This window comes from Sorghum bicolor, chromosome 4, assembly GCF_000003195.3.
Source record: "Sorghum bicolor cultivar BTx623 chromosome 4, Sorghum_bicolor_NCBIv3, whole genome shotgun sequence".
Taxonomy (NCBI): domain Eukaryota; kingdom Viridiplantae; phylum Streptophyta; class Magnoliopsida; order Poales; family Poaceae; genus Sorghum; species Sorghum bicolor.
Window position 1 is genome coordinate 67,088,077 of NC_012873.2, and position 60,948 is coordinate 67,149,024.

Consider the following 60,948-nt stretch of genomic DNA (forward strand, 5'->3'; position numbering starts at 1 on the left):
TGCATCATCAGGCATTCCATCAATCGATCTGCGATGATTCGTCGATAGCTCTGAAAAGATCAACCGGCCGGGGCAACACCTGTGCTATGCTCTATGCCCCGATCGACGTCGTCTCCGATCCGATCCAGCCGCTGTTAACGACATCTCTGTCCAAGAAGGCAGGAGTGGAAAAGGCAGAGAAATAGCAAACAAGGGTATCGTGGTACAGTAGTAGCGAGATGAACTTTCCATCTGAGTCGTTGTTGTGCCGATTGCTGAAAATTTCATGATTCCGATGATGCTAACGGGAATGAATGAAATGTGTGCAGCATGCACGCATGGCATAAACAAACAAGTCCTAGCTAAGCTAGTTAGCACTTAGCATCAGCGGTCACCAGAAACAAAATCCTCTCAATAAATTAAACAGGTGTGTGTGGTTGAGAAAGGAGAAGAATCTGGTCGATGCATAGTAGTACGTCTCCATACATATATACACAGTGACAAATCCAGGAAAATATTTAGAGGAGGCTTCTGCTACCTTAAGATAACTTCAGCCCCTTCTTAAAGAGCATCAATGATAAAAATTTGTAGGAGGGGCTAAGGGGGGGCTACGTGGGTTCTACGGCCGTAGGGGGGGCTGGAGCCCCACCAGCCCCACCGTTGGCTCCGTCGCTGTATATACATGGTCATGCTGCAGCTGCATGTGTGTGTTCCATCACCAAAGAATAATGCATGGTCATGGGCACCATCAGTAGTACAGGAGAGAAATATATATCTGGTCTGATGAGGCGGCAACATTTCATTCAAATGGAGAAAGGCGCAGGGCCGGCCTCTATGAACAGTATGAATTTGCAGGTAGTACGTGCCTGCTATCAGATTCATGCATGCATGTACTATATATGCTGCATTGCTGCTCGTTGCCCATGATCCAATTAAGGTGTCAGGCCGCCAGAAGAATATGCTGGTTGCTTGTTCCTGCAAGGTCACAGCATGGATCAGGCTAGCAGGCGTCCAGGCAGGCAGGCTTGAATTGCCTCATCGATGTGTCCAAAAGTTGGCAGAATTCTTGCCGTGTATGGGCGCCGGAAACCAAACCTGCTAGATATATAGTGGCATGCATCCAGGCAATGATCAACCCATGCCCTGATGCCCCATGGTTGTGAATGTGATTTATTTCAAGAGTGACAGGATAATTGCTCTTGAATGATATGCATTAGATGATGAGCTGAGTGTAATAAATATACACTGTAATTAATCAGGCTTCTTAAATGGAACTGCCTCTTATCACTTTCATGCAAAAGAAGAATGCGCAGCTGGGGACACGACAATCATGGGGTAGATGGCATGTGGCATTTTCCGTTCCTAATTCCAGAGAGATTTTTCTCCTGTTGTTTATAGGAAGAGTGACGGCTCCACACTCCATTTCCCTCCACCTATGCTTTCCTACTACTCAGACCCTACACAGTGCCTTTTTCAATCCTAAGAAAGCGACTGAAACCAAAAGAGCACCCCCGAAAAATCCTCGTTTGTATCCTACTCATTTCACTAGTATAATATGTGAGCTAATCTGAATTAACTAGCATTCAATCAGAGCATTGACTGATCATAAAAAGCGATGTCACCAGTTATACAACAGGTAGCATGCATGACAGTGCATGCAGGAGCAAACTACTAGCTGCATGGCCGGATCGGATGTGTATGGTATCGATCAGTCTCTGCCTTAATAATTTGTGCTCTTGCTTCTCGCTATGACATTACTAGCTTATAACTGCTTGTAGCATTTATCATCTCTCATCTGTACATTCATATATTATTTTCCATTTCGATCTTAATTAGATGGTGTGTATTTGCAAAGGAAGCTACTGACCCACCTTTTTTTTTTGAACCCCATTCGCATGCATAGATCCATTACTCTATCATATCATACAGTGATATATACAGAGACAGCGACAGTGTGTAGTTGGTGATGAATTGAAGGTAGCAAGCTAAAGCATCCGTCTACTAACAGTATTATTATTCCCTACAAAAGGCTACTTGATCTCTGTTAATCATGCCATTCCCTGTGCGAAAGAAGTCCTTCTCGACTGTGTCCACTGTTCTGTTGCTGGCGATATTATATGATCCTGCTGAAAAGCTAAGTAGTAAGTACACATAGCTTTTGGGTGCGACTCGCAGGTGCATGTAGCCAGCAGCTAGCGGAGCGTGAAGTAAAAAGAAGCAGGGGCGAGTCCCTTGTGCCTTTTGAACCGAGCAATTAGCTTGTGCCGTTTTAACTTAGCAATTAGTATTTACTGTGAGCACTGCAAGTCTATAAATAGACAAACTAGTGGCTGATGTGAACTGCTTGGTGTTTAAAAAAATCAGATCAAAAGTCATCAAGGTGAACAACAACAGTACATGAGGCATGCATGCATTTCCGCGAGTGGTGGGCTCGATCTGTTCCCCATACCATACGAGATACACAGAAATCAGGAACGGCTCGTGCATAGAGGCAGCACTAGCTGCCTGTAGGCGTGTGGTCATTTTCAGCAGGTCAGCCTAGCTAGGCGATAAGAGATACCCACTGTTCAATTTGTTATGCTTGTTGAGGGCCGTCACAAGACAAGTTTGGCTTTTGGATCATTCAGATCTGGAAAAACAAGCAAGCAAACTCGATCTGCATTCCACGGTATACTGAACAAGGGGTCGGAGCAGATTAATAGCTTTGCTTTGTTGCTATACTATACTATACTCCGTGGCAGCTACGACCTAGCTAGCCGGGGTCTCTCCACGCATGCATGCGCGGAGGGGGCGCTGGCGAAGTGGCGATCCAGAGGGCTCCCTCCGCGATCCGGCCGGCGGCAGCATGCATGCGTGGGATCGGAGGCGGCCGCCGTGGCAGCCGCAGCGGCAGCGCCAATGATTGATGGACCAGTACGTCGACCGGGCCCGGCCCCCCGGCCCCGGCGGGGCGTCGTCAGCATATATTCTCTCGGCGACAGCGACCCCCGCTCGGCGCGGGCGCGGGCGATCTGCAGGCAGCAGCTCGATCATCCATCTGCGGCGGCTGGTGGGCACTCGATCGGCAGGCAGGGCGTGCGCGTGGCCGCGCCTGCGCTACGTGCGCGCGCGGGGGGGCGGGGCTGGGAAGTGGGAGGGAGGGAGGTGGCTTGGGCGGGTGGGAAAACGGTTGCCTGCAAGTAAGCTCCGGTGGCTTGGCGGGCTGGGACACTGACGCGACGCGACGCGACGCGACCTCCTCAGTACGTCTACGTGTACGTCCTCGCGTCGATCAGCACACCCACTGGAATGTATACAGTATGTATACGTATCGCACGCGTACGCCATACGACGCGCGCCCTGTACTGTACGGGCGCTTGACTTCTTGCTTGCATTATGTTGCTTCCCGTCCCGCCCCGACCCGCCCCGGACGGCCTACGCATGCCACGTACACTGGCCACCATGGACGACGCATCCACCGCCACGGCGCCACCAGTGGGCGGTGGCTACTGGCTCGATCGGAGACAACGAACGAACCCCGGCCCGCGCCGCGACGCGACAAGCTAGAGGACTCGATCGGTCGCCTGCCTGCCTAGCTCCGACTCCGAGTCTCTCTCTCTGATCCGTCGTCGTCGGCAACACTGGCCGGCTGGCACCGTATTCTACTACTGTTGGCTACTTTCCCGGCCCGAGAACCAGGCCTTGTGTCGGCGGGCGCCGCGTACGCGCGCGTGGCCGTGGCCGTGTCCGTCCGTCGCACGCATGGAGCTAGCCTAGCCTAGCACGCGTCGACTTGGGAGCTGCACGCGCTGCAGTGCCTGGCTCAGCAAGGAAGGGACGGAGGACCCGGGCACCCGGTCGTGCGGCATCGCGCGCGCGCGCCATAGATTCGAGTAGATATCTCTACAGGCCAGCAGGCAGGTACGTAGAGGTAGCGGCTCGCGGCAGCAATGCGTGCATTGCATGCCGTTACTGTTGGTGGTAGCGACGACCAACGCTGCTAGCTGTTGCACTCTTGGAGACTTGCAGTATGTTGCTTCTGGGAGCAAGATACATACCGAAGCACTGGCACTGGCACTGGCACTGCTACTGCTACTGGGACGGACGCAACGTCACACGGAGACGGAGGAGGACATGATCTGATCGCTTCAGGCCGGCCGGATACACGGACGGGACGTACTGCCAAAGCAGCGGCGGAGATCTAGGGGCTCGATCCGGCCTGCCTCATTGGACTGGACCGTTCCCAGTCCCAGATAGAGAGAGAGAGAGAGCATGTCCCTGTCCCTGCTTTTACCCTTGCCCCCCCCCCCCCCCCCCCCCCCCTGTGTATTCAATGCGGTTTTGCTTTTAAGGAACTCCTAGACTGATGCCATGACAGAGTATCTCCAGTATCGAGTGAGGAGGACAACGACGGCAGCTGCCACTGTCAGCCGGGACGAAGTAAATGGCCGACGCCGACGCCGACGCGCGCGGGCTCTCCCCCGTCCTGTCCCGTCCCGTCCCGCCGGACGAACGCACGCTTCCGGCCGAGCCGAGCCGGACACAACCGAGGCGCTGTCGTGTCCGGTTCCGGTCCCGGCTCAGTTGTTCCCCCCGCCGCGCCCCGCCTCGTCCCACCAAGCGGCCGGCGACAGGGATACGCGCGCGCGGTGATCAGTAGTCGCCATGGTCACCACCGTGCACTTGGGCACGCATTTGGCCATGCCCCTGCATTATTATAACCCTCACCACCGTAGTACCCATCACAGCTCACAGGCGGGGGCGGCAAGAGCTGCTACCTGCAGCAGCATCTGGATTCTGCTGGCCTGCAATGCAATGAACATCACGCTAGATTGATTGCCGGAGCCCGGACAGCCGGACAGCCGGGGCAGGTACGCCCCTGCGTACGATACGAACAAGGCGCGGGTTCACGGGCCGGAGTTGTGTTGCGGGCAACGTCGCCGTCCAGATGCTGCCAACGCTAGCTGCCTGTCTATCCCAGTCCCAGCGGCGGCCCTCGCTCACAGTCACGTAATCATCAGCCCATCACCAGAAGCATGCAGCTACCGCGCTTCCGCTCCGGCCGGCCGGCGTGGCCCAGCGCGGGGCGCGTCATGCCAGCGTGCAACGGCTGTGCCGCGCAGTCCCTGTTCGTTGCGCTCGCGCGGGAATGTGGCCTGCCGGCGCCGTACATGCCGTGCCGTGGCCAGCGGCTGGGGCTGCCGGCCGGAAGCTGAGGGCTCGGTCTCAGACGAGGGGGGATCACGGCCGGCCCGGCCGGGTATGGTATGTATTGGCAGGGACACCGGACAGGGAAGGCGGTTGCGATCGATCGGGGTCACAGGAACAACAACGGTGGTTCAGCTACTTTCTTGCAATAATTTTGACAGCAACTCAGCTCGCAATCGCATCGATCAACAGCAGTGCCGGCCGGGGAGGATGGTGTCGGACGGAGGCGAGAAGAGACGACGCCGTCCGTGGTCCAGGGACATCTACTTGCACCAGTCGGAATCACTGTTCTGACAACAACTCGCAGTTTATAACTTGACAGATCGGGATTCTACAGATTCTTGTAAAATTTTTCAGATTCCCCGTCACATCAAATCTTTAGATGCATGCATAGAGTATTAAATATAGACGAAAATAAAAAACAATTGCACAATTTGGTAGTAATTGACGAGACGAATCTTTTGAGGCTAGTTAGTCTATAATTGGACAATATTTGTCAAATACAAATAAAAGTGCTACAGTGTCGATTTTCCAAAATTTTTTGAAACTAAACAAGGCCTAAGGTGCAACCTCTGCTAAATCATTGCATATGCTAGCGACGACCTACAGAGCGGACAGGTAAAAATCACTCCAGCATCGTACATACTCCGCTAACCTATCCAGTAACCATAAACCAAAAAACATGCAATGTTGTATGTTCCCAGCCCACTGGTAGCTAGTAGAATCAACCTAGTATTAGAGAGTAGTAACTAATGGAGCCTGCAGGCCCCGCACACACTTCCATCTCCATCTGTGGAAGCATGCAGTTTGGTGCTCACTACTTCACTTCCAGATCTGGAAGCACCAGCACGATTGTCCACTTCCTGACCTGATCAATGACCATGGGTGCAGTGGGGCGCTACGCTACAGTGGCACTCAGGAACAAATAGAGTTGTCCGTTTCTCCGGTATCCTGATATATAGCTAAGCTTGCGCAATATACTGTCGCGGGCAGAAGACAACTAAAAGGAGGCAGGGCAGTGCAGTGCAGTGCAGGTGAGATGAGGTAGCCCTGTGCTGTGTGGATGTGGAGAAAGAGGCCACGCCACCAAGGGAGGAATGTGTCTGAAACGACGCTGCCCCCACTGTTTTCTGAAAGTTGCTGAACCTTTTCAGGCTCAATTCAGTGGACGGCACTTGTTGGGCACCCCACTTTCAGAGGTGCAAATGCGATTGCAAGCAAATTAATTATAAGCAATTGGCTAAGAAGATTCTATTCCATATAGAGGAATGAGGAATGCATGGGGCCGGCGGATATCTAATGCTTGCTTGCTTCGTTCGGTCGTGACCGGATCAATGCAAGAAACCCCAAGATGACGACGATCCAACTGATGGCAAGTTTCTGTCGACCAGAAGAACAAGGCCCATTCCCGGGAGTACCCTCCTGAAACACATAAGCGTACAAACGACTGGACTTAGCGCGCTCTCTCTTTCCATATAAGCGCAAGCACATGACTAGTAGCAGCAAAAAAGATTCCTGCTGGCTTTGGGTCTCAGTCAGAGCTTCACTGCTTGAGCGCAGTGGTCAGAATTCAGATATCCACCATTGCAGGTTTGCAGCTGCAGGAAAGTAACTAAAGATAGGTTAACACGTAATCAAAGACATGTTTGTTTTGTGGAATCAGGAGTACAAGCTAGACTGTCATGAGCGGGCGGGTGAATTAATTGTCATGGCGACGAGAATGGAGCGACCGGATGTCCGGCTTGCCGGAGAGATTGTGGATACCTTGCCAAGGCCGACAACGAACTCAACTGCCCATGCCAAATGCGTCGATCTGTCAACGGGATCAAGCGCCCACCGGCTGCCTGAATTGGACGTCCAATCGGGTGGCCGGCGGCGGCCAAGGGGAGCTCCGTGCCTCCGTCCGGCGCTGGCCGCTTAGGAGCCCCGGCCACGAGCGGAACCGACAGCCACTGGGCCCAAGAGTGGAAGGGTGCGATGGGCACCGCTGGCCCATTCTCTGGCCTCCAAAGGGAGTTAGCCCATCATCCCAAGATGTTGAAGGCTTGTTTGGAAGTAAGCTTGGTCCGCAATTGTCATACGGTGAACGCGGAAGGCCGAAGGCGGAAGGGGAAAAAAAGGGGTAAAATTTGCCTCCTTAAATTATTGCTGGAGTATAAGTTTCCTTCTTGAACAATAAAATTAGACCTGATCAGTTTTTTCAACCACCAAAAAAATTTCTGAGTTTCTAAACCTTTGAAGAAAAAACCAAGAGATAAATCGGAAAGCAATAAAAAAAATTGAGAGCCTAAGCAGTGCCCACAAGTTTTTTTTTTAAAAACAAATCAACAATAAAAACACAATATACAGCCTACATGAATGCATAGTTTACATTAGAAGTTTTTTTTAACATGTTTAAAACATATTTTTTTGGATTTTGGGGATATTTTCCCCTTTCTCTATAGCTAAATCTAATTTAATAAAGCTTCTAGATATATTTTAATGAGCTCTAAATTTTTATTTGGTATTGTCACAAATCACAATATCTCTCTTGGATTTTTCTTACGTTTTATTTAAGGCTAGTGATATTTTCGTGGTTTAAAAATCTTATTAAAAAAATCTTAACTAGATTCTTTTAATTAAAAAAATTTGGAAGGGACATCTAACTTGGGGCAGAGTGGTAATCAATTAGTTTTGTTAGTCGAGGAAGACAATTTTGCCTTGTTATTGAGTTTAATGAGAAAGTCTAAACTTTGATGAAAGTTGAAGGACACAAAAATGACTTCTTCCTATAAGAACAACATATATACTTGCCCAAATATGCTTCACTTTGAAAGGAACTAATGCCCTCAATAAACTATTTTATTGAATTCTTCTGACACCACCTCAAGGCAATGATCTTATGAAGGTAATGTGAGAAAGAGAGATAAACTTCATGTAACATATCTTATGGTTGTTTCTAGAACACTCTTATATACACGCTAGCACAACTACCTACTACTCCCTTCATCCAGTTATATTAGGCGTATTTGATTAAAGGTAAAGTCGTTCAAAAAAGTTTTTGACAAGTAATTTCTCTTGTACCATGAGAAAAGTGTTAAAATTTCAACATCATCTTAGGGCCACCTTGAATACAAATTTATAGACGTAAGTTTTATATCCTAAATTCGCATGTAATTTGACTAATTATTGACCAAAATTGTAAAGTTGACTTTTCCTCAACCAAATACGTCTATCATTTTTGGACAAAGGGGTACTTATCTTTTCAAACTCAGATTCTCTTCAATTTCTGTGTAGAACTTTGAGAGAGTAGCCCGTGGATCCTAAGAATCTAAGATTGACAAGGTTATTGTAGATATTTCACTGCCTATTGGCATTTTAATTAAGTTCACCCTATAGCTGAAAAATAATGACGCCTCTATTCTTGGAATAAATGCTTTAAGAATGCAACAATCTAGAACATAACTCAGATGACTAGATTCTATCATGAATGTAACTACCCTCAGTTCACATCTCTTAAGCCCTTTGGAATGTGAGATTTTTCTTAAAAAATGATGTGATTTTACATGAAAATTCTACAGGATTCATATAAAAATCCTGCTTACCATAGAGGGACTGCATAAATGGACAATAATGTCGCGTTACGCCCTAGCTACGAACCATCACCTGCAAATGCATCCCTGTGCGTGAAGGATTATGTGTACAATTGTTTATACATAATAACATACTACACTTGCCGTGCCTCTCTACGCTGCACGACTATCCTAAACAGCAACAATCCGTGCATGGAAATGACGAGTCGAAAACCAACGTAAATAAAAAGAAGAGAAAACACAAAAAAAGGCCCAAATCTCTTCCGATCTCCAAACAGCCAAGCAAAACCAAATTCAAATTTGAAGATGGCCCCCTCCCTCTCCCTCCGTCTCCGTGTATACCATTACCAGTCGAACGAACCCACGGGCAACGGCGCGCGGCCACGCTAGCAATGCCGCCGCGCCCCGCCACACGTTCCCATCATGTGGGCCACCGTCTCCTCCGCCTCAGGCGGTCAGGCCTCAGCAGCCGTCGCGATCGTCCTCGGCCTCCGTCGGCGCCCCCGCCGGCCGCGCAGCCTCCGAGTCCGAGGCGGCGGCGCCTCCCGACGACGACTTGGACCTGCCCCCCGACGCTGCCCGAGGCTTCCTCCGCCGCTGCTTCGGCGCCGCCGCAGCGTCCCCCTCGGCGCCCTCTGCCGCGTCCGCCGCCTTTTCTTTCCGCCGGTCGCGTCGAGACCCCTCGGCCGCGCAGTCCCGGTCTCGCCGCTTCGCCGGCTCGTTGCCACCCGACCCCTTGTTCCCCCTCGTCCGCCGCGGCCGCTCCGCCTTGCCGCCAGCGTCTTCTCCTCCTCCTCCTCCGGTATGCTCGTCTTCTCCTCCTCCTCCACCGGGCTGCGAGGGCTCAGGATCGCCGCCCCTCGCCGTCCCCGGCGATGCCTTGAATTCGTTCATCTGCAGCACAAGCCCAACCGGAGCCGTTAGTTGGAGATCGGACGGCCGGGCGTGGAGCACGGGAATAGCGTGATCGGTGATTCCGGAAGCGGTTACCCAGCTGGGCGCGGTGACGGAGGCGTTGTCCCAGCCGATGTGCGCGACGTGCTTCACGTCCGTCGGCTGCCCGATCTGCATCTCCGGCTCCTTCGCATCTGCGACACCCCACGCAGCAGACAAGGTAAACATCTGAATTACAGCACCCACATTCTGGTTCTATATATTCCTACGTTTCGATTGCATTGATTTGAACTGTGCTATGAAACACATCAATTTTGGGCGGCATTGGAAATTACATTTTGGAAGAAATTGTAATCTAATAGGTTGATGACTGTGCTTACCGAAAATCTGCGAGATGTATCGGAGACCCTTGAGAAGGCCCTTCATCTTAGCAGGTTCCACAGGCGGATGCCCGCCCGCGGTGCCCCGAGAGGAATCCACCACTTACGTGTTTGCGTCTCTCGCCTCTTGAACTTGCCTTTCACAGGTAGGTCACAATGTTGAGAGAAAAAAAGGCATATGAAATCAAATCATAATAATGCACGAACAGTTTTCTGTCTTTAGTTTGTTTGAACTAGAATGACCAAGGTCCTTTGCCATTCATGGAAATTTGTTTGTTTAAACATGATGCAATTTGACAAACAACAAGGGGAAAGAAATTCTAGAAATGGACAGTTGTTAGCCTGGATATTATCTTTATAAATTACAATAGAACCATGCCGAGCAATGATGCCATGCATGAAGTCATTGCCAACAATGCTGAGAAATTTTATCCATCCATCACGCAGCAATGAATGCTCATTATGAAAACACGCTAAATGATTCATCAGAAGAATTGTCAGACCCATCGAATGAAGCTCACGTACCTAAGGAAGCAACATTCAAAGAACTACATAATCCGGTTGATGGGATTTCATCGTCCTGGTGCTATCTTCATTGTGGTTGTAGAAATTCTCCTCCTATTCCTGCATGATCTGTCACAAATTAGCAGAATTGCAGTCCCCTCCAGAGCTCCACGAGAGGCAGGCCTAGATTTCCCACCTCCTTAGTTGGAGAAATGGAAGGGATGAAAGTTGTTGCGTCCAATCTATTTATAGTGCACTATTTTTGGTTAATGTTCCCTTGTTTGCAGTTCATCACGAGGCAGTCCAGTTTGAGAGGCCATGCGTGGCTCTGTTCAACTTGTCCGCAACGCAAATGACGGGAATGGATGTTGGGTACTGCTTAAGAATCAGGAGTCATCACCTAGTGGTAAGTCATCAGGCTCTCAATCACAACCTCCCGTGTTACCATTTCCCATATATAGCATGTTAATTACGAGTTACGACTGATAAAGCCAACAAATTGCTAAGTTACTTATGAATTTTGATTCTGGACAGTCCCATAATACATGGTGTGATTTGAGATTCAATGCACCAAGATGATCTTAACTTGCTGCTCACAGAGGCCATGCCCCCCCTGTTGAAGGAAAATGCGTAGATCATCTATTATATTGCTGAGTTTCATAATTACATAGGAAATACAATATTTGCAGGACTCGGTTCTTCATATTTTCCATTTTATCTTTTGATTTTAGACGACAAAGGCCTCGCTTAGATTCCGTTTACTTGTAATCTCACTTTAGTTTCTATTATACTTGTCCAAACCATGGGAAGCTACAGAAGGAAAAAATTTGGCTAAAGACAAATGAAATAGTAGGTCCTTTTAAGACCCACAATTCACCCGTATACAGTGTCATTTATCTTCAAAGTACCACATACTCTTCAGACAAGGTGAACCTAGTTGTTGCAGTATGAGAGCTGACGACAAGCAGAAAAGAATCATGATGGCTTTATTATGGTATAAACATAGTGCCTCGCATCTTTACAAGATCAACATTCTTTTCTTCCTTCTTTTTTATTTTTGAATGAAATCCTTATCCTTTTTTTTTGTGTAAATGCAATTTACAAGTGTTAAAGAATTACACAATACACAAAGAATGAAAAAAGTTCTTTTGTACAACGCCTTCCCTAATCCAAAAAATAATAATAAATAGCCCATCCAAGTGAAGCTGTACATGTCCTTATGATGCTTTTACCTGCAACCAGGAAAGAACAGCTTGTGGTTATTTTGAACTCCTCATTGTGTTATGTTGTTTAAGATTTTTTATGAATTAAAAAAGGACTCACCGTGTTAAGGTACTTCTCATGAATCTGCAATGCTCCTCTGCATGCCTTTTTTGCATCCAGACTACCAGTGATTTCATTTAAAATCTGTTTGTAGGGCAACATATACACAACATAAATTTCTTTCATCATCATTATATATATATATATATAGAGAGAGAGAGAGACAGACAGAGAGAGGACCTTGACAACATCGTCTAGACCTTTTGCCTCACCCAGTAACTGCTTGTTTCTAGCCTCTATAACACTAGCAACAACAAAGACAGATAGAGGGATCTGGTCATCTTTCTTAGCTGCTTGCAATATCTTCCGCTCAAACTTTCCACACTGTCCTAGAACACTTTCATCCTTTGTGTTTGCGCTTGATGTGCCAGTACCACTCTCCAACATTGAAAAGAGATTTGGATTGTACTCCATAGACCACATGAGCTGCAACATTTTGAAGTTGTACAGTAGTGTTTTATGCATAAACCAATACATATTTCTAGCATTACTGGGTCTATACTTAAAAGTATAACAAAAGTAATGATTTGATATTAGTGGAACCCAGACTGAATTGTTAAGAATATGCATTACTTAAGAAATTTATTATAATTTTTTTGTCCAGACAACTTACCTCCCAAAGGTACATCGTATCAACAAATGAGAATTCCCTACGGAAAAGAACCATCAGCATTCGGAAGGCAAATAAGTATTCCCCTCCATCAAGATTTTCTGCATCGACAATGTTTCATCAGAGCATACATACATGCTCCCTTACTGCAAAAGTGCAAAATGTAGATACTGTTTTCTTTGAGCCGTTGAGTAAACATGTAGCTCCAGTGATTGTACCTAAATGTTCATGCAGCTTTGGATCAACAGATTTCATTATGGTTGACAAGGTAGTCAGCTGAGCTCGAACTCCAATGGAAGTAGAAGTACTTTTGAAATTTCCTCGCTGCATAGTTAGAAGGTAGAAACTCAGGCTTTTACATACTCCAGAATTGTATGTGTTGCGTGGCCTAGAAGACCATTTTTTTTCTGTTAATATGTGGAGTACATCAAATAGTGATGGATTCAACCCTGATGTTCTGTTGCTATTTTTATTAAATACATGTCTCTTGACAGTTTTTTGGCGAAGAGATCCTGATGACCAATTCACACAGCTTGACTTACTGTGTTATAAGCGCAGTTCTGTAGTATCTAACTTCTCGATCTTATAATGTCATTACATCACATATACCAAAAAAAAAACAACTGAACGTTTACTGAGGAAGAAATTGGATTGAAAAGCCTAGCTTAACCTCTGAACTATTAGTATGTTAGCAGAATGCAATCAAGGATATGTACATTCATGTTCAATGAATAAGAGGTTAAGTACACAAGGGTACTTACCACCCTGCGCATTAGACGCTCAAAGCACCAAAAAGCATCTGCTTCATGTTCCAGAATGATTGATATTGGTGAACAAAGATCACTCATTCCTGCATAGGAGGATTAAGCAAGTTCAAACAACTACACATTAACCAAAGTATAACATGACAAAGCATTGTATAACTAAACTAGGTTAATAGAAAAATATCTATCTCAACAACGTAACTCACCCTGACAATAACCTATGTCTTTATCAATCCATGAATACACTGCAAGAATATCCCACAACCTTGCCAAATTCTCTTGTCTCTCATAATAAACAAGCACACGATCAGTACGGTTAACATCAAGACCTACAATTGAATAGTGGAAAAATTAGATAAATAAAAATTATAGACACCAGTCATCGGCCTAATCATCCTAGGCCTATTGGAGGGGACGTTTGGGTAGCCCAAGTGCAGACTAGCTACCTCCTTGTCCCACGCGCAGGCCGAATTACATATTATTACTGAATAGGCAGGTTTATGGGGGTAGTGCTCTCTGTCTCTTGCCTCCCCCTTGACACAAGGCTCTGGGAAGCCCATGATAGACATAGGAGCAACAGTGCTTACCAATCTGGTGTAGAGTAAGCTTCCAATCAATAACTTCTTTTGGGAGTGGTGCGCCATTGTTTTGCTGTTCAGAACCTGCTGCCCCTCCATCGGAGTTAGGATTTTCGATAGGTTGACCATCTTCTGTTATTACAGGCATAGTGATTACCCTTCCACTACCGACTGTTGTGTCCATTTCTCGGCACTTCGCTTTCAGTTGCTCGTACTCTAACCTATCAAAATAAGAAAATCAGTATATTCCTCATCTGTGGATATGATGTCTAATAGACTTCGACAGTAAGTGAGCAACGTAAAACAGTGCTGAACTTCCTGAAGAACAAAACAGCATGCAATGATGCAGTGCCCAGAGTTTTTTCTTAGAAAAAAAAAATTCCTTTCCTTGGTTATAAAAGTGATGTGCTGCAATTAAAACTGACTCATTTTAGACGTGAAGAAGAACAAGCATGTTTAAACCAGAAAAGAAAATGCAACAGTGAAAAAAACCTTCGCTTCTGTCGCAATTGGCTGCGCTGTTCAGTAGTGCTTTTAGGGTCATAGCAGCCCAGCAAAAATTCCCAAACCTCTCCTTTGATTGTTGGGTGGACTCCCTGTTTGCACATACAAAAATAAAGACAATACCATGGCAAAATGAATCTAAGGAATTACATGACATAGCAACGATTCTCGGCATAAAAAAAGAAAACATATTAGCAGTGAAGGCCATAATAGGGACACACCATATTGAAAAATCATCAATGAGAAGAACAAGAAGAAATGTACAGAGGACTGTATTAGAACACATGGAGTAACCTCTTGGAAAGGTCATAGGATATGGGTAAGCCTGTTTTATGGGTCAATTCTGTTTCTTAATTGAAAGGCAGAGCTCCTGCCATTGCATTCAGAAAAAAAAAAATTAAGCCTGTTTTATAAGGAGAGTGCAGCCATGTAGGTGAACTTGCTACATTAAGCAAAACCAGAAGGAGAAATTAATGAACAAGAAATTGAGCACAAGGAGAACATGTTAGCAATGAGACTGAGGAAAGGTACCAGAGGTTGAAATGCATATAGTTGCCTGTTGGAGAGGTCATAAGGTATAGGTAAGTTAGTTTCACAAAGTGTGTAGCCATGTAGGTGTGTTTGGTTAAAGCAGTAATAGCTATAACTAGGTTTTGCCCATCAAACCTTGTGTTGACTTATGGAACAGGTTGAGCAAGTCAAAACATAAAAGAACATCCAATAGGGATTCCTAATCTTCATTTTGCGTGAAAAAAATCTCGATGGTTTTAACAGCCTCCTGAATAACAGCTCTATACTTCAGTATGGTACTAACACAAAATGCATGTAAACTTTCTGAGTACGAGACATATATATCACTGGAAGAAGCTCAAGGTCATGAATGAATCTGGATAAAGCATGGCTTACCCCATGTTGCACTCTTTTGATCATTCCAGCTATGTCCAAAACACCTTCCTCATTGTGGAGAAGCTTCCATCTCCTTGGACTGAGGGTCAGGCCAGGCTGCCAATTGGAACAAAACAAAAGGGCTTCATCATGAATAATAGTCAATGAGGGCAGCTAGCCAGCGATCAGTGTATATGGCATCCGCTAACATCAGTCATCAGCATTCCTGGCAATTTGATTTGATTGACAGGTAAAGCAGAAATTTTCTTAAAAGGTATCATTTTTCAACATTCCATATCCATATGTAACCACTAGATTGACCTTAGGTTTCTGAATTACCCTACTAGTTAAACTTATTTGCTCCCATAATCGCCTTCAATCTGACTGAAACAGTCGCCCATTATATCTCACTAGATTGATTCTCATTTGAGTCTGGCTTAGCAGTTCCACTTTATTCAGTAAGACTTACCACCAGTCCAAAATAAGATATTATTACGTACTCCAGTAACAGCTGATAATGCTAATTAACAATAATAACAGGAGTACCAATTAGATCTCGCCCGTAGAGCAGCTGATAATTAATAATAATAACAGTAAATAAAAAAATGATTGTTGGAAAGAAATACCCGGGGCTTGAAGCGCGTCTTGGGGGCGTCGTCGCGGCAGTCGGGGCGGATAGGGTAGACGGTGTCCGGATCGATCTGCATCTCCGGATCATTGTAGCAGCAGGCCAGGAGCCTCATCTTGACTGCCCCCCAAACGCAAGCGCAACAGTGGAAGAAGATGCGATGCGAGGATCAAAGTGAAGCTCCTCGCGCTCGGGTGGGAGAAAGATCGCTTCGCACCCAAGAACGGGGTCGATTCGGGAAAGGTTAACCGTCTCCTCCCCCTCTGCCTCTTCACGTTTCGTGTTCCTAGAGTCTGTAGAGAGAGAGAGAGGGCGGAAGCTACAACGGCTAAATTTGGGCAGGGAGGGGGTGACAGAGAGAGAGAGAGAGAGAGGAGGGGAAGGAAGGGAAGGGAGGAGAGAGACGGGAGATAACAGAGAAGAGAATCACAGTAACCCAGTTTTACTACCAGGTTGACAGAATGTGCGTGACTGCCTGCCAATCCATTAGGTCCTGTAATGATTATGAAGTTGTACGGTACTGAAGCTGTAAACTTATCAGACTACAGTACATTTTAAGGTACTTAGGTAATTTCACACCACTCCTTGATTTCTCCCCCAGTCCTAGAATTACAAAATTCACGGGACGAGAGTAATTTATAATAATATAAAATATTTCTAGATATTGGTTTCTCTGCTATGTTGCTTTCAATTTATGGGATCTAATCAGGCCTCCCAGGCCCTTAAAGATTTTGCTTATCTGCATTTTTTATCAGATCGTCAGAAGGAAACTTTGGGAGATTTTGCTTATCTGCATTCTTTTATCAGACTGTCAACCACTTGTGCACCCTGTAATATTGGTTCCCCCATTTCTATTGTTTCCCATCGGATCGCTACGAGCCGTGCGCGCATGACTAAGTACAGCTACGCCTACGCGGCTTCAACTCGACCAACTGCTGAAACATGTTCCATCATTGAGCAAGAATGTCAACACAGAGGAAGAACACATACACACGTTACTGACCGTCCGGACCTTGTATACTGAGCCAATGTCATTGCAAGCATCAGGTCAAGCCAATGTATAGGACGTGGTAACAAAAGCAGAAACAGAATACAGCAAGTATGGTGTATCTATGATCACCCTACGAATTTTTTTATCGATCATCAGCACAAAAAGCTACCGCTGCCAACCCTAGAAGAAGCTGCTTAACTGTCGTCGTCCAGCTGGCAGAAATTCCAACATGTACCCACATCCAATTTCTTCCCAAGGAAAGCTTCATCCCAGCAGACATCACAGCGAACAATTCAATCAGCGTGTGTACACTGGGTTTGGACTATGCACTCGAAATGTTGGAAGCCAATAACTCGCATGTCATTATATCGTTCGTACATGCAGAGCGGCCAGATCCGGCTACGGGCACAATGTTGTAGAAAGGAATTTTGTCAGTTCTCATGGAACTGTTGTCTTCCGCAAGCTCAGCAAATGCCTCGGAAAAAGCTCCACGTAATGCATCTGCCGCCATGGAGAGATCTACCGAGTAGTAGAACCTCAACATCTGCATGTTTTATAACCCATAAATGCTGGTTAGGATACATGAATGCAGAGCTACCAAGTAACTATACGACAAACTTACCGTTATACTGTCCCAGGAAAATTTGTTATCTTCCAGGATCTTCGCGATCTGGAAAGCACAGAATCTAGCCATAGTTTTCAAATTCTCTCTGTGGTATAGCTGTCCAGCTGTAGAACAGATCTTCGATGCGATATCATCTGTTATCGACACCACAGCAGAACAAATTCTCCCACCAATTGTGTGGACCTGGCAACATGAATCACGCAACTCAGAGTATAGTGCACTGCAATCAGTCCAAGCTTTGCTCACTGCTGGCAGTGGAACTCCAGTCTCCATCTCTATGGTAACAACCCCATCATCATTGGAGGGGACATACAATATAGGCTTTATCTCCACACGTGCTCTGAAAAGGTAAAAAATATTCTGACGAAGTTCAGAAAAACATTTTATTGTACATTTAAAATATATCATTCCAAAGAATATTGCTTTCTTGATCAGATATAGAAGGGAAGATGTGCATACCCTTTTGGAAGATCTGGTGCAAATACATATAGAACAGTTGGAGATGATACAGCTTTTAAGCAATCCAAACGAGCAATATAAGAACTTTTCAATGTCTGTTCAACTTCTTCCTTCTCACTGGATGTCAACTGTGCAGAGCAGTACACCAGAAAGTGTATGGCCGAGGAATATATAGAGCAGCTAAAGGCATTAGCCACAGCTTCAGTATTTTGTAGTGCTAATTCTAGTTCAGCTCTTGGACCTCCAGGACAGAGCTTCATCGTAGGAGGGTCAAGCCCCAGCTGACCAGCCATATAGAGAATCTCTTCGTAAAGAGTTGCCTAAAATGAAAGAGATCAAAACATTATTGACCTAAAATTAACATATTACCCAAAAACCTAAAAAAAAAGACAAGCAACACGTTATATTGTGAAACCACCATTCCCAAGAAAAAAGGGCTGATATTTCACATCAGAGGGCGCATATGCAAAATTGTAGAATGACTAACAACTTACAACATGAATTCATGACGTTATCAACATATGCATCTTGTACCTGGCTATAAGGTCCAATGCAACTAGGAGCCCAGCAGGAGATGCTTTGCACATGTAGAACTCTCTTTACCACCTCATTTGAAACTAGAACTTCCACATATGCTTTGCCCAACCCAGCCTGAACTAGTGGCAACTCAATTGTACTGCGCGAAGGAACACCCAGGTAGCATTTCTTTTCCGTAATAAAGCTGACATAAACTTCATTGGCCAATCCAAATTCCTTCATGCTTGAAATGTAGAGGTGAACATATAAAACATTCACCCAACCTAACCCTTCTTCCTTGAGCTGATTTTCAATTCTGCTCAAAACTGCTACAAGGTCTGCCTTCAGGCCTATCAATGCAATAGATTATTAAATGTATGATCCACAAAGAAAGAAAAAAGTAGATGTAATGAGGTGTTCCTATCACGTGGTGCAAAGAAGCAATGGAATAAGATATGATGACAGTATGCACCTTCCGAAGCTCTGGACGGATCCTGAATCCAACAGCCAATTGAACGTAAATTCTTCCCTGTCTTTGAGATACATAGGTCTATATTGGCACAAGCATCAACAGCTGGACTTGGGGACTGCTTTTCTTCCACATCAGTGTGAGTGATAACTTCATCAACCTCATATAGACAACTAGAACTCTCTTGAGTGACAGGACCATCCTCAATTCTATCATATGAATCTAGCTTGTGCTCAAGATGAAATGCTCGTGGATGAAGAATTCCAACAGAAGCAATGGAGTCAGCAGAGTGTAGTATCACTTCAGAGTCATCGAGAATAATTCTTGCATTCTGTAAGTACACACATGTTAAGGAACAAGAAATTTGACGTGGATGGTTGACAAAAAAATGATAAACATGTTCAGAGCATAGATAGTAAGAACTAATAACAAGTCGCCATGTGATGCAATGGTTAAGAGTCTATTACACAGCATTCTAGAACAAGTGACATCAGGTTTTCAGTTAGCTCCTCAAAGGCTCAGACTTACACGAAATAGAGGGCAGTCAAGAGTTAGTGTTTCATATTCTCCACCTTCACCACACACATTGATTCCATAACTCCTAATAGCGCATAAGAAAACAAACAGAGAAATTAAAAGACGTGTATAGAGTATAGACAAAAGAAACAATCCAGTATTTTATTTAGAGAATCATTTGTAAGAAACAAACATGAAGATAAGGGTAAAATTACAATCTATGTTATCTCATATCTTGAGACTACTTGGTTATTGATTAGTGATCACTAGAAGATGCTAGTACCTTAGCTCAACTAATACATAAGTTGGATGACTTCTGATAATGGGACAAGAAACAACTATTTTAATATGAATCCTCATAAGTGGGGGATAGACTGATACACATACAGTAGGTGCAGGGCGGTGAGAAACATACTCATTCATTTGGAGCAGATGACACTTAAGTTCAGCCAGTTCTTTACCTAAGTGAGAAGAAGGTTTCAGCCCCAGTGCAGCAACCTACAAAGCTCATGAAATCAGCATCTCATTGTACTGCAACAAATGCTAAATTTTGTAGACATATGTATACAATATGTACCTTCACAATTATTGCCACGATGCCCCTTCTTATCTGTGTAAGCAGCAAACAGCATAGCAAGACTTACAATGTGAGTGCACATTCTTTCTGTGCTAATTTAGGTGATCAGGTAAAAAAATAGATACGCCAGTTTAGGTGAACAAAGTACCATTTCCTCTAGGAGCAAAGTCTGATCCTGCCTCCATAGATACGCCAGTGAGACCAGGCCCAGCCTCGAGCAAACGCTCTCAACCCGGAGCCTCTGGTAATCAGATGCGATTGCACCTGACGACACTGCGCTGATGGATGGAATTTGCCGTTTAACCTCGCTCAACAGAGCAAACATATCTTCTACCTCGTCACCTGCTGTGACACTATACTTGAGGCCCTGATCCCTACCCAAAAAAAAACAGAATTGGAATAAATGGAACTGGATCATTTGTTGAGCATCCCAAATCATAGGCCACAGTGTCTGGACAGATAATAGCTTGCCTTGTGGATCCGCGAATGCGCCTCCGGAAAAGAGGCAGGCCCATGCATTTCGCGTAGCTCACCACAATCTGGTGCCCAACCTGAAGCCTCCCCGACCCCGGCCACAACAAGCAGGAGCATCAGCAAGCGTAATACTAGCAACTACAAATGGCCGAATTACAGAGCGATCGCCAGGTGCCAGCGAGAGCAGGTAAGAGACGGGGCATACAGTTTGGTACATGTAGCTGTCGAGCTCATCGACGGAGTCGTCGAGGGGGATAAGATTAGCCAAGGCGACAACCTGCAAGCAACAGCAAAGTTCAACACGGTGCCAGCCGTCGGTGAGGGGCGGATGGTGTGTGGGGTGAACGGGTGGAGCCTTGCCTTGTGGCCGTAGTCCATGCATCGCATCATGGCGAAGCAGCTGTCCTTGCCGCCGCTCACCAGCGCCACCACCTCCATCGCCTCCGGCTGCGGCTGACCTCTCTCTCGCCCTAGGGTTAAGCTTCAGGTAGAGTCCGTTCCCGTTCCGCGGTCGCCGGCTGCGGAGATGGGCTCGGGCCTCCCTGTTCCTCAACTCTGTGCGGCTGCTCAGGCACGGAGAACGGGGAAGGGGCGGCGCTGGCGCAGGAGACCCGGAGTCACGCACGCTCGCGCGGATCGGCAGGCGGCGGAGGGGCGTGGGGCCCAGCCAGCTCAGGCCTCAGGCAATACCCAGCTGCTGGGCTAGGGTTGGCCTATTGGGCCATGAATGAGAAGTGGTCAAAAATGTTCTGGGCCAAAATCCCCAGGACTATCCTTCGAGCTAGCCAGAGTCTCAGTCAGTATATTCCCCTCAAATAAAAGAAAAAAGTCTCAGTCAGTATATAACATTTTCGCGCTCGCATGCTCAACCTGAACCATGGTTGACTTTGTAGCAAGGTTACACTCAAAATTAAAAAACTTTTCAAAATTTCTCCATCACATCAAATCTTACAGCATATACATAAAGTATTAAATATAGATAAAAAATAACTAATTACACGATTTATCTATAATTTACAAGACAAATATTTTAAACCTAGTTAGTTCATAATTAGAAAAAAACGTTAAAATCTAAAAAAAAATAGATCTAAAGAAGGCCTAAGTATAGACGCTATAGTAGCCCGCAACGGTGCTTTGTTTTTCAATAGCAGGATTTTGATAGATCATGCAATCCTGTACAACATTACATACCATTTTTTTATCCCAAAACTGCTGACATGCTATTACACTGTAGCAGTACGAAAATATAATGAGACATCGATTTACACAGGAAGTCTCTTTTTTATCAACTTCTGTTGAATAAGCAAATTCAGAGTTCAACATGAAATGCACGAGCACTAGTCTCGGGAGGAAAAGTCGCCAAGTCCAGGAGAGGGGTGAAGAAACATAAATATGTGAATCTTGACCACCCCTAAATTTAATCATCACAAAGGCTAGGACTTGGCCCTAACGCAACAACAACAGCTGCAACACGCACACATTTAACAACGAATTATTGCTATCTATGAAGCAATGGTACAACAGACCGGAGCACTATGAAATTATGGGATGCCCCAGGGGAACTGTTGACGAATAGGTGATATTCTGTCATTTACAGAGTCGCAAACAAGCATTCTTCCCTTCTCTCGGATGCCCGCTTTCTTCCTTCCCACTATTTCCTTTTACCACCACCGAGGGACAGAAGCTCCAGGCTGCGGTGGAGTGGCTCGTCGCGGGAGCCTCTCGCAACTGCAGCCCGTGAAAGGGAGGTAGCCCTTGACTCGCCTGGCGATGGATTAACTCTCTGGGTGCTAGATGGACGACTGCCACTGTTGCTAGAGAACAATCTGCTTGTCCGGTTATACTGCTCACTTGGTTCCACAGATGAGGCTGGCCTGCTGCTTGATGCAACAGCTCTACGGGATGCACTGCCTGTACGTGAGGATGTACGTGGTCTCTCCACAGTCCTTTCCCCAGACCGGTCAGTGCTATGCATCTGGAGAAATGGGTAATGCATGATTAAAGCACATGAGATATGTGAGGACTGCACGAGGAAAGACACAACAGCATTGAATTGAATGTTCATAGACCATACAAGAGGCGAAGGGAAGTTTAACTTACAATTTCCTTTAATGACATAGATACGGTCTCACGTGGCCGTTGTGCATAATTGTCACTCGGATTCACAGAACCACTAGGATTCCTTCTACCGGACGCTTCTCCTGCACAAAAAATCATGCTCAAACATGTTTCCGATTGGTATCATAGATTTGTTACACAATTTTTCAAGAGCAGGACAAACCTGGGGTCTTCTCAATCTTATCCATTGAGGGTCCAGCAGCTCCACTAGTTCTTTCCCCTGCCTAAACAATTACAAACAGATGAATAATAAGTCCAACAAACTACAAAATGTACATCAGACAGAAACACAAGACGATTGCATACCCTCATCCGCGGGTTGGAGCTTATCTGAGGATACTTCAAAATGGTCCAGTCAAACACGTAGTCAAACTGGTATCCTGCATTATTAACACAATTAGAAATACAAATTACAAGATGTCCTAGTAGAAAATACCAAAAGAATAAGCATGCGCACTAAAATTATACCTTCCCGGATAAAGAGATCGCGGAATAGTCTCTTCAGGTAAGAATAATCAGGCTTGTCTTCAAACCGCAACGAACGACAGTAGTGGAAATAGGAGATAAACTCTGATGGATACGATTTGCAGAGTACCTAACCCATAATAAACAATTTATGAATGTCTGCCTACTGCAGTTATTATAAAACAGAATTAGCAAGAGTGAATTTATGAGCCACCTCGACAGGAGTAAGCATCTTTTTCTCACTGATTTTGTCATATTTCTGCTTCTTGGTTCCTGCTTTCAGCCCCTGCCATGGTAGGCTGTTCAAAGACAAAAACACCAATGAAATGTTAAAACCATTCACAGAACCATGTGCGGAACCAACCGAACCATTACAACAGACAGGTGAAAAGATTGTTGACCAACTAACCTGCCCCTAAGGAAGTACATAAGAACATAACCAAGAGATTCTAAATCATCTCTCCTGCTTTGCTCTGCACCCAAGTAAATTGTGAGGCTATGCAAAATTAAACTCAACTAATTAGTCAGATGAAACCAGAAACTCACCAACGCCAAGGTGGGTATTGACACTTGCATATCGTGCAGTTCCAGTGAGGTTCTTGTTCTCTCTGCATATTGAAATGAGCATCCCATCATCATAAAACTACAAGAACAGTGCCTTGGCATTGTACCATTGTGCATGACTGCACATAACTTCATACATTTTTTTTGAAGAAAATTCAACATGTTGCATTTACTAAGTGTATTTAGCAACCCAGATGAGTAATGTTAACCAACCTGTATGGGATGTGCTTATGAGTTTGAAGGTCCCTATATTTCTTCGCAAGTCCATAGTCTATTATATATACCTGCCACAAAAGCCAGTAAGATCAACAATAATTAGACCAAGAGATCTCATTTCCATAGGGAGGTGTTTTCTGGAATATAACATATTGGCAGCTACATAGTTAAAGAAACCATCCAGCATTAGCCAAAGATAAAGAAATAAATTATAGTTAGCAGACTATAAAATACAAGCACGCCAAGGAAATCATCGTCGAATGTAACCAAATCACTAGTGCAGGATCTTTTGGGCTTCTCAATTGCAGCACAAGCAAAGCAAGAGGCGGAATGTATGTAAAAACCTTTGGTTCAAATATAATGAGTTGGACAGCGAGAATTAAGCATATGTATAGGATCAGACCTGATTGGCTTTCCTACCAAGCCCCATAAGGAAATTATCAGGCTTTATATCACGATGAAGAAACCCCTTTTGATGCATGTACTCAACCCGATTAATCTGAAAGGTAAATAAGGAATGTGTTAACACTAGCAATTCACAGAGTTAAGACAAAGAGGACAGCCCTATGCACAACTAACTGAGATTTAAGTTAAGAAACAAATTGAGACAGTTTGGAAAATCTGGGATTCAGTGTTCACCATTTGATCAGCAAGCATGAGCACAGTCTTCAGAGAGAACTTCCTACTGCAATAGTTGAACAAGTCCTCAAGGCTAGGGCCAAGAAGATCAATCACCATCACATTATACTCCCCCTCAACACCGAACCACTTCAGGTGTGGAATGCCAGCTGTAACGAAACAAAAAGGGGGGCGAAAAGGTCAGCCCAACTCGCGCATCATACTAGCAACTAACTAACCACAGAGTACCGTCCAATAACTAAAACTGGATGGGGTGGATAGGCTCTCTATGGCATTAACTTACTTCCTCCTTGGAGAAGCATGTATAGCTTCGACTCATAATGAAGCTGCGGGTGCTTTGTCTTGACATTTTCCTGTGCAATAAAAGCAAGCAGCAACAGCAATGACAATCGGTTCCACCAACCAAAACAGCTAACAGTGTTGACAAACAGTACCCAAATGGGCCATCATCATTTCATTTCGCTAGATTTTTGCATCTCAGTGATCTTATCACGAAATAGACCGACATGGCAAATTTTATGGTATGGTAACAAATAAATAGCAATCGGAGAGAATCCAATACCAGCTTGACGGCGACCTCCTCTCCAGTCTGCACATTCACAGCTGCGAGCAACAATAGCAAACAAAGTGAGCGTCTTTCCTCCTAACGAAAACACAGGGTCGAGATCTTATCAATCCGCGGAGAGGGGACAGCCAGGCAGGGAAACTCACCGAGGAAGAGCTCCCCGAACGATCCACTCCCGATCTTCTTGCCGAGCTTGAACTTGCCCCCGACCACATGATCCATCTCGGCCAGAGGCGAATCGCGAGGCCTCGTTCCCCTCTACTCCGACGAGATCCGAGCACGCCTCGGAAGGAACGGCACCGCGCGGGGGGCGAATCGAATCCGGATAAGGGCAGCCGGAGCTCAGCGAGGGCAGATCCAGGCGGCGCACCAAGGAATCCGGGCAGCGGCTAGCTCCAATCGAACGAACGAACAAGGGGACAAGAACGAACGAACGGAAATGGAATCTAAATCAAGCAAAACCGGCGGGGGACGAAACAGCGGCGGACCCGGATCCGGAGAAACGGTAAGGGAGGAAAAAAACACTCTTTTCCCGGAGCAAAATTCCTAGCCGCCGCGGCGAGGGCACGGGGGCGGGAAGCGGCGGGTGGGGGAGGGAGGGGAAGGGAGAGGAGGGGAGGCAAGAAGAAGACGAGGAGGAGAGGAGAGGAGACGCGGAAGGGAAAAGACGGGGGAGGGGAGTGGGGGGACGATGATGATGATTTGATTAGTAAATGGACAGCAGCCGGTTAAAGAAAACTGATTAACGGGGAGCAGGTTCGCGCGAGCAATTGGACAGCTGCGCCCGCCTTCTCTTGCTCTGTCGCTCTTTTCTTTTTCCGCCACTTTAATTTTTTATTAATATATAAAAAAAATAATGAACTCGCACTCATTGAGACTGCCGTACATCATGAAAATATTTTCTTTTGGGTTCTATTAATATAAGATATCCCAATTACATGCATGTTTATATGCAAGTCTTTCGACGTAATAATAAAGAAACATATATCTAGAGCCTCTTATAACAATCTTTCACCTCTAAATCATCATGTTGATGATTATCTAATCTCAAGGGTTGGAATTTAGTACACCCACAACACCAAAAAGAAGCATAACCTTCCAAGCATCTGTTACGATAGACATCAAAACTTGAAAACACTGTGTGATGCAATGCCACGAAAGCTTTATGAGACAACCCTCCAAGCATACGTTACGATAGCCACCAAAACATAAAAACACTACGTGATGCAATGCCACGTAAACTTTATGAGACAACACTCCAAACATCTGTTATGATAGCCACCAAAACCTGAGAACACCACATGATGCAATGTCACAAAAAAAACTTTATGAGACACGTATAACACGACGAAAAAAGTATCAAACATGTTGTCATTGCTTAAAGTCAGTATTTTTTGCAAATTAATTTTGTATTAAGATTATGCTTGGTTGTCACATAAGTTTACCATCATTAAGCTTGGTCAGTCACGGTTTATAAACAATGACTAAATTTTTAATTATTTTGCCCACCTATAATAAACTCAACTTTTTTTCTAACTTTTGCCTATGGTTAGCGGTTTTTTTTTTTAAAAAAAAGCAGCCGGTGGATGTTGTTGCCACAAAAGTACATGGAAACAATTCTTGTGAGCCGAGACTCGTGTGCTGTCGAGCTAGCTTAAAACCATCCAAATCAACACTAGGTAGACATAATGACAAAATGTCATATTTTGATATTTTCATTCTCCACAAGACAACCTACCAAATAAAAGGCGACCCATAACGAGCCTTAATTCGGCTGCTTTTCAAAACGTGTCGCCCACCACTCGTGTCCAATCGTCTCTCTACCCTTTTTCCCGTGGAATCCAGTCTTGGTTGAGCAAGACCTGCACCTTTTTTTTTCTAATGCATCTCGCCATTTTAGAATTTCATCACGCAACTTTTTTCTCGGGAAAAAAAATACGACGACCCTCGTAGAACCATGCAATAGCCTGCTAGAATACTAACGCATGTAACACGTATTTTTGTCTGATGATGAAATCGAGCCGTCTAGAGAGAAAAAGGGCTGTTTGTTTGTACTCGACAATCAACATGAACACATTTCCTAGAGAGGAAAAAAATGGTACTTCCTTCGTCTACATATAAATGCACAATTTGTTTTTCGAAAAATCAATTTTTTTAAAATTTAATTAAAAATATATCAAATAATATCAATATTTGTACTGCAAATAAGTATATGACGAAACTATATTTCATGTTCAATTTAATGATATATATTATATATAATAAAAATTAATATATATGTATTTGGTTAAATTTAAAAAGGTTTGATTCTTTAAGAAAAGACGAGCCACAGCTAGGCAACCGAATCGGGACATCCACCACGGCTACTACACGGTCTACACGAGAGCAAAGATGACGTGGCCGTTTTCTTTTTCAGACAAGGAAAAAGGCACTGCACTGTGCAAAGCGAGACGCAGACGGCGTCTCGTGGCGGTGCCCGGACCATCGGGCAGGCAGGTTTGGTGGCGGCCGACACGACACGCTCTGCTCCAGCGCCTCTCTCTTGCCCATCCGGCGCGGCCGTCTCATCCTGGTCGTCGGTCCACGCGGGCGACGGATGAGATCGACCGCGCGTACGGACGCCAGTCCGCCGCTGCTCCAGGCTGGGGGTCTTCTGGAACGGACGGACGGCGCTGCCCTCTGGAGTCAGTCCGGGACAGGACGGGAGAGTTGACCGTTGACGTGACGTGGCGTGGCCGGCAAATAGCAAAGCAGCGGCGCCGGCGGGCTGGTACCGTTGGGGTTTGGGACGGTCTTTATAACGCTGTGGTCTATAGATACGAAGCACGTATCCAACGCATCCTGAGAACAAATCAAGACTCCAAAATTACAAATTTAAGTATTTTTATTTGAGCTTATCTACTGAATTTTTTATAGTATTTTTCTTTTATAATAAATCAGTGAACAATATTTGCAGCTATGATTTTTAAAATAAACGAACAAGCTCTTTTGTTTGTTTGACGGATAAACCATGACAGAAAATACTGTTGGCTGATTTATTGTAGGTGAAAAATATTGCTGAATGGCTGACTGATTTAGCTGATAAGTTCAAGCAAACATGTTTGGTTGGACAACGAGGCTTCTTAAAAGTATAAAAAAAAATATATTAGCTACTTCCTCTATTTTAAATTTTAAGATCGTGTGATTTTTTATTTTAAGTTTGGCTATTCGTTTTATTTAAAAAATATATATAAACATAGTTATATTTAAGTCTTTTTTAAGAACTTTTATAAACAAATCAAGCCATAACAAAAGAAGTAATATTTTGCATATTTTTTTTGAATAATACGAATGATCAAATATAGGATTAAAAAAATAAATGTCTTATAATTTAGGATGGATCGAGTATGTCAAAGAGAGTAGCAAATTCGGAGTAGACTAGTTCCTGGTGATCGCCTAGAAAACGCTTGCATAACTCTCCACTACTATACTTTTTTAGTTTGTTTCTAGGCAACATCTAGCTATCGATTGTTTCAAAAAAAAAAAAACATCTAGCTATCGATTTGTATGTTCCCGTTGGCGACGTCATGTAGAGCAGAATGGTCGGCGCGGCACGTAGCTTCCACGCAAAAAACCCCTCGTGGATGGCCCTCGTGCGCTTTCTTGCCATGCTTTATTTATTTTCTTTGGTTTACAAGCGACATAACATTGCATTTTCCTCTTGACACTTGGACCGAGGGCCACGGTAAATCCTAATCCAAGAGCTACACGTGCTCGTGGATTGACAGAGTCGTCTCGTCTCGATCTGGTCAGCCGGGGCACACCGTCATATCGTCAGTGATGCTGATCGAGCAACGAGCATCGTCATTACGAGTTGCTGAGGATACGAAGTCAACACGTCCCTTGAAGGAGAACAGATACTCTCCGTACAAAAACAATGCTTGTGGAGTCGAACCAGATTATAAAAAAATAGAATCAGTATTCATCTTAAATATATTTATATTGAATATATATATATATATATATATATATCCTACTATTATGATATTTATTACCCTATAAAAAATAGTACCTTATATATTTAATCAAATTTGGGGACAGAATAGTATTACATTTGGAACGTACAATCGATTACGGCCTTGTTTAGATCCAAAAAGTTTTGGGTCTTTGACACTGTAGAAATTTCATTTTTATTTGACAAATATTGTCCAATCATGGAATAACTAAGTTTACAGACAAACTGTGCAATTAGTTTTTGTTTTCATCTATATTTAATGCTTCATGTATGTGTTGCAAGATTCGATGTGACGGAGAATCTTGAAAAGTTTTTTGTTTTCGGGGTGAACTAAACAACGCCTACCTTATTCACATGGTACTCTTAAAAAACAAGGGTATCGATTAATGACTTATTTACAAAATAAATGATGTATTTAACTATGTTATGGGCCTGTGTGCATTCCACGACAAAAGTTTAGTTCATTTGCTTCACAAGCGACTCTAAACTAGGCTTAGGCTAAAAGTGCCTTGGACGTCCCATACCCTCCACCCACCCACCCATCCACGCCCCTACATGCCTTAATTAAATGAGGAGCAAATTTGTCATTGTACGATGAAGGACTAAAGTTTAGCGTAGTAATTAAAATAGTCTACATGATTCAAACAATCTCATGTCTATATGCTAATGATGGATTAATTAGGCTTAATAAATTCGTATCGTGAAGTACTGACGGCATCTGTAATTTGTTTTTTATTAGAATCCGAATACCCCGTAGAAATCCATAGATCACTCTATGTAATATTCGATGTGACGCCAATTAAACTTTAGTCCCTAAAGCCAAACACTCGTTTTGGTCATCTGATAGGACATGCCAGCGATTGTTTAGTTCCATTTTTTTCAAATGGACAATGTAACACTTTCGTCTGTATCTAACAAATATTGTTTGATTATAGACTAACTAAAGTTAAAAGATTCGTCTCGCAAATTATAGGTGTGTGTATTTAGTTTTTATTTTTTTCTATATTAATGTTTTATGCGTGCGTCTAAAGATTCGATATGATGAAGAATGTGAAATTTTTTGCAAATTTTTTTGTGAACTAAGGCCTTGTTTAGTTCATCCTAATTACACAGTTTACCTGTAAATTATGAGACGAATCTTTTGATCCTAATTTGTTCATGATTGGACAATATTTGCCACAAACAAACGAAAATGCTATAGTAGCGAAATCCAAAAACTTTTCACATCTAAACAAGGCCTAAACAAAGTCTAGTGAAGTGAATGATAGGCTTGCACAGGAGCATGTGTGTAGAGTATATGTATATTAATTACTGCTCATAGATGGGCAGCAGCTGGACATGGACGGCAGTACGGCCATACCGACAAAGACAAGCCCCGCACATTGACGTGTTTCCATGCAGTAATGATCATCATGTGAAACGCATTACAGATAAGGTTAGTAAAGGATAAACAAAGCAGGCAAGCCGCCAAGCGGTGGGGCCGGCCGTGAGCGTGAGGTACCACGACCGGGGGAGCAACGCGTCCAAGTTGCACTGCAGGTGCAGGTGCAGCCCGGCATCCCTTTAATTTGGCTAAGGTCGTGTTTAGTTGATGAACTTAAAATTTTCGTGATATTGTTTGTGGCAATTATTGTCCAATCATAGATTAATTAAGCTCAAAAGATTCGTCTCGTCAATTTCGATCAAATTATGTAATTATTTTTTATTTTTATCTATATTTAATACTCCATACATACGTCTAAAAATTCGATATAACGAGAAATCTTGAAAAATTTTGGATTTTTGGGTGAAAATAAATAAAGCCTAGATAGGGTGGCCGGTGGCGGCTAGCTAGCACATGCAGCACAGCCAAAGAAAGCACAGCCAAAGAAAAGCATCATTACCGAAGGGTAGGTTATTAGGTTAGCAGCTGCCAGCTGGTAGCCAAAGTTGACCGAGGACCTGTTTTGTTTCCCTTCTTTTAGCTAGCTAAAATTATTTTAGCTATTTTTAAGTGATTAATAGAACTAAACTATTTTAGCTCCTTTTAATCAATGTATTTAGAACTTTAGCTACTAAAGTGACTAAAATTTAGCTAGCTAAAATTTAGCAAAACAAGGCCCAAATAACAATGCCAGGATTAGCTGCAAAGTTTATATGCATCCAACATACCTATACAGTATACATGGATTCGATACGTAACAAAGTGGCTCCATCAGGATACATCTTTTCCAAGATAAAACAAAATGGCTGCATCAGGAGATACAGGTCGACATTACTTTCTCGTGATAAACGGGGAAAACTTTTCTCAATATTTAAAGGACCCTTTGAGAGTGACAAGGACTGAATTCTGGCATAAGATTATCAGAAACAAAGTGCGATGAACGTGCTGGGCAACAACTGCTCATCAACACAAGACCAACTAACTTAACCTAACTTTTTTGTGGATATCTATTGATGTGTACAAGGGCGTGAGGCATAGAAGATGATGATAGATATACTTCACAGCTACTACATGACAAAAAAAAAATGGTGCAGAAAAAGAGGAAATTGTGTACGAGTCGGGAAATCATCAACGGTAGTAGGCCATGTGGCGCGATGAACGGAAAGGAGAAGCGTCCAACGGCGAGGAACGCCTGGCCTGGGTCTCAGGACGTGGAAGTTCCTTCTTTGGGAGTTTGGTCTCTGATCTCAGCCACGACTCAACTACTGACAGCAGGTTCTTGGCGCTCTTTAGCTCTTCGATATCAGAGTATCTGCCAGATCTTCTCAGCTCGCCTTCTTGGATGTACGCAAAGTCGGTAGCCCATGTCTCGAGTCCATCAAATATATGAGTCGCGTACACGATGGTAGCTTCCCTCTGTGGCAAGCATTTCATGTTATGCGATGCAATGAGGAAGGCATGGCCTATAATAACAAACTGAATCTTGTACCTGCTCACACTCTTCCTTAAAGAAATCAAGCAGATCCATTCTGGTCACAACGTCCAGATCAACAGTGATTTCATCAAGCAAAAGCACCTGCAATTGTTTCAGATGTTTTAATGCCATAACAAATATGGGTATATAGAAGTAACCACGAGGACCAAACAAATGAGTATAAAAATAATAAAAAAAGAGAATTAATATGGAATGCCCAACATGAGAAAGGCCCTCCTTGTCAGTATCACAGGGCAAATCATGTTCATGTACTGAATACAGATAAGGATGGGGAATTTCCCATACACTCACCAAAGATGTCCCATACAGAATAACTTCGATGCCAATACAACTAATTTTACAAATATTCTGTCTTCCATTTAGAAGAATATGTACTCGCAAGGATTTATCAGAACAATCAAGGCAAAACAGCTATCTTTTTTGTTCCTCTTTGGCATGGACAACACAGCTATCTAATCAGGCTCACTCAGCAGTGGACCTAGGACCACAGCATGCACCATACAAGTATTCAGCATACAAAAAAGTAAATTACTAGTACAGCTTTGTCAGAGATCACCAAAAATAACTATTAGAGATCACCAAAAATAACTAATGTTAGTTCACGATGAAATGACAAGTCCTGGATTGTTCTCATCCTACCACATCAAGTTTGCACTCAATATTAGCTTAAGCATCATGCTGTCTGAACAACAAAATCCACACAAAAAAGGAACAAAACATCACCTTGTATGGATGAAGAAGACCCATGCAGATTTGCACCCTGCGTCGCTGCCCATCTGAAACTTTATGCATGCGCCATTGCAGATCAATGTCTAGCAGATCAACCAGCTTCTCTCGCCTAACAGGATCAACCCCATCAACTGCTCATATTTCAGGGTAGAGATCGAAAGAAATGATAAGCTAAAAGATTTTCTACCAGCAGTAATGCTGATCTTAGTGCCTATCTTCTAACTTAAGGCATTATTAAACTAGGACTAGGAAAAAACAAACCACAAATGTGCAAGCAGGATTTGTTTAAACAAAAAACACATGCCCACAGGGAAGAACTGATCTCTAAAGAGATGTCAATCAAGGGTTTCAATTCAAGGACAAATAAAGGAGTCCGTTAGGCACATGATATCTTCTGTCAATAAGAACTCCAAGTATGGGGCATGCTGAAATGATGAGCATTGCAGTGTGATAGAATACCTCCAAAAATCATGTGCTCAGCAGAGAAATCGCCTTGAAGCGGAACATCACCCTGAGAAAATTGTTTACAAGTGAGACAGAGAAATTCCACTGAGAAATCATGCACTTGAACACTATGATCTGTCAATGTGCAGAACTCGAGTAACTGTGCATTCACAATTATCAAACTCGGCAAATAAAAGAAAAATTGCAGATGGCCAACTTTTAATAGATGTAACTATGTAAGTAGGCAAAATGGAATATTCTAAGGATTTATTACCTTTTATAAATGGCAAAAGATCTATGTGCCAAAACCCCATTTACGAGATGAGTGTACTTGTACAAACATTGATAATGATGGAACTGGAATGAACAATGTATTAACTATTGCAAAGTAAATCAAATTCCTAAAGCAAGTATACAGCAAGAGAACTTACAGCTGAACCAATAGTACGGCTCCAAGAACCACCCAAGTACGAAAGATCTCCACTGCACACTAGTTGTGTATCATGAAAAGCGGAACCATTGAGAACACGGACCACATCTCTTCCTCCAACCATATGCTTTCCCGCAAGAATCTTCAAGAGTGTGGTCTTGCCTGAGTATTGGCATAAGTACGTGCATAAGCCGCTGTACATAAAAAATTCTCGGCAAAGCTGGTAACCACATCTCAGCTACAAAGTGCTACATGAAACACTAGGGACCATCTGTACATCACATAAAACTTATCTGAAATGGATAAGAATTAAGGAACTACCTCCTGTTACACTCCAACTTTGGAAATAGACAAATTCTAGCAATGGTAATGGAATTTCGAAGTTAAAGTTCTAACACACTTTTCAATCTCCACGATAAACAATGGCAGAAAGAAAGTATGCATGGATGGCTGGATGCAATGCACAATTGCTGAAAAAAAAACATGGGAGTAGCACAAAACGGATAATGAGCAATAGCTGGTGCTACATTCAGTTAGTTTAATTGAATTTATCATTTCATTCAGCTTCTGTACCACAAGCATAACATTGTTTCAAGGTTACACTACCATATGCAATCCCACAATTTCATGGATAACATTAAAAACAACGCCATTCTCATCAATAAAGGGATCATGGGGTGTGGGCAGGCAATCCCCATCAAAACCAACCATCAAATCTCACACTAATTGTTGCAGGGTGCCATTACAAATCGAGGCGGCAGAAACTACTGTATATTACAAAAGGACATTCTGAGTCGCAAATATAATTTCCCCTTGTACCCTAAAACTAAAGAATTGCTGTTTTTTACTTGACCACATATAAAAGTTTGACAGACAATCAGATGAACTATATCTGTGCATAAGCTACTGTACACAAAATTTACTCAGCTAAGCTGGTAACCATATCTCAACTACCAAACGCTACATGAAACACTAGAGATCATCTGTGCATCACATACTCTTTATCTGAAATGGATAAAGACTTCCCTCCTTGGAAATAGATAAATCATAGCGGTGGCACTGGAGATTCCAAATTGAAGTACTACCTTCTGATCTTCATGAGAAAGAAAGGCAGAAGGAAAGTGGAGTACATGTTTATGCAATGCACAGCGCTGAAAAATAAGTGGCGGGAGTAGCACAAAATGGATATAACACAGAAACAGCACTAGTTGGTGCTACATGCAGTTAACTTTATTCCATTTGTCACAACACCCAGCTTCTGCAGCACAAGCCTAGCTAAACAACAGGACTGTTTAATTCCACAATTCAAAGGATAACGCTATAGACAACGCGGTTTAAAAATTGTGCAGTGGACAGTGGAACTACTTCAATTAAATCACAACAGGACGTCCTAAGTCGAAGACATGATTGCCCAGCCTCATCCCCTAAGCCTACAGAACTGTCATTTCCCTTTCACTAGACACCTAGCTGCAGATCAAACTGCGATGGTCAATCAATACGAATACACATACACTCTTCCTACCCATAATACGAATACACATACACTAGGGACCATCTGTACATCACATAAAACTTATCTGAAATGGATAAGAATTAAGGTTACCTCCTGTTACACACCAACTTTGGAAATAGACAAATCCTAGCAATGGTAATGGAATTTCGAAGTTAAAGTTCTAACACACTTTTCAATCTCCACGAGAAATAACGGCAGAAAGAAAGTATGCATGGATGGCTGGATGCAATGCACAATGCTGAAAAAAATATGTAGAAGTAGCATAAAACAGATAATGATATACAAAAAAAGCAATAGCTGGTGCTACATTCAGTTAGCTTAATTGAATTTATCACTTCATTCAGCTTCTGTAGCACGAGCATAACATTGTTTCAAGGTTACACCACCATATGTAATTCAACCATTTCATGGATAACATTAAAAACAACGTCATCCTCAACAATAAAGGGATCATTGGGTGTGAAGAGCTGGGCGAGCAATCCCCATCAAAATCAACCATCAACTCTCACACTAATTGTTGCATGGTGCCAATACAAATTGAGGCAGTGGACACTGGAACTACTCCAATTCAATCACAGCAGGACGTCCTAAGTCGAAGACATGATCGCCTCTCGTCCCCCTAAGCCTACAGAACTGTGATTTCCCTTTCACTAGACACCTAGAGGCTATAGATCAAACTGCACGAATACACATACGCCCCTCCTACCCATAATCCATCAGATGAACCGCGGCGGCAGGAGGCAAGGGGGGACAGGGTCAGGCATACCTGATCCGTTGGCGCCGATGAGGAGGCAGCGGGAGCCGGGTGCGACGCGGAGGTTGAAGCGCGCGAAGAGCGGCGGCTGCCCGTCGTAGCCGAACTGCAGGGCGCTAACCTCGATGCCGCTCCGCCTCCACCCTTCGTCCCCGTTCCCTTCGCCGGCCATCATCTCCCCCCGCAGCCTCACCGCCGGCTGGTTGATCTGACTGACGCACAACCCCCTCGCTCGCACGCTCGCTCGATCGCTCCCCTCTTGTTCTTATTTTTAGGGAGGATTTGGGAGTTGGTGGGAAGGAAGGAACGTTTGGTCTCTCTATGGCCTTGTGCTCGCCGCGTCACCCTCTACTGTTCAACATACATCTGCAGCCCACGCACGACACCAACCGTGCTTCTTCATATCTCACTTCGCACGGAGTAGTTTTTGGGCCCAACAACATACTTGGGCTCTCGTGTTCTTTCCTACCCGTGTTGGCCCTGTTTGGAACGCAGCATTTTTTTTTCTATTCTGTGTTTTTCTCTAAAATTAAACTGATTTTTTCTATCAAATTTATCGCCCCGTTTGTTTGAGTTTGTTAGTTGAATATGTCTGTCATTCAATAATATTTTTTTATAATAAATCAACGAATAATATTTTCTGCCATGTTTTTTTAGTCGGACTCTAAAATTAAACTGTTTGGAACACAATTTTTTTTTTCTATTTCTGTGTTTTTCTTTCCTACCTGTGTTGGCCCCACCTTGGTCGAGCCCACGGACCTGACGTGGAGCACCGACGACGAGGCTGTCGAGCAGTCCGACAGTCATGGCGTCCGCTGCAGCCCGATGAACAGGCCCCGACACGGCAAGCAGAGGCAGTCCCAGGCCGAGCCCGGTGGCCAGTCGCGCGCCGGCTCTGGAAATTGTAGCAGCCATCCGTGAACGCAGCGCTCATCGTGGCGAGCGGCCAGTCGGGCGTTCGAGTCGTCTCGGCGAACTCGTAGTGGATAGGCATGGTAGTCAGTCTCAATGGTCCATTTCAATGCACTGTTTCCAAAACAAATCTGCTGACAGAGTATGAATGAAACGAACAATGAAACAACCTCCACAATGCATGAGTTTCACCTTGATGTTTTCTAGGCTGGGCAAAGCATTTAATTACAGCAAAATGATTGGATCACATGCAAGATGGTGAAACGATTTAGTCCTCAGTAGGGATTTCATCCTGTTTCACCGCGTGGGAAACAACGCCAGCGGAGTTTCACCTCCTTCCTTCTCTCTCCTCTTCGTTTCATGCAAAAAGTGCACTTTTGCTGACATAGCGCTCTAATAAATGTGCATGACATCCTGGTGAAACCCCATTGAGATTGGCCTTAGTGTTTTTTTTCTATCTATCTATAGGCGGTGGTGGTGGTGCCACATATGTGTTTGTCCTGTTCACTTTTCAGACATACGAATAAGCTCGTGTTTCTTTGTTAGCTATACATTATTGAGATGGTGTGATAATTTGCGCACCATTTCATGCATGTTGGTTTGATGAGAGATCTTCGTAGGGTTTGTTATTTTTTTTTCTGTTCAGTTGCTACTTTACAGAGCAGGGAGAGAAGACAGGGATTATTCCCACCCCTTTTGGTAACCATAAAGTTGTTTTGCATTAAAAAACATGTTTTCGAACACGTAGTCCCTGTCTCCCTGATAATAGTTTAGTATACTAATGCAAACCAACAATTCTCTCCAGTTCAATAGTCACTTGAGCTATTTCAACTGACTAAGAGTTCTATGCATGAGGCGCTATTTTGTCAAATATTGGTTTAACATTTTTTATTTTGTGCCTCTTGTGATGAGGAGGAAGGTGAGGTTTAGTCATATATACATTACTCCCATCCTATCCCCAAAAGAATGTCATTGTAAGTTCATGACAAGTTCTACATAAAATAATATCAACATTGATATTTTTAAATAGATTTACTATAAAATATATTTTATAATTAATCTTGTCATATTTACTTGGCATCATAAAGATTAGTAGGTTGTTGAATTTGATCCAACTTGATTGGCTTAGGAGCTGCATCTTTTGTTGGATCGAGTGAGTACCTTGCAATGGTCATCAGAGAAGGTTTTATTATTAAAAAAGGCCCTATTTTTGTTCAAACACAACAGCTTTCGTAGCTCAGTTGGTTAGAGCACCCGTTTAGTAAGCGGGAGGTCTTGAGTTCAACTCTCAACGAAAGCAATATTTATTATATTTTTAAAATTTTTGTTTATTAATGGTCATGCCCATATAAATCCAGCGTTTATTATATATATTTAAAAAATTGTTAATTTAATGTTCATACCCATATAAATCCAGCGTTTGGTGATTTTCAAGATGGACCTTGTAAGGGAGTTTATAATGTTTATATTTATTTAAAAAAAATCATATATTTTGTCATTCCTATAATAAAATCCTATTTTGAGAGGTTTGGTGTGCCTTGAGCTCAACTTTGGTGATTTCTAGGATGAATCTTGTACTGGATTGCATAGGGATTTCTAAGTCAAATATCTTCGATATGCTAATTTTTAGAATCTGTTGTAAAAAACTATCATATTTAGATGAGTTTCTAGGATTACGAGATTCTTTTTATCAGATTTTCAAAACCTCCCTCAGTCCAGATGGGCATAACTTATTTTGGAGAATAAAAATGAGAACAAATCTCTCTAGGCATTGTTTAGTTTGCGAAAAGTTTTTGAGTACTTTATTATATTTGTAACTATAATAATTAGTGTTTAATCATAGACTAATTAGATTTAAAAAATTTGTCTCATAAAATACATACAAACTGTGTAATTATTTTGTTTAATCTATATTTAACGCTTTATGTATATGTTTAAACATTCCATGTGATGAGACGAAAAAAGTTTAGATGAAAACTAAATAGGGCCTTTGATGAAATTTGACATTCAGAGGCATATGAAAAGTACTATCCCTGGCAAAGTCGACTGGTTGAACTCAATGGACCAAGCATATATATATGTAACCTCTTGTTTATATCCAAATTTTTTTAGATTTAGACATCATAGCATTTTCGTTTGTATTTAGTAATTATTGCACAATCATGAACTAACTAGGCTCAAAATATTTATCATGTTAGTTAATTTTTTATCTAAATTAATAGTTCATATACGTGCCGCAAGATTCATTACGATGCGGTTTAGTTCACCCAAAAACCAAAAAGTTTTCAAGATTTCCCGTCACATCAAATCTTGCGGCACATCTATGAAGCATTAAATATAGACGAAAACAACAAATAATTACACAGTTTGCCTGTAAATAACGAGACAAATCTTTTAACCCTAGTTAGTCTATGATTGAACAATATTTACCATAAACAAACAAAAATACTACCGAAATTTAAAAAAATTTCATATCTTGCTAAAACCTCGCTCTCCTCGTCCAGTCAGACAGGGCATGAAACCCTAGGGCGCCCGGCTTCCCTCCGCAATCCGCCATTCCGCTCCGCGATGCAAGCGTCCGCGCGCTTCTCCTCCTCCGCCGCCTTCAGGAAAGGTGAGTAAAGCAGCCTATTTCGCCCCGCGCCTCCCGTGTTCGATCCAAGCTCTGGATTTTGGCCGCGGCGCTGATGTGATCTTGTTTGCCTGATCTGTTCCCTCTTTCCAGTGATCGCGGGTGTCTCTAGCGCCACCACACGGTCGTGCTACCGGACCTCCCGGTGGAAGGCGCATGCGGCGCCGCTGCCTGCGCAGGAGCCGCCACTGAAGGGGCAGAAGAGGGCTACAAAGCAGGAGAGGAAGGTTCGGATAATGGAATTTGTTGAGAGGTGGGTGACTTTCTCACTCGATTTCCTGGTTGTAGAGTTTATCTTTTTGGTTCATAATAAGTAGCAAGTGTGTGTAGCTTTCAGCTCATTATCATTTCTGTTTGGCTTGTTTCGAGCCGAGTAATAGACACTTATGCTAGTTGTGCATTAAGGATTGACATTTGAGATTTAGAAATTAACAATGGAAATGTGGCAGAACTCATTCAGATTTGTAGGATTCTGAAAAAGAGTGGCAAAGTCTAGGAGTTATGAAAACGTTTCTCTTTTTTCTGGTTAGTTAGTTATTTTCGTGACTGTTAAACCATGTGTTTCTGTTTAGTGCAGTTATAGGGCATCAAATGAAGGCAAGTTTCCTACTATAAAAAATATCCGTCAGCAAATTGGAGGCGGACATTACACAGTGTATGAGGTACTTTCAGAAATGAAGTATAATCATACAAAATTACAACTGGGTAATCCTAAGGCAGCTCCACTTCAAGGAACAGTTGAAGTCACTGAGCACCCCATGCAAAAGGTTGAAGCCAGAGTGCTTGAAAGTCAAGTTTCTGAGCAGTCCATGGCCGAGGATGATGCTGAAGTGGCTCAACATCAAGGAACAGTTGAAGTTTCTGAGAACTCCTTACCTATGAATAAAGGTAAGGTGGATCAGTTTCAAGGAACAGAGAGTGAGAGCTTTAAGGACCGAATGGTATGAAGTCAAAACTCGAGATGGTTATTTTGTGCTTAGCAAAGTTTTTTTTAGACATATCCCTTAAGATTGTGCATGTGCAGGACAAACCAGACCCTGGAAACCAGCAAAGGGAAATAGAAGCTAACAAATTCAATTTGAAGAATTCCGAAAAATCCCTGGATGCAAATGCTTCAAATGCATCAGATAAAAGTGGAAGTGACCTGGCAAATGAGGAAAAGACACATGCCAGGTATTACCCTATTAGGCTTTTACGTGCAAAATACTTTTCTTTCAATGTCATCAAAACCAACATGCCAAAATTATTTGATAAGATTTATGGTATGCTAAAAGTTGTTATGCCTGTATCTTTTAGTTCTTTTGGTATGATCAACTTCTTGGACTTGGCAAGAGGACTACTTCTGCCATTTAGTGTATACGATTGGTTAATTCAGGCTGTGGAAGATGAATCTTCCCTTGGACTTAGGTAGAGAATTGCTATTAACTAACTGGTGACATGCAGTTCCTGGATTCTCTGGAAATATGGCTATGCCAAACAGAGCTGAAATTCCATCAATTTGTGCCAATGACTGATTCAACCAATTTATTCCTAGTCATTGTGGAGTCACTTCAATTCTGATATTTGAGCGAACAGTTCTATGCAACATAGTGAACCTTGTGACCTGGTAGATTTTACATGAAAGACTGAACCAGTTAGTTTCTGACTGACTGGACCCAGAATTCAGGTCTCTGGATGGGCCAGGGAGCACTTCACAGTTCACAGCCTGAAACATCCTGGAACTGTAACCAGGAACTAAGGTTTGGGTCAGCTTTAGAAGCTTTGTATTAGAATGCACAGCTAATATTATTTTGTTGAGCTGCTCTATTCTCTAAGATAATTAACACTAACACACCCTGTCCAGTTCATCATCATAGTTCATAAAGGACATATTTCATTCCCTGCATAGATATAATGGAACCTAAGCTGTTTTTTTTGTTTCATTCGATGCATAGCTGGGAAAAGTACAAACTTGTTGCTTTTTAAATGTCAACTTTGGATGCCATGGTAATTTTTTGTTTTGTATGCCGTGTTATGCAGAGATGACAACCCAAAGCATGAGGAATCCGCAAACACGGGTCTTTTGGGCAGTCTGAAATCTTTTGCTTATGGCATCAGAAACTTCTGGAAAAATATGTAAATCTGTTTTTGTTTTTGGCTGCAACCTAACATGCGTGGAGCTTCCCACGTCCTCATGGCTTAATTAATTTCCCCCTCGTCTTCTGTGGCTTCATCGATTTCTAAGACTGGACCAAATTGAGAAGGCTACAGAATTGATAACTTGGCCCTTTGTTAAGCATTTGCGATACTGGATCAACTTGTAAAGTTCTTTTTATGTCACAGAACCAATGATCAAGTTCTTGCTATGACGCTTTGATAAAAGCTAGATAGGAGTATTAGGGCACTCACAATGCAGACTCTATCATAGAGTCTAAAGTTATTTATTACCTCGCACAATGTGGACTTAAAGTCTAAATAAGACTTGGAGTCTTATTTTTTCTACCTCTTTCTTCAATAAATAGGCTACCACATCAGTAAAATATTATAAATAATATGTAATTAATTGTCTTGGACTCTGTGATAGAGTCTTGCATTGTGAGTGCCCTTAGTACTGCCCCTGACTGTTGTGCCCCAAGTTCACATGGTACCTAAGTGTTGGTGGCAACCTTTGTTTTTGTCAATTGTTGTGCACACATTGAACGTTGGGCGCAAATTTTATGCCTCATCAGCTGACTTTTGTCCCCCTAGCTCGTTGTGCTATTTAACATTAAATTTTTGGATTGCTTCCCGGATAAAAATGACATGGGAATTGTGAGGAAGTTTTTGATAAAACAAAGCGCAGATGCATGACAGCGAAAATTTGGCGTTGACCTTCTACGGCAACGGAATGTAAAAAAACGCTTAACAGATAACATTAAAGCAGCTTTCCATTCAATCCTTGTGCAAAACACAACCTAACAATAGTACTTTAAAAAAAACTAATATACAAACTTTGCCGTTTGGAATGCAGATCATCCTCAGTCAGACTTTAAAACCGTGTTAGTGCATTTGCAGAGTAATGAGGTTTATGTGTTACTGAAATGGAATGTGAATAGATTTGCAATGCAAGGACTAAAATATTCAAAACTGAGCTTGGAAGAGAGGGCTTAGATTCTTTTTTTTTTTCAAAAGACGAGAGCAAAATCACACTAGTGGAACCAAAAAAGTTAACAACGAGATAACAGGAGGGACAGATTTGATAACATCCTGACCCGTGCCTGGGCAAACTGGCAAAGCACGGCCAGGGCTCATGAAGTCATGATTGGGGATTGGCACTGGGCGTCAACAACCACGGGCTCGCCTCGCCCCCTGCGTCCTGTACAAGTGTACAGACTAGAGTACTACAGATCAGAGCAGAGCCCCACGCCTCCAGCTCTCCAACCAGTCCAACGACCAAAGTCGCGGCCAGAGAAGAAAAGGAAATAGCAGACAGGTTAAAATTGGATACAAGGCGAAGATACTTCAGTTGACTGTGGCAATTTCTCACACAAGATAGATAGGTGGTGGCATCTGAGCGATGCCATCTCATAGTTGAAATTACAACTATCTTGGTCATGGGTGGTAGTAGTTCCGTTCCGGCTAAAGAAACCAGACTAGCAATCAATCTTACATAGAACATAGTCGATCGATCATACATAGAAGAAGATACACCAGTCATATGGCCACGACAGACTGTAAAAGATGCCACGGGAGCTCAAGCTCTCAGCTCCCGGATGTAGTTGGGACTCATCTGGTTGACCTTGGGCGAGCTCATCTGGTTGACCTTGGGTGACATCGCACCGGCGAGGTGGGCGTCCTTCAAAACCGTGTTCAGCTTGCTGTCCAGTGGGCTGAAGGGCATGTTGTCCACAGCCGGCTTCTTGGCCGCGCGCAGGCACGCCAGGTAGCTGTCCGGCTGGTTGTTCCAGTGAGGCAGCCTGCTTATCTGCACCGAAGCTTCCTTGTCCCTGGACACGGGAGCACCGGACGGGTCCTGCATCAATCAACCACCAATTTTGCGCTATTGTCAGTACTTTCGTTGTGATTTATATAAGCAGGCTATTATCAGTGCATTTATGCAATTCTCTTATCAATGAGTTGTTTGCAAAAATCGGATTTTCTTCCAGAATGATAAACACAAGTTCAAATAAATAGGCTACCTTTTTTATTTCAAAATCGTTGGCAAGATGTTCATTTCTTTATTGTTGCGGGGTTTCATTTCCCCAAGGTAGTATATGGTGACAAATGAGCGCCATTGTGATGAGAAACAGGTAGCACAGAACACTTGGGTGAAAGCGTGGCATGGATAGAGAGGAGTGACGTACCCCGAGGAGAAGGAAGGTGAACTGATGCTGCTGCTGTTTGCTGCCTACTTCTTCAAAGTGAGCCTCTATGAGCTTCCTCAGATCTGAAAGGCATGAGTTGTGCAGTACCTTCAGCCCTTTGATCAGGCTGCCAGACTCCCATTTTATGTAAACTTCCAAGAGGCCGCCATCCTTCTGTCCAGCAAGGCTGTTCTCCTTCTTCGGATCACTCTCTTCCGCTGCACTGCATGTATTCAGTTGATCCGATAATGGTGCATCCACAACTTGGCATACGATTGGAGAAAGTTGAGAAGACACTGGGCTGTCAGTCACTCTGACGTCGCACATGGGGTTCTCTATAGCTCCCCATGCCGACGGCTCCTTGTTTTCATCTCCAAAAGTTTGGTTTGCCAATGATTTGTTCTGATCCCCAAACACTTGCTTCGCTGGAGACTTGTTCTCATTCCAGAACATTTCCTTTGCTGGTGACTGGACCTTTGGTTTCTTAGCTATTTCACGATAATTGCCACATAGCCTGAATATGTTCTCAATCCGATGCTTCCTTGTTGCAGGATCGTCTGGCTCAGAAAGTGTATGTTGTGTTGTGTCCATCTTAAAGTTCTCCTCTACAACCTCCTTGCGTACCTCCTCTTGAAGACCACATTCCTTCTCTGCATCATCTTCGTCTCCCTCCTCAAACACAGTGCTGAGGACAGTCTTTTCAGGATACCCGGACAGCCTGACATCATCTTCTTGCACCGCAGACCCTGTGCAAGCACTTGCTGCTGTGGCTGTTTGATTCCGTATGTGGCCCTGCTGGTGAGGATCCTCCTTTATTACCTTGACGTCTTGCATGGCTGGCTGATCTCCTGTATCCAAGTCCATAGACATGGACATTGCCATTGATTGATCAAGGCCTGCAGGCATCTCTGATAGCCGTGCCAGCAATCTACCTCCAAAAGAATCCTGCTGCACTAGCTGAGAACCATCAGCCTTTTCACGCTCAACCTCATGCAGTTGATGTCTTAGTGCAGTGAGCTCTTGCTGCTGCTTACGCATCGCTTCTTCCATCTTCGCGAGTTCACTCCTCAATGACCAGATTTCCTCCATTTCTTGCCCTTCTATCAGCTTGAGCTTTGCTCTCAGTTGTGCTAGCTCCTCTTCCTTCAGCTTTAGCACATTCTGGGCCTCATTGCGCTCTTTCTCCCTAAGTTTGTTCTCCTTTTGAAGCTTGTGGATGAACTGGTTCATCGCAACAATTCTAGAATTGAGCATTGCAGATGACTCCTCAGAGCTCATTTTGTCCCTAGGTGTTGCGGCATGAGCAGCACGGATAATACACTTTGCCTTGGCACCATATTCCAAAGTAGAAACTGTCTTGTGCAATTCCTTTGGGTCAGGACTGGCGCACAGAATCATCAGGATTTTGGATTTGTCATCCTCGAATGAGTCCTGAAATAGTGAAATACAATAAAGGGTATATTTAGATCATTGTCAGAGAGGAGGAGAGGCTGTATGCCTGTATCAATAAATGTAATTTTTTTAGTAGTGTACCTGTAGTAGCATTGTGAGCTTGCTATCCCTAAATGGAACATGGGAATCACCATTAGCAATGGATTCAACCACTCGCTTCAAAGCAGTGTTCCCTTGGTTAATTTTTGCCGTCTGTGGAAACATGGGCAACATTATAGACCGCACATGTAATAAAATATTATAGGCTTTTGTTCAGAATACAATTACTTGAAAGCCATTGTGCAAACTATCTATTAAATACACAGAGCAACTACTTGAAAGTCATTGTTCAGAGTGCAATTGGAAGTTTGGAACACATAGATGCTACACACATACAGTAATCAGTTGCATAACACACCTGCATTTTGGCTTCAAATCCTGTTTGTCCTGCTGCTTCTATGTTTTCCGATCCAGCCATGTCCACAAGCATTAACCTTCCTCCCACAGATGGGACATCCAGGATAATCTATAGATGCAAAGCATAGCTCGTAAAAGATTGGTCTAAAAAAAATGAATGCTCAAAGTGCTGGTGGCTGAATGCAACAAACCATGCAATGGCTTCGCGAACTTCTCTCATTGCAAAGTGTGCTCTTCACAGTTCTTCGCTTTTCCACCTTAGCAACTTCTCTTGATATCTTCCCAGCTTCATTTCCAGATATATAAGTTGCGTTCTTTGCCTTTTTCCCCATTACTTCCAGTCTCGCCTGTGCATAGATACAGAACTGTGAGGCTTCAATGATACACTGATTTACATCAATTCATAAATTTACAGTGACAGTGACCAAGAACAACAAATGGCAACATTGGTAATCATGAGATTTGCTCCCACATTTCTAAATTATTATAACTCGTCAGCACTTCTTAATTAAGACCTAGGATGTTCGAGCTACAATCCCAATAAAACATTACAATTTCAGGCCATATGACAATCTGTTTTTGGTGGATAAAACTCCTGCATTGTTTAACTCGGGTTAGAAAGCGCATTAACTTATTTAACAATCACAATGACCTAATATTGAGCTTATAGTTAACCATATTTACAAATCACAATGATCGAATGACAAGAAACCCACACAAAACGCATACGCAAAAGAACAAGAAGATGGTACCCACCTTCTCGGTCCGTAGTTAATGATCTGAAATACTGGTCACATAGGAACTCACATTTACAGCAACATAAGCAACAGAATAAATCACAGCACATGAAAAGTATATATGACACTTTAAGGTCTTTTCTGTTTAATTCATGTTATATGTCTTATGAGCACTTCATTATCAGTTCGTGTGACTTGCCAGCTGAATCCCAAGAAAATACTACTAGTAGTACCAAGTATAGCACCTAATGCAAAATGTTTTGGTCTGTCAGGGTTAAAATCACAGTACCTATTCCAGCTTAGATTCACTATATCGCACTCAAAAACACAAATTCTTGAGTGAATTCCTAATAAAGTATACTAGTACGAGGCAATAAGAATTCACATTTGCAACACATCACAGTTGAAATTTTGCAAGCACATAATCAGCAGACTAGAGAGCGTGCCATGTGACAATAACCAGCGTAAATCACCTTGGGGTACGAGGCAATAAGAATTCACATTTGCAACACATCACAGTTGAAATTTTGCAAGCACATAATCAGCAGACTAGAGAGCGTGCCATGTGACAATAACCAGCGTAAATCACCTTGGGGGCGTTTCCTTTAGCAGTGGCCCCGCTTCCCGCGAGCAAATCGTAGATCTCCTCGTTGTAGATCTCCAGCACCGCGACCTGGACGAAGAGGCCGGCGTCAAACCCGGCGTCATCCTCAGCGGAATCGCCTTCGCCGCCGCCTCCTCCCTCAAGGATGTCCCTGAGCGCGCGGTACACGATCCCGGGCTGCTTGGGGTTGGTGCAGCCGAACATGGTGTGGCTCTTCCCGGACCCCGTGGGCCCGTAGACCATGACGGTGCACTTGGCCCCGACCCGGACGCCCTGGATCCTGGAGCGCACGAAGCGGCGGTAGAACCCCTCGAGGTCCTCCTCCTCGGACACGGAGACGCCGTCAAGGGTGAAGTCGCGGCAACCGCCCGCGTCGCCGCGCACGCGCACGGCCGTCCCGCCGCTCGCAATCTCCAGCGCGGACGCGGTCCCCGAGGCGAGGTTCCGGATGCGGCCGATCACCTCGACCGGATGCTCCGTGGCGCCGCCGCCGCCGCCGTTGTTGGCGTTCCTCGGGGTGGCGGCGGGGAAGTGGAGGCGGTGCTTGGCCGCGGGCGTCCTGGGGTTCGTCGCGGCCGCGGCCTGAGGCGTCGGCGTCGGCGCCGGCGCCGGACGCGGAGGCGGAGTGGGCTGCGGCGCCATCGGTGGGGGGATCAGGATCAGCCCAGCTAGGGTTTCGGGAGGCGGGGTGCGATCTGGGGATCAACCAGTGAGCCCGTACTCCGCTGACGGGCGAGCTCTAGGGTTCGCGGAAGCCCGTGGAGAGAGATGGAGGAGGGAGGGCTGTGGAGAGTAGAGGGACGACGGGGAGAAGGGGAAGGGATTTGAAATGGGAGTAGCCGTTGGGCCGTGCAGCTGTAACGGTAGCCTGGTTTGGACCCTTTTTGTTTTGAAGCTGGAGGAGGGAGGAGGTGGATCGGGCCGCCGCGGCGCCCGCGCGAGGATGGAGACGGTGGGGGATCACGAGGCCTGTGGTGCGCGCGGGGCGGGGTGCGGTCGCTGTATAATTGCGATCCGTGTTAGTAAGAACTTGTGTAGTTAATCTAAACTAAGAAGTAGGAGTAATTGGCATTTAGATGCTGCAAATTTGAAATTAATTTCAGCTAGTCTGGAGTACAGTATTTTGAAAACACGCATGCACTGCTCTGCCAAGTCCGTTAACTTTAATACACTGGATGCGCATGACACACCAACTACTAGCATAATTAAAAGAATATCGATTAAATTAAAGTCCAATTAACCGGACGACGCAGCCCATTAGGGAGCAATCCCAGCTTCACTTTGCTTGAGGTCTCCTACTCGCAGGCCCTAATCACTCCTTACAGCATCCTAATCAGTCCTTGCATCCTCTCCACTAAATTCAGAATCTCATTTTCCTAAAATTTTGATATAGGAGATTGAGAAAACAAAATCAAAGGAGATAGTGGAGATGCTCTGCAACAGATTAACAAAACAATCCTTCCCTTTCCATTTATTGTCATGTGAGAATCATAGGTCAGTGGCTCTCTCTCTTTCTTTCTTCTTCCTCTATCGCAGCATCCTCTCCCTCTCTCGTGGTAGCGAGTGGACTCGCGGTAGCCAACCCGCACGCCTAGCGCAGCGAAACAGTGGTGATTGAGAAAAATGTAAGCACTCGTGAGCAGAGCAGTGGCGGCCAACCCACGTGCCCAGCCAAACACATGGCGGTGACAAAGCCTAGGCGCTCAGCCCATATGCGGTCTATTAATGTTGCCGCATTGTCGTGGTGCTCGTGCGTGGTGCGGTGCAACATGGGGCCCACATGCCAGTGAGTGCATTCGAAGGAGAGAGGGGAGATTTTGATGAGATTGAGAAAAAAAAAGGAAAAGAGACCTGAAAATCGGATATTGCACAAAAATCCAACCAAGTTGCACTAAAAATCATCTCTCAATAGCATGGCAATACTAATCCATGAGCGAGAGATTCACATACCTACCTAGCTCTCACACATCAAGAGGGGAAGGCCGTAAGCATAGTTCACATAATGGTCGTAGAGACCGGCCGGCTAGGATCCCCTCCCCCATCCATCCAAACAACTGGCAATAATCCAAACAGATGTTGGATCCTAAATTTGAGCTGAACTTCGATGTCCCTGAATGCCGAAACGCTTAATTTATGTGCCTGATGAATGTAACGGATAGGGCATGCACGATGCTCTGGAATTCTAAAAGAACAACAGGCCCTATACCCCATCCATGTCGCTGGATTCTAAGGCCCTTCTTTCCTTTTCGTAACTAAATCAGCCCACAAACTCGTTACTGTACTTGGCATTGTCAGCAGGTAAGCTAAACCTATCATCATCATCATCATCATAAGACATGAAGTCATGAAGAGATGCCACTAGGACCGCATTCACAGCATTGTATCATGGCGCAGCAACAGCCTTCCTTTCCAGAGAGAGAGAGAGAGAGAGAGAGAGAGAGGGATGCATGCTGCCTGCCTGAAGCCATGCACACTTCCCCTGAACTAAAGCAAGGACACGTCACACTTTGATAAACTACTAATCCGGCGGCAAACAACTCATGGCCAGTCTGTTTACTGCATAATCACAGTCCCAGCCAGCTAAACTAAGCAGGGCGCCCCGTGAAGCTTTGGGGTCACCCGCGCTGTCTGCCGCTGAGCAAGGCTTGGCCCAGCACCAGCAGCAGCCTCAACTCGCCTGCCTGCCTGCCTCAGCTCATCATCATGGAAGGAGGGAGGGGTCTCGCTTTGCCAAGGCATGCATGGAGCATGGTCACATGAGCTGAGGCGAGGCCGCGAGAGCGCCACTGCCACTGGGGGGGACCAGCCACAGCCCACAGGCCACAGGCAGTGTGGCCATGCACTGATGCACTGCTAGGGTCCACCGTCCACGCGCGCAGCTGTCAGGCCCGTTTGATCGCGTCAAAGTTTATCGCCACATCTACTAAATACTAAATATAAATTATTTACGAAATTTAAAATACAACTAGAAAATAATTTGAGAGACGAATCTTTTGAGCTTAATTATTTTATAATTGAATATTAATTGTTAAATAAAACAAAAATATTATATTATATATTAAACTTTAACAACTCAATCAAACACTCTTTTATATCTTGACACTGCTCTCTGCCCATCTCAAATCTCGCAGTTGCAGGATACCGTACAGTATCTCAAATATCTTGTCTTGACACTGCAGCAGCAACAAAAGCGCTACTATACACTACTGGCTAGGAGGCTGTCTATGTGTTTTAAATTATAAGTTATTTTATCTTTTTTGGTATATTTATTTTCCTAATATAATATCATATTTAGATACATAGTAAAATCAAAGCACTAAAAAAATTAAAGCGACTTATAATTTAAGTTTGGAGCAGCATTTTAGAGAAAAAACGCGAGCACTACGTACTACATCATAGATCAGTAGGCCCTAATGACATCACAACTGACATTAGAAAATAGCACAATCAATTCTATCGGTTTTGGGTAAAATGGATATTGGAACTTAATACCTAAATTTTTTTAACTAAACAAGGCTTAAGTATAATTAGTCTTCTATACTTAAGCCTCGTTTACTTCAAAAAAATTCAAGATTCTCCGTCACATCGAACTTTGTACACATATATGAAGTATTAAATACAGATGAAAACAAAAACTAATTATACAATTTATGTGTAATTTGTGAGATAAATCTTTTGAGTCTAATTAATCCATAATTAGATAATAATTATCAAATACAGACGAAAGTGCTTCGTTATCTAAAAACCAAAAAAATTGCTAACTAAACAAAGCCTTACTATCTGAAAAATCAATCAGGTAATCCGAGGGTCCAGTCCAGGTAATTCGGGTTCAGGTTTCAAGCATCGGGTTATATGCCCACGTCTCCAACAAAAGTTGTTGCACATTGTTACTGTCATTTCCCAGAATTCTTCAACGTGGTGAAAGAAAAAAGGGCAACTACTATCATGGTCCCCATTACATGCTGGACAATGGGCCAATTTCACCCCTGAACACTGTGCGCCTAACGTGGACGCACTTAAGGGGGCACATGAGCATTGAGCAGGGAGCTAATGGCGCCATTTCCCTCCAGCTGTGTGCGGTGTGCCCGCGCTGCTCCAGTCCTGCTCCTGTAGCAAGAGACCAGCCCAATGCCGCTGTGTGCGTACGTGCCTGCTTGCCTGCCTGATCCCAAATCTCGGCAGGGACAGAAGCATCCGATCGATCTCTGCCGCGAGTGGCTGAGGGCACTGTGCTGTTGCTGACTCGGCTCGGCAGGCACCAACCCCCAATCAGATACGAGTCTCTTCCTCCCGGTCCGGTCCTGGCGCAGCCACTCACCTGCCGGCGTTGTTTGCCCGCTCGACCAGCTCGTCCGGCGACGGCGACGGCAGCGACGACGACCGGCCGGTGACTTATTGACCCGATCAATGGCACCGGCCGGTTTGGTTCGACGTGGGGTGGGGGGAGGGGAATTTGTCCGCGCCGGACCGCCGAACAACCGGCGACTTCAACGCTGGTTGAGCGCGTGATTTGGTGCAGCTTAATTGCTAGTAACAACGACAGGCATGTTGTTTAGTTGTGAATACATTTCTCTACTAGCTGTATTTCGCCTCACGGGTGAGGACAGCAAAAGATGGGTTAAATTTTTCATTGTCATAGCCTCGTAGGTGCGTGTCCACGATGGCAATGTAGCCGAGAAATATGGCCAGGATTATTGGAGTCAACTTCATTACTTCATTGTATAACAGGGGTTTTCTTTAAGTCATAATAGAATTTTACTAAAGGTTTTCTAAATTTGTTGGGATCAGCAACCAAACAGCCCTAGATTAGTCCCAGTGTATCCATGAGAGTTTGGGATATTCATTGCCTTATCCGCCTTGTTCTTTTGGCTGTATTGGCTGATTTGTTGTGAGAGAAAAAAACCGCTGAATAACTGACAATGAAAAATGCACTTGTGTGGAAACAACCCTCATTCAACAGCTGATCACCTCGTGCAAGTAGAAAGGGGAAAGATGGAAAGCTAGACTATCGAGGAAAATTAAGCCAATAGCACGCCATTGCATGCCTAGTTGTTTGGCAATGGATGCAGTGGCTTGTATAACCATCTCAAATGATGTAAGCTTTTGTAAACATCTTGTGGGCTGCACAAAAGGCCATCATCATATGTTATTCTGCTTTTTTTAGATACATGAATTTTACTAGTGTGCAGATATAATATAATATATATATATATATACTTAGATATATAACAAAACTTATGTATCTAAAAGGATGAAATGACTTATAATTTCTAACGAAGGGAGCAGTTAATACCTTTTAGCTATAGTCATTTGCATCAATAGATTCAGATACACGGTTGTTCATGAACCTGTAACTTAAGGGCGCGATTGGTTCGGCCACAGGCTCAGCCGGGCTCGCTCGCACCCGCCGGCCAGGCTCACAGGCACCATGCTGAGCACATGCAAGTCGAGTGCGTCTGGTTGATTGCTTCGTCGTAGCCAGGTTCATGAGTGATTTTTTTTTTTTGATAAGGATTCATGCGTGAAGTTGTTTGGTTCTAGATTATATCGTATCGCCACAGCCGCTCTCTCGCTCCGTGCCATTTGCGCGCACGCTTTGCACCGCGCCCGGCCAGGCCTAGGAGAAACCAGAATCGAAATTCGTTTCCGCACACAGCCAGGCTCGCTCGGCTGTTTTGCATGCCGTCGTCCAGGCCAGGCTGCTTTCTTCAGCCATCCAAACATGCGGTTGGGGCTCCTTTCCCACCAATCACGCCCTTTATGGTTCACGAATAACCCACCTTGCATGCCTAGTTTATTGTTATGGGTAAAGTCGTATGTGAAATGTCCAGGAAATAACATTTGATGGATACGTCGATGAGGAGATCTTTCTTTCTTTTATTTATTTATTTACGCTACATGCACAAGTGGAGTGGAGGAGTGACAGGTCGGTCATGGAGAATCAAAAAGAGGGCTAGTGGATAAGAGTATATATGCTTTACCAGCATTTGCTGTCACAACATTTTCATCAATTCATCACAAAGAAAGAGAGAGAGAGGGGACTGAGTGAGTAAACAACAAGATGGCCATTGATTCCATCCGGATACTGAAAACATCTGATGCACCCACCAGCAGCAGGCACCCGGCGACGGGGACGTGCTCTTTGTTTCTGAACCGGTTGCCGAACCAACTGGACGGACCAAATAAATTCTGCTCGGTCTTGGGCCCTCTTTGGTTCCACCAACTAAATTTTAGCTAGCTAAACTTTAGTCACTTTAGTAGCTAAAGTTCCAAACACATTGACTAAAAAGAGCTAAAATAGTTTAGTTCCATTAGTCACCCAAGAGTAGCTAAAATAATTTTAGCTAGCTAAATTTTAGTTGGTGGAACCAAACGGGGCCTTGGTATCCCCTGCTTTTTGGCATGCATGCATGTCTGGGTCTGGCCTATCCATACAGCTCGCAGCGTGAAAGTGAATGCCATGTTAAACCATTAGGATCGTCTAGCAGTAGCAGCAAATTTAGTGAGTACTTTTATACATCTCCAGATGAATTGGATCTAGAGGGAGAGAATTGTGAATGCACATACCGTCGTTGGAGGGTGTGGTAGAGGATCCAAAGCCGGTGATGTCGCCGGTGTAGGAGATTGATGCAGTGGAGTGGTGAACAAGAAGCTATGGAGTCCGGCGCAGTCCAGTGGCGACAGTGTACGGACGAAGGGCAGCTTTCCGTCGTTGGCTACGCCCCTGTCTTAGATCGGGTTAGGAGTTTGTGTCGGTGGGGAGTGGTAGCTCACGGTGAACCGCGTGATTGGAGCCGCCGACTCCCACCTCTTTATGTAGCACAGTGCGACGGGAGTTCACCAACTATGTAGGGTTGGGCGCCCTCGACTAGGGCGTGGATCAAGGGCCCAATAGGGCATTGGGTATGTTGGTGGAGGGATCAATCCAACATGCCACTATTGAGCGATGGTTTACTTAAACATACGGTCAACCATACGGAGTATATATGTATCAAACTTAGTATCCTACAACGGTGCGCTTAGAAGAGCTCTGGGTCTAACTAAAACTATTCTAATTCTAACTTTTTTTTTGTGGTGCAGTTTTTTTTGATTTTGATCAGCTCTTTTACAAAAACATTTAATAAATCATCTTTCATGGTAGATAGAAAAAGGATGATCATATATAATACCCAAGTTCATTTTCTTTTCTCCTTTCTCCCATCATATATTTTTTTCTTCTCTCTTATCCCGCACAATCTTCTCCGCCCACACGCGAGGCACCCGCGCTTTCCTCGTCTTTGCCTATGTCGTCCTCTTCGCACAATTATGTGGCACTGACGCCGCCCCTCCTTCTGCATCATAGCTCCTTCATCGCCGTTCCCGTCTTTGATGCGCGAGGAGGGAAAAAATGGAAGCATATTGGCCTATGGCCATCGACGCCCAATCGAGCATCCCAAACAAAATTTTTTTCAGCTCATTTTAGTTTCCACATGCCTCTTCCCTTAGTGGCGAAAGCTAGGAACTAAATTTATAGCCTCTAATTATGTAGTGATTTGCTAGATCATTAAGGGTGTTAAATGGTGAAATAACAAAGTTTAGGGGCATTGGTCCTATCCGGCACTTGTCTTTTATCATCGGCCTCGCTCAACCCGATTCAGAAGCTTCGTCTGCGGAGCTGTTTATTGTATCCCTATGCTTGAAGCTGTTTCAAAAACCCTACCAAATATACCAAGCGTTGTAGAATGAACTTGGCAGTGGCAGTTTTGTCTAGTGCGTGCATCATAGAGCATCATCCAGTCTCTCAAGAGTGGGTGCGAATCACTCATCATTAAATGGCATCAAACCTTGCTTAGCAGCTGTAAGGCCTTGTTTAGTTCCCAAAATTTTTCAAGATTCCCCATCACATCGAATCTTGCGGCACATGCATGAAGCATTAAATATAGACGAAAACAAAAACTAATTACACAGTTTACCTGTAAATCACGAAACGAATCTTTTGATCCTAGTTAGTCTATGATTGGATAATATTTGCCACAAACAAACGAAAGTGCTACGGTGGCAAAATCCAAAACTTTTCCCAAAAAGGCCTAAGCAAGTGAAACCCACTCGATGCCGATCATTTGCATCAGCGTCACGGAATTCATGGCACGGAACGGGACGGGACGAGGGGAACAACACAGGACAGGAAAAGAGAGCGCGCGCGCGGGTGGCGCGCCAGGGAGAGACGACGCCGAGGAGACCCATTCCATTCCACACTAGCCTGCCTGCCTGCCTGCCTGCCTGTGGGTGTGGCGGTGGGCCTCCTCCTCCTCTCCTCTCGTCTCGTCTTCGTCCCGACCGGGCGTCCGAGCCAGCGCGCGCGCGAGAGACACAGACAGAGGAGAGAGAGAGAGAGAAGGGGGGAAAAATAACTGCGGCTCGAGACCCCAGAATAGGAGGACCACTTCCCTCCCCCTCCGGCAACCACGCGCCTCCCTCCCACCGCTCGTCCGCCCTTCGCCCGCACTGCACCACGCCGGCGCCGGCGCCGGAGCTGCGCGCGGCCGCGACCCGGAGGAGCGTCCGCCTCCCGCCGCGCCAGATCTGGCTCCGCCCACGGCCCCCATGCCCCTCCTTCCCCAGATCCGCCTGACCTAGCCACGTCCGCCCGTCCGCTCCCCGCCCTCGCTCCCCCACGCCATGGACGACGTGTCCAAGTACTCGCACAGCCCGGCGCACCTTGCCGTCCTGCGGCGCGACCACGCGGCGCTGCGGCGGCTGGTCGCGGCGCTCCCGCGCCTTCCGCGCGCCGGGGAGGTGGCCACCGAGGAGGAGTCCATCGCGGGGGAGGCCGTGGCGGACGCCGTCTCCGCCGTCATCGACCGCCGCGACGTGCCGCGGAGGGAGACCCCGCTCCACCTCGCCGTGCGCCTCCGCGACCCCGTCGCCGCCGACATCCTCATGTCCGCGGGCGCCGACTGGTCGCTGCAGAACGCCGACGGCTGGTCCGCGCTCCAGGAGGCCGTCTGCACACGCGAGGAGGCCATCGCCACCATCATCGCGCGCCACTACCAGCCGCTCGCATGGGCCAAGTGGTGCCGCCGCCTCCCGCGCATCCTCGCCTCCATCTCCCGCATCCGTGACTTCTACATGGAGATCTCCTTCCACTTCGAGTCCTCCGTTATCCCCTTCATCGGCCGCATCGCGCCCTCCGACACCTACCGCATTTGGAAGCGCGGTGCCGCGCTCCGGGCCGACATGACGCTCGCGGGCTTCGACGGCTTCCGCATCCAGCGCTCGGACCAGACGTTCCTCTTCCTAGGAGACGGCGCCAGGCCCGAGGATGCCGGGGGCAAGGAGTTGCACCCGGGCTCGCTCATAGTGCTGGCGCACAAGGATAAGGAGATTACGGATGCGCTGGAGGGGGCGGGCGTGCAGCCCACAGAGTCAGAGGTGGCACATGAGGTGGCCTTGATGTCCAAGACCAACATGTACCGCCCAGGGATCGACGTCACGCAGGCGGAGCTTGTCCCACACTTGAATTGGCGCCGCCAAGAGAGGACAGAGTCTGTCGGGCACTGGAAAGCCAAGGTGTATGACATGCAGAATGTCCTCGTCACCGTGAAGTCTAGGCGCGTGCCTGGGGCGATGACGGATGAGGAGCTGTTTGCCATGGATGGGGAGGAGAAGAACGGGAGGGGTGCAGAGCTTGATGCTGAGTTAGACGAGGTGTTGACAGCTGAAGAGAGGAAGCAACTTGATTCTGCACTTAGGATGGGGAACAATGAAGAGGAAGCTGAGGAGAGGGGTGACCAAGGTGAAGCTGGTGCTGATCATATGGATGCGAATGGCGTGGCCAAAGATAAGAAGGGATGGTTCGGTTGGGGCGGCAAGAAAGGTGCCAAGGGCGATGACAAGCCACCGAAGGTGGGGAGTAAGGATGAAACAAGTGACCCAGGGAAGCAAAAGGAGAAGGGCAGCGGGAAGAAGAAGAAGGGTGGTTCATCTGCTGAGTCTCTAAAACATGAAAGCGAGTACAAGAAGGGTTTAAGACCAGTGTTGTGGCTGACACCGGATTTCCCTCTGAAGACAGATGAACTCATCCCTCTGCTTGATGTCCTAGCAAACAAAGTGAAGGCTGTCAGGAGGCTTAGGGAACTCTTGACGACCAAACTTCCTACAGGCACATTTCCAGTCAAGGTACACTATCTGGCACCTTGATTACATTACCCGTGCTTCCAGCAGATTACATTTTGCCATTTATTCCAATCAAATTGCATACCAATTATTTCTCAATCATCTTGACGTACAACTATTTTTCTTTGCTACTCTAGCTATTCTGTCAAATCTGAATCAAGTTTCTTACGACATCTAACAATTATTTGCTTCCTGTAAGGGTAGCAAGTTAGTATAGTACCACATGCTTGTTGCTTGAGATGCCATTGTTGGTTGAATCCTATGTATGTGCTCTTATCCTTATTGACTTTGGTTAATATCTTGTCCATCGTGTTGTTTGGATCTCTACTGCGAACACTTTCCCAATTCCTGCATTGATGTTTGGTTAGTCACGTTTCCTTATTCTTGGGACTATTTTTTTAATAAGAAACATTGTGTTTGTTTGAACTTTAAGAAAGCACACTTCATTTTATAGAACTGGTGCATCTTATGTAGTTCTTCCTGGTAATCAATTATTGGCACTAACAAGGACACAATCATAAGATGTGGTGCCCACCTGTTCATTAACATGGATACAGTCATAAGAAAGTATAATGTCACTTTACCATATGTTCTTTGGTTGCATAGGATCCATAAATAGTTAAGAAGCAAAACTTTGCTTTTAAGCTACTAATACTGTTGGCCATGATCCCTTCTGGAATAAGTGGAAATTGACACTTTGTATGTGTTAAAATGGATATGATAAAAGGCAAATTTGGAAAGTACCATCGCAGAGTTCAACCAACTTGGAAAAAAGCCATCAGTGTCTCTTTGACACATGGCTTCACTGCCCACATGCCATACCCACATCTAATGGTTTTTCCAATGTGGGCATCTTTACAGCTTATCCACTTTAATTGTATGCCATTTCTGATGTATATGGTACAGCATTGAGTCATAGAATCTAGTGTGAACTATCTTGCCCTTTTTATCTGGTTGTCTCATCATTGCTATTTTTGTTAATCAACTTTAAGTAGCAGGTGGTTGCTCCCACCATCCATGTCAATAATCTTGCAGATCTCAGAAGCTGCCAACAAGATATGTGTTTCCTGTTGGGGTTTTCATTTTTCAAAACTTTCTTGAGCCACCCTATCGGCTATCACTCACCCACTTTGTCTCTTTCTCCATTCAACTCTTCATTAGTTGGTCCTACTTCGAACCACCAGAAAACTAATGCCCCACTGCTTCTACTGACCATTGCACTCTGAAGTTAGTTGATGATGTGTCCTACAACATTTCCTACCCACTCTTTCCTGAAAAATGTTTATTAGTTCAGGGCAACTATGAGTGATGATAGTCTATTTTGATGAAATTGTGAATTTTATCGCAACTCTTGCTGTTTCTTTTGCATTTTGATGTGTAGCCAAGTTTTATTTCCAATTTGCCAATGAATGTGTTTTTTTATATATATTCGGGATGTACTGATATTTTAATTGAGACATGCGGTGATGCGGCAGGATGGATTGTATGATTTTATGATTGATTGAAGTGAACATGGATTAGTGGGAAAAGAACCATAGGTGTTGGGTGTTTCTTTAGGTTTAAATGGAAGTGTGGCTTGCCTTGTAGGAGCACCCATTTCTGCCGCATATGTTTCTTTCAGAATCTCACTTTTCACAGGCAATATGCGTGGTGCTCTCATGGAAAGCTGTTCTTGCACATACTTAGCAAGTGTATGTGTGTGCGTGTGTGGGTGCGTGCATCCATGCGTGTTTGCTTGCCTGAAGGCACTCTGAGTGTTTTCTGCTAATCATCTCAAGAGAAAATTGCCATGGATGATAAAAGCACTTGACATTAATATCTATTTTTGCATAGTGACCTCTGACTTTCTGTAGCATCTTATTTCAGATTGCCATCCCAATTGTTCCAACGATACGAGTCATCGTGACATTCACAAAGTTTGAAGAACTACAGCCTCTAGACGAGTTTGCCACCCCACCTTCAAGCCCAACACAATTTCAGGACGCGAAAGCCAAAGAATCAGAAGGATCAGGCTCATGGTATTCATGGGTAAAGGGTGGCCGAGGTACGCAGTCCAGTGACAGTGGTGATAGCCGGAATTGGAAAGATGAGATTGATCCGTTCCACATACCATCGGACTACACCTGGGTTGATGCCACTGAGAAGAAGCGGAGGATGAAGGCAAAGAAAGCCAAGAGCAGGCGGGGCACAGCCCGAAAACAGTCCTCAAAGAACACTTCGGAAGGAGGCCACCATCCCATGATGGATGGCTTCGAGGAGTAAACCACGTTTTTTCACCAGCATAGTAAGTTGTCTTTGCATTCTTAAGATGTTAGTTGTTGATGGCAGCTGCACGCCCGAGGCAGATTGATGTTGTGCCTGGAGCACCCCCGTGGCGTGGCAATGGATCGGAGTTGAATCTCCTTGAGAACGTACAGATGGCTTATACCCCACTAATCTGTAATTCAGTCAGCGCTATTTTTGTCCCCCTCCGTTTTTCATCTTGCTGGATGTATGTTTGACAGATGATGATACGGCCCTGTTGTTGTTGAAAAAATATGTTCGAGGGGACTGTAGTGTTCCTCTCCTGTTGTATGGAAGATTACCAATATGCAGCGATTTTCTCGCAAAGAGGAAGCTCAATGCACATGCTTGTTTGTCCACAATCCTTTTGCTGCTGTTTGTTGCTTCCATTCCTTCTGTCTGTCTTCGGTCCGAGACTCTGCTGTTCTGCAGATGTAGAGCAGCAGTGTATTTTGATATTTTCCCATGCTTTGTTTAGAGCCTCAGTTGGTCAACTGACAAAGGTATATGGTGCTCGATCAACCATTGATTGGTTGGTATCTTGATGATGATGGGCACGAAACAGTTCGCCCTCGGATTCTTGACTGCAACATGTCTATTGTTCTGCTGATGGTTTTTGCGGCTGGTATCTATTTTTATAGTTTTGTGCAACAATAAGACCTTAAAGACAACACTCTCTGCAAATGGGTCTCGATGAGAGAGGATACCCAAATTTGGGTTATGACTCTTCTGATACTCAAATTTGGGTTATGCCTCTCCTGATACCTAAAATGGGGGGTCTTCTGTATGGGGTCTTCTGTATGGGTACTCTGTTGGAGGTTATAAGTATCTGTTGGAGGCTATAAGTATTGTGTTGGAGACCTATTTTAGGTTTGGGTTCCCAAATGAGTGTGCTGTTAGGTTTGGGTTCCCAAAGTGTGCTGTATGGGTACTCTGTTGGAGGTTATAAGACTTCTGTTGGAGGCTATAGTTATTGTGTTGGAGACCTATTTTAGGTTTGGGTTTCCAAATGAGTGTGCTGTTAGGTTTGGGTTCCCAAATAAGTGTGTGCTGTTGGAGACAGCCAGTCAGCTGATGCTGTTTGTTGTGAGAGGAGAAAACACTGTATTATTTTGTTTTCGCAATTAAAGGATGACGTGCCCCTATCCCATGCAGACAATTATCGATAAGAAGCGCTTAGACTATCTCCAACAATCGTCACCCAAAATACAAGACTCATTTGTTCTTTGGGTAGCGCTACAGGTAAAAGGTTCCATACCTATTTTTAGTCTTCTCCAACAACAAGACCTAAAAGACAACACTCACTGCAAATGGGTTTCGAGGAGAGAGGATACCCAAATTTGGGTTATGCCTCTCCTGATACCCAAAATGGGTTTTCTGTATGGGTACTCTGTTGGAGGCTATAGGTATTGAGTTGGAAACCTATTTTGGGTTTGGGTTCCCAAATGCATGTCCTATTGGAGACCCCCAAACCCAAAATAGGTTTCCAAAACAATACCCTATAGGCTCCAACAGAGTACCCATACAGAAAACCCATTTTGGGTATCAGGAGAGGCATATTTGGGTATCCTCTCTTCTCGAAACCCATTTGCAGAGAGTGTTGTCTTTTAGGTCTTGTTGTTGGAGAAGACTAAAAATAGGTATGGAACCTTTTATCTGTAGCGCTACCAA

General features: G+C 44.5%; 8 protein-coding genes and 1 non-coding gene across 10 annotated transcripts; 3 read left to right on the forward strand and 6 right to left on the reverse strand.

The window, feature by feature from the left end:
* On the reverse strand, positions 8,766 to 10,741 carry LOC8084682 (CRIB domain-containing protein RIC7). The gene is made up of 4 exons (XM_021458223.1): positions 10,538 to 10,741; positions 10,013 to 10,149; positions 9,729 to 9,826; positions 8,766 to 9,632 (listed from the first exon to the last, which is right to left on the reverse strand). The coding sequence occupies exons 2-4, from the start codon at positions 10,056 to 10,058 to the stop codon at positions 9,201 to 9,203; spliced, it is 576 nt and encodes a 191-aa protein (XP_021313898.1). The 5' UTR covers positions 10,059 to 10,149; positions 10,538 to 10,741; the 3' UTR covers positions 8,766 to 9,200.
* Positions 11,434 to 16,249, reverse strand: LOC8084683 (TBC1 domain family member 15). Of its 2 annotated transcripts, none has more exons than XM_002454706.2 (11): positions 15,807 to 16,249; positions 15,202 to 15,297; positions 14,284 to 14,387; positions 13,801 to 14,012; positions 13,420 to 13,542; positions 13,211 to 13,299; positions 12,668 to 12,773; positions 12,453 to 12,550; positions 12,020 to 12,265; positions 11,840 to 11,923; positions 11,434 to 11,748 (listed from the first exon to the last, which is right to left on the reverse strand). In XM_002454706.2, exons 1-11 carry the CDS (start codon positions 15,921 to 15,923, stop codon positions 11,734 to 11,736), a joined length of 1,290 nt encoding a protein of 429 aa, XP_002454751.1. In that variant the 5' UTR covers positions 15,924 to 16,249; the 3' UTR covers positions 11,434 to 11,733. The 2 variants fall into 2 exon arrangements, with proteins under 2 accessions (XP_002454751.1, XP_021313897.1); XM_021458222.1 differs by having other exon boundaries at positions 13,801 to 14,007; positions 15,807 to 16,246.
* On the reverse strand, positions 16,775 to 21,100 carry LOC110434488 (diphthine--ammonia ligase). The gene is made up of 12 exons (XM_021458620.1): positions 20,796 to 21,100; positions 20,641 to 20,712; positions 20,433 to 20,512; positions 20,110 to 20,335; positions 19,962 to 19,994; positions 19,800 to 19,882; positions 19,397 to 19,469; positions 18,872 to 19,199; positions 18,418 to 18,749; positions 17,884 to 18,203; positions 17,422 to 17,764; positions 16,775 to 17,343 (listed from the first exon to the last, which is right to left on the reverse strand). Exons 1-12 carry the CDS (start codon positions 20,871 to 20,873, stop codon positions 17,122 to 17,124), a joined length of 2,190 nt encoding a protein of 729 aa, XP_021314295.1. The 5' UTR covers positions 20,874 to 21,100; the 3' UTR covers positions 16,775 to 17,121.
* Positions 21,697 to 25,679, reverse strand: LOC8084684 (casein kinase I). Its single transcript, XM_021458621.1, has 14 exons — positions 25,149 to 25,679; positions 25,000 to 25,040; positions 24,721 to 24,790; positions 24,438 to 24,586; positions 24,202 to 24,297; positions 23,796 to 23,866; positions 23,565 to 23,626; positions 23,428 to 23,491; positions 23,233 to 23,317; positions 23,022 to 23,148; positions 22,860 to 22,933; positions 22,717 to 22,777; positions 22,536 to 22,636; positions 21,697 to 22,410 (listed from the first exon to the last, which is right to left on the reverse strand). Exons 1-14 carry the CDS (start codon positions 25,222 to 25,224, stop codon positions 22,087 to 22,089), a joined length of 1,401 nt encoding a protein of 466 aa, XP_021314296.1. The 5' UTR covers positions 25,225 to 25,679; the 3' UTR covers positions 21,697 to 22,086.
* On the reverse strand, positions 31,251 to 36,105 carry LOC8084685 (ABC transporter I family member 19). The gene is made up of 6 exons (XM_002454708.2): positions 35,797 to 36,105; positions 33,519 to 33,679; positions 33,103 to 33,154; positions 32,638 to 32,774; positions 31,909 to 31,995; positions 31,251 to 31,835 (listed from the first exon to the last, which is right to left on the reverse strand). Exons 1-6 carry the CDS (start codon positions 35,957 to 35,959, stop codon positions 31,548 to 31,550), a joined length of 888 nt encoding a protein of 295 aa, XP_002454753.1. The 5' UTR covers positions 35,960 to 36,105; the 3' UTR covers positions 31,251 to 31,547.
* TRNAT-AGU lies at positions 37,923 to 37,996 on the forward strand. Its single transcript has one exon. It is a non-coding gene; the product is annotated as a tRNA-Thr (tRNA).
* Positions 39,152 to 41,673, forward strand: LOC8084686. Its single transcript, XM_002452966.2, has 5 exons — positions 39,152 to 39,310; positions 39,422 to 39,581; positions 39,906 to 40,269; positions 40,353 to 40,501; positions 41,348 to 41,673. The coding sequence occupies exons 1-5, from the start codon at positions 39,265 to 39,267 to the stop codon at positions 41,445 to 41,447; spliced, it is 819 nt and encodes a 272-aa protein (XP_002453011.1). The 5' UTR covers positions 39,152 to 39,264; the 3' UTR covers positions 41,448 to 41,673.
* Positions 42,787 to 47,704, reverse strand: LOC8056418 (kinesin-like protein KIN-10A). The gene is made up of 6 exons (XM_021460210.1): positions 46,825 to 47,704; positions 45,690 to 45,845; positions 45,500 to 45,607; positions 45,184 to 45,294; positions 43,651 to 45,081; positions 42,787 to 43,319 (listed from the first exon to the last, which is right to left on the reverse strand). The coding sequence occupies exons 1-6, from the start codon at positions 47,479 to 47,481 to the stop codon at positions 43,041 to 43,043; spliced, it is 2,742 nt and encodes a 913-aa protein (XP_021315885.1). The 5' UTR covers positions 47,482 to 47,704; the 3' UTR covers positions 42,787 to 43,040.
* LOC8084687 (ankyrin repeat domain-containing protein 13C) lies at positions 55,072 to 59,639 on the forward strand. Its single transcript, XM_002452967.2, has 2 exons — positions 55,072 to 56,997; positions 58,861 to 59,639. The coding sequence occupies exons 1-2, from the start codon at positions 55,498 to 55,500 to the stop codon at positions 59,254 to 59,256; spliced, it is 1,896 nt and encodes a 631-aa protein (XP_002453012.1). The 5' UTR covers positions 55,072 to 55,497; the 3' UTR covers positions 59,257 to 59,639.

Coding starts and splice junctions, on each gene's coding strand:
- LOC8084687 (XM_002452967.2), top strand. CDS start 55,498: ATGGACGACGTGTCCAAGTACTCGCACAGCCCGGCGCACCTTGCCGTC. Junction 56,998..58,860: donor CAGGCACATTTCCAGTCAAG/GTACACTATCTG, acceptor ATCTTATTTCAG/ATTGCCATCCCAATTGTTCC.
- LOC8056418 (XM_021460210.1), bottom strand. CDS start 47,481: ATGGCGCCGCAGCCCACTCCGCCTCCGCGTCCGGCGCCGGCGCCGACG. Junction 45,846..46,824: donor CTAAAGGAAACGCCCCCAAG/GTGATTTACGCT, acceptor ATCTATGCACAG/GCGAGACTGGAAGTAATGGG. Junction 43,320..43,650: donor TCACCTTCCTTCTCCTCGGG/GTACGTCACTCC, acceptor TGATTGATGCAG/GACCCGTCCGGTGCTCCCGT.
- LOC8084684 (XM_021458621.1), bottom strand. CDS start 25,224: ATGGATCATGTGGTCGGGGGCAAGTTCAAGCTCGGCAAGAAGATCGGG. Junction 25,041..25,148: donor GTTCGGGGAGCTCTTCCTCG/GTGAGTTTCCCT, acceptor TGTTGCTCGCAG/CTGTGAATGTGCAGACTGGA. Junction 22,778..22,859: donor GCTCCAACCCGCGGATGAGG/GTATGCAATCGT, acceptor GTAATTGTTTAG/GCAGGGGAAAGAACTAGTGG.
- LOC8084686 (XM_002452966.2), top strand. CDS start 39,265: ATGCAAGCGTCCGCGCGCTTCTCCTCCTCCGCCGCCTTCAGGAAAG. Junction 39,311..39,421: donor CTCCGCCGCCTTCAGGAAAG/GTGAGTAAAGCA, acceptor CCCTCTTTCCAG/TGATCGCGGGTGTCTCTAGC. Junction 40,502..41,347: donor GAGGAAAAGACACATGCCAG/GTATTACCCTAT, acceptor CGTGTTATGCAG/AGATGACAACCCAAAGCATG.
- LOC8084685 (XM_002454708.2), bottom strand. CDS start 35,959: ATGATGGCCGGCGAAGGGAACGGGGACGAAGGGTGGAGGCGGAGCGGC. Junction 32,775..33,102: donor TGAGCACATGATTTTTGGAG/GTATTCTATCAC, acceptor AAATATGAGCAG/TTGATGGGGTTGATCCTGTT. Junction 31,836..31,908: donor TTAAGGAAGAGTGTGAGCAG/GTACAAGATTCA, acceptor TGCTTGCCACAG/AGGGAAGCTACCATCGTGTA.
- LOC8084682 (XM_021458223.1), bottom strand. CDS start 10,058: ATGAAGGGCCTTCTCAAGGGTCTCCGATACATCTCGCAGATTTTCG. Junction 9,827..10,012: donor ATACATCTCGCAGATTTTCG/GTAAGCACAGTC, acceptor GGGGTGTCGCAG/ATGCGAAGGAGCCGGAGATG. Junction 9,633..9,728: donor CCGTCACCGCGCCCAGCTGG/GTAACCGCTTCC, acceptor CTTGTGCTGCAG/ATGAACGAATTCAAGGCATC.
- LOC110434488 (XM_021458620.1), bottom strand. CDS start 20,873: ATGGAGGTGGTGGCGCTGGTGAGCGGCGGCAAGGACAGCTGCTTCGCC. Junction 20,713..20,795: donor GCATGGACTACGGCCACAAG/GCAAGGCTCCAC, acceptor TGTTGCTTGCAG/GTTGTCGCCTTGGCTAATCT. Junction 17,765..17,883: donor GCACCAGATCTTCCAAAAGG/GTATGCACATCT, acceptor TTACCTTTTCAG/AGCACGTGTGGAGATAAAGC.
- LOC8084683 (XM_002454706.2), bottom strand. CDS start 15,923: ATGAGGCTCCTGGCCTGCTGCTACAATGATCCGGAGATGCAGATCGAT. Junction 15,298..15,806: donor AGACGCGCTTCAAGCCCCGG/GTATTTCTTTCC, acceptor TCCAATTGGCAG/CCTGGCCTGACCCTCAGTCC. Junction 13,300..13,419: donor AGACATAGGTTATTGTCAGG/GTGAGTTACGTT, acceptor CCTCCTATGCAG/GAATGAGTGATCTTTGTTCA.